Source organism: Helianthus annuus, chromosome 17 (genome assembly GCF_002127325.2).
Source record: "Helianthus annuus cultivar XRQ/B chromosome 17, HanXRQr2.0-SUNRISE, whole genome shotgun sequence".
Lineage (NCBI taxonomy): Eukaryota > Viridiplantae > Streptophyta > Magnoliopsida > Asterales > Asteraceae > Helianthus > Helianthus annuus.
The window spans coordinates 5,195,195-5,267,283 of NC_035449.2; the positions used below are offsets into that span (position 1 = coordinate 5,195,195).

Here is a 72,089-nt window from a genome sequence, read left to right on the forward strand (position 1 = left end):
TGTGTTTTACCTAAAACGCAATGACTAAAAACACTTAAAAATGTGTTTTTTTCTAAAACGCAATAGCCAGAAACCACATAAAACTCTCTTATTTCTAAAACGTAATGGACACATAAAACTGTCTGTCACTGTGAACTGTCTGAATTGTCTACGATTTACTGTCTTCGAAATGAGCCAATTTCTGGAAAATTAATTTTTCTGATGCGTTTTTAGTACAGCAATTTAATCGAAAAAAAAAAAATTCCCAGCCAGGGGCTCTGCCCCTTGGACCCCGCTACCGGGGGCTGCCGCCCCCGGACCCCCGCAAAGATCGTAAAACGCAATGACTAAATCAAAAACCCAGATCATGAAAATGAAATTAAAGAATTTCTTACATGGATCGAAGCCGATTTCTTCATCAATTGACGAAATTTGAATGATAGAAACACTTATCAACGCTCGAATCGAGTGATTATCTCCAAAATCACCGGAAAAAACGAGATTTTTTTATGAAATTAAACTGGGTTTTCTTCAAAAAAAGCTGAAGAACACGTTGATCGGGTTCTGAATCATTGATTTGTGATGAAAATCGCACTATAATGTCGTGATTATTGAGATAGAAAGTGAAGAAATAGTTGAAGATGGTGGGTTTTGAAAATGGTGGGTTTTTGAATTTACTGGGTTTTGAAAAAGGAAGGAGTTGGATTGACTAAAATACCCTTTCTCTTTATTTTAAAATTTGCCACATGTCATAATCCTATAGCTTCCTATCCTTCCTAACGAAAATTAACTTCCTATTTGATCTTTTCCCTAGTATGATCTAGCAAAACTAAATGAAAAGGCTTGTGTTTTACATAAGAATTCGGTCGTCTTTACTCTTTACCCTTAGGTAGCGTTTGGTATGAAGGAATGGAAGGTGGAATGGAATGGATCATTCTGATGGAATGAAAATAAACATGTTTGCTTATCATTGGTAATGGAATGGAGCATTCCAAGGGAATGTAACTCCTTCCAAATATAACAATTTCCATTCCTTGGTATGTAGGTGTTTTTTTTCTATTCCTTCAAGGAATGGAAAGAAATATGTTGTTGTTGTTGTTATTATTATTATTATTATTATTATTATTATTATTATTATTATTATTATTATACTTTTATTTGTATTTATATTTATATTTATTAATATTCATACTAATATTAATATATATGAAAAATCTATTATTAATTTTTTATCATTAATATATTATTATTACTATTATTATTATTATTATTATTATTATTATTATTATTATTATTATTATTATTATTATTATTGAGTCAATTATATTTTTGTCGCTTTAATACAGTTGTGTTTACTTCATCTTTTTTTTGTTTATCAAATTGTACAAAGTAATGATTCATTCTATTCATATATGAGTAACCAAACATCACAATGGAATGGAATGATCCATTTCATTCCGTTGTCCATTCCATTACATCTTCCATTCCATTCTCTCATCTATTCCATTACCCCATACCAAACAGACCTTTAGAATTTGGCTTATTTGCTTTTGGGAGTTTAAATGATCACCAATAGCTACCTTAGAATCTTAAAGATTCTTATTTGGGCCGGCAGATAATGTCCTACAAAAGACCAATTAGTCAATTACATCTATTTTGATCAATGCACATGGCCGTATTATCTAATTTCGGGTTTGCTAGCTAATGATCGGTAGTTCAATGCCAGCTATAAGGGACAAAGTTTAGGTTGTTTCATAAAATAAACATGACTTATTGTTTTGTGATATGTTCAAATGAATCAAATTGTTTTGGGTCTTAGTTTAATGTTAAGAGTTTGAGTTTGTGTATCACATAACATTTTAAAATTTAAGTCTTTGTGTTTGACGTTAAAAAAACATCACATTTTTTTATTTTAAATGTTATCAATTAATCATCATAAATTCATAATAATGTGTAAATTTGTAATCATTTTTATGGCATTGGATATAAGGTTTAAATGAAAAAATCTACATAAAGTTGAGGAGCTATAGTAACTGTTAAAGAGGTTAAATTGAAATATTAATAATCCATGCTTTGCCTTCTTTTACGAAGAATAAAGCCCCTTGTGGGGCGTTCTACGACACGTGTCATGCCACGTCACACGGGGGCTTTATGGGGCGTTATATCACTAGAGCCCGTAGTCATAAAGCCCCTACCCATCATTACCTAATTATTAATTTTCAATTTTATTAATTAATTATAAAAACCTTGCTTGTTTGTGATTGGTCCAAACTTTGAAAACATCCCCCATACCCGGCGCTATATGCATGGCGCCTCCCTCCTTTTTTTGTCTCATAAAGCCCTTCGTAGTGGTGTTTAGGGCTTTATAGAGGCTTTATATGGGCATATAGCGCCCCACTACACACACTTAAAAAAGACAAACTTCTATGAACCTTAATAAAGTGCGACATTATTTTCTGAACTTCTTTAAAAGATTCTCAATTTTTTTTTTATATCGGCAAACATCCACAAACCTGCTTGTACACTCGTCACCTATTTTTACAAATATTTTAATATAATTCAAATTATCTTTATAATAAATTTTATATTTCATTTTTATATTAAAATTAAGTTAAATATATGATGCTAACGCAAAAACTAATAATAAAAACATGCATAAATAAAATAAAGCATCACCTATATAAAAATAAAAGACTACATAAATTATTTTTTATTCGTCTACAGGTGCTCAACAAAACTATGTCGAAGTGTATGTGACAAGCATTTCTGTTATGTACATCCTTGAACCTCTGCAAATGTTCGGTAAAATTAAATACTCAATTTCTTGGTGGTACTTCATCTGTAAATGAATGTATCACAAACACTGCTCTTGAATCCGCACCTGTGTAAATAACCTCCAAAACGTTGATACCAAGCTCGTGGAGCCTGTTTGAGACCGTATAAAGATTTGTTTAGCCGGCAAACGTATTTGGGGTGAGTGGAGGAGGTGAATCCAGGAGGTTGAAACATGTATACGGTTTCCTTGAGGTGGCCATGTAGAAATGCATTCTTGACATCAAGCTGGTGTGTAGGCCATCCTCGGGAAATAGCAAGGCTCAGAACAGTGCGAATGGTGGTGGGTTTGACCACCGGGCTAAATGTCTCATCACAATCGACCCCCACTGTTTGGCTTTTCCCATTGACAACTAAACGTGCCTTATGGCGTTCGAGGGAGCCATCAGCGTGGAACTTGTGCTTAAAAAGCCACATGCATCGGATGACAGGGACATCAGGTGGTCGGGGAACAAGTTCCCACGTGTTGTTGGCCAATAGCGCTTCATATTCGTCGGTCATGGCAATGTTCCAGTTTGGGTCGGATAGAGCGGTGAGGTGGGATTTAGGGAGGGGAGACATGGTGGGAGATGTACGGGTGTTAAGGTTGAAGGTTTGTTTTGGTTTGAAGATTCCCGAGCGGGAACGAGTTTGCATGGGATGAGATGGTTGAGGAGACGCGTGTGGTTGGTCAGGTTGGGCCGTTAGGTGTGGGTTCAGGGAGGGAGGAGGAGTTGGGCTGTGGGTGTGGGCCATGTGGTTTGGGTCGGTTGTCGTAGGAGGGTGTTGGGCCGAGGAGTGTGAAAGGGAGGCCGGCTGTTGTTGTGGGATTGGGTGGTCGGGTGTAGGAGTGAAGAAAGAGTGCGGGTCAAAAAGTGAAGGGTTGGGATCAAGGAACTCGTGAGTGGGTGGGGTGGTTTGTGGGTTGGCCATGGGGAAGGCGTCTTCGTCGAAGGTGACGTGTCGGGAAAAGATGGTCTTGCCAGAGGCAAGGTCAAGACAGCGGTAACCGCGGTAGTTGGCTGGGTAGCCAAGGAAAAGGCATGCGGCAGACCGATGAGTGAGTTTGTTTGGGCGTGTAGCGGAGGAATTAGGGTAACAAAGGCATCCGAAGACGCGAAGGTGGTCGTACGACGGTTGTCTAAGGTATAAGAGAGATAAGGGGTTACGGTTTTGGTGTAGTTTGGTGGGTAGGATGTTGTGGAGGTAGGATGCGGTGTGAAGAGCCTCAACCCAAAAAGTGGAGGGTAAGGAGGCATGAGTGAGAAGAGTAAACATGATTTCATTCAAACGACGAATCATGCGCTCGGCTTTGCCATTTTGCTGGAGATGCTCAATCATGGGCTGGCGATAATTGTGATCCACAATTATCGGTTAACATCATCATCCTCAACGTCGAACCACTCGCTTATAGCATTTTTTCGTCTTATACGATCATATTATGCAGTATAGTGCATCCATGCATTATATCGGATATTATTTATGTGGTCCACACTCTCGTTGGGCCGTGCAGAATGTGTCCTCTAGATTGGAGGACACCCAACACCCTTTCAACATCCTTCTTACTGATTCATGACATTTTTTGAATTTTATCATCCTGGAGCTTTGTGGATAGGATAAGCATTTTACAATCATGGCCCATTTAGGATAAATTTCATCTCCAGTATAGTATCATTAGTGATAATATGTGTCGTTCACCTTAAAATGCATGGAAGTGCAAAATCGTCTATTACGCCGTTGAATATTGGTGATTGATCATTTAGGATGTAGATGTTATTGTTCGATCCAACAACTCCAAAAAAGCATGCAAAATCCAAAGGTCATGTGATGTAGCTACCTCGAGTATTAAGGTGGGACATCCTTGGTCACCTCACATATATTGCTCTTTCCATGTAACAGGATACTTTTCGATACCCAATGCATGTAATCGATGTTGCCCATCATTTAGAAAATCTGTGGATTTATGAATGAGTCTCCATTAACCGTTAGATGTAACATTGATTATGCCTTATAAGATATTCTTTGGAATGAAATTATATAACATACCTACAAAAATTTCGTTGCCACATGTTGGTCGTAGTTTCACTAATGTGTACGTGTTCATTAGTTGCATCACTTGCAAAGTCATATGCCAACTGACGTACGATAGATGTGCGTTTATGGATAGGTGAAATACCCTTTCAACCAAAGCATCTTTTCTTTGTGTAAAGTATTCATAATTTTCCGAAGAATCCTTAAAAATTCGGAGGAAAAGTTCACGAATCATATGAAACCAACATCTAAAGTAGTTTGTCAGGAGGAACACTGGCTTCAAAGCGAAATAGTCATTCCATAGATGACTGTCTCCATCTTCACGATCCCTGTTTATTTCTTTGCGCTTCCTTCTTACATGTGGACAACTTGATCCTTCTTTGGTTTGATGTTGTGTGAATGTCAAATACATTTTGTCAACGTCGGCGGAAATCAACTCCTCGTACTACTTCGCAACTATTTTCAAGAGAGCCATATCCGCATAATTGGGATGCATAAAAGGAAGCGATGGTGCAGAATGCAAGGTTTCTTCATCATTAGAAGTTATTGTGATTCTATAAAGAATTATGTGAGATATTGATATGTTGAAGTGAGCCTAGAGCATGTATATGGGTTTATAGTGGTATAGTTTGAAATTTTGTTTTTACTAGCCGTTGGGAGGTTTTCGTTTTTCTTGAAATATAAACTAGCCGTTTGGTTGTCATTCACATCGTCCGAGTGAAGTTCGGAAATTCTGACCAAGCCATCAAACTTGGCAAGCAGACCAAACCCACATCGTTCACGTTTGTCCATCCTTGCCCGTTTCATGCCATGTGTATCCGGACACCCACAAACGCGCTAGAACAACGTTGTAGGTCTCTTAACGTTGTGTTCCCAGTTCAATAAACGAGAGAAAAGAAGAGAAAATGAATTAAGGAGATAAAAGAAAGATAGTGGAAAGAAAATATTTAATTAACCATCATGTTCCCAAGTTCGAAGAAAATGAAAAGAAAAGTTTAGATTTAATGCATTAAAATTTCTTTCCTTCAAAATCTCTTTAATTTGATCAAAAAGTTTCTTTGGGGAGGTGCGTGAGAGGAAAGGAAGATGCATTGGGTGGCTTGGGATCGGGTTGCTTGTCACAAGAAAGATGGGGGTTTAGGTTTGAACAAACTTGCGGAAATAAACACCGCTCTCTTAGCTAAATGGGGGTGGCGTTATAAAACGGAGAACAGTAACCTGTGGAAAAGAATTGTTGATGCTTTACACTTCTCTCGGGTTAGGTGGGAGTGTATTCCGTTTAAGAAATCTCTTAGCAGCGTATGGAGTAACATAACGAAGGTCTTTATTAACACTAAAGCGGGTGGAGTTCCTCTTCGGAATTTTCTAAAAGGCGAAGTTGGCAACGGGAACAGTATTTCTTTTTGGCTTGATACTTGGGTTAACAATGAACCTCTTAAACTGTCATATCCGACTTTGTTTTGTTTGGCATCGGACAAAAGGTGCAATATAGCGGATAGAATTAAAAGCCATGATGGTGTCTTATCTTTCGATTGGAGCTGGAAGTCGCCTCCGGTTGATCAGTCTATCATTGATGACCTTCAGAGGCTTCGGCAGTCTCTCAACTCGGTGCAGATTTCGTCCACGGCAGACAAATGGAGATGGGTTGGTGATCTAGATGGTATATTCACTGTCAAAAATGTCAAAAGTGTGACACCTGTGTCACTTCAGCCATCAAACAAATACCAAACCAATGAAATATTGTACTTCATACTTGGGATTTGTATAAACATGTGTATCATTTGCACATATCAACTCTTGTTCGATTTCGGGCTTTAGATCGCTTTCTGGAGGGTTATAAGCGCACTGATGCGTAAATATAACCAGTTTAATGCAACAAACACTCCGGAATAGTGATATAGGCTTAACATACCTTAAATAACCTTTACATAACTTAGAAATAAGTTTTGGAAGGTTTGGTATGCCGAAATCAAGTTAATTCGCTTACAGGGACTAAAATTGACAAACTGCAAAAGTATGCCGATTTGAACTGTAACGAACATTCCGAAACATGACCATAAGTTAAACACACCCTAAATATCCTTTACATAGCTTAGAAATAGGCTTTGAGGGGTTCGGTGTGCTAAAATAAACTTTTGGGTCATTCGGGGACTAAAAGCGTCAAAAAGTGCATAAGTTTGCATTTTCGCGCATAACTTACGTTCTGAATACTTCCGGACATCCAAAAATTTATGCAAGCATTAAAATATTTTATTTTAGTGTTTGGCATGAGAAAAATCCATTCGTCGCGCAATTTGGATCATCCTTCGCGCTTATGCGCATTCCGTCGTAATTAAGCGAATAACGCAACCGTACGACCAAACGAACCGACATCCGAGATATTTTTGAGCATGTTTTGAGTTCCCTACACTTTAACTTCATTTTTTAGCCTTGAAATGAGGTTAACGGGGCTTAAATGTGCCAAAAATAGGCCAAAATACATGTTTCTGAAGTGCAGGGACTAAAATGCAATTTCTGAATACTTAGCCATGTGGCCCGCGTGAGCCCATGTACATATCTGAAGCGGGCCGCCTGAGATGCCCAGTAACAGAAAAACTGATTTTTAAAACAGCAACTGGTATTCGTTGAACTTGGACATGTTTTTGATCAATCTAGGGGCAAATTTTGATGGTTTTTAGCTGCCCCTTGTATTGCAAAACAATGGGCACAAGTGGAGGGCCAAGATTTAAGCTCGATTATCGAGAAACGATCATAACGGTTGTGCCTTTCCTATAAATACCCAACCCATTTGCCCATCTTCCTCACATTTAATCTGATTCAAAGCTTTCTAAGTGGAAGTGTATACTTCCTACCTGAAAGCGAATCGGGTTAAATCTTGCAGGGACCTTCTGTAAGTATTATTTCACGTTTTTCATTCGTTTTAGCATTAAAGTCAAACTGTGTTTGACTTTCTGCATTGACCAGTTTATGGTCAACGTGAAGTTCGTTTGAACTTCATAACGTGAGCGTAATCACGATGGTTATAGTCCCTAGTGACTGTACCCACTGATTACCACGTTATCCAGGCTCAGTGACGAGTCGTAGTTTCGGCCAAAATGCGTTTCCTCGCGTATTTTGTAACCAAACTACTCTAGGGTATCAAAACCGTTTGTTTTGATACCAAATCTGTTTTCTAACTTTACTAAACATATTCTAGCATGTTTAGCTCGTCGCTTTTAGATTTGTGCTTGTTTAGGGTCGTAAAGATAAGCGATCTAATCAATCGCTTATACTTTCGAACCCGACCCATTTGGTCGATCATTAGGATCCGACCAAACACTTTAGGTGACCATAGTTGTATAGGGAATAACCTTCCGAGGTTATACCTTATGGTCACGTCGTTTAAGTAGTTGTATGACATGTAGTTCTTATGCCTTAGGTAAATTACCAAAATGCCCTTTTTGCGCTAAAGTTCATTTTAAGCCTATGTAACATAAATTTTGACATATAAACTGTTTTGGCAACAATATTAAACATGTTAAGGCATATCTTGCTTGTCATAGGACTAGTTAGGCATTCCGAACGCGTCTTACGCAAACGACGCGTTAAAGTAGCATAAGCTACCTAAACTGGTCGTAATGGGTCGTAAGCACTTAGGTTAGGTTTCATTTTAGTATGTGGGCTTTGTTTAACCATATCATATGAGTTCCAATACTCATTTGGTTTACGAAACCTCATACTATCCGATCCCCCGATTTAGGTCCGGTTATTTTTGTAGTTATCTATATAGGGTGCCGTTTGATTCCATGATCCCTCTAGCTTTGCTTGGTTGTTGTTCAAGACTTCTAAGCACCCTCAAGTGAGTACATAGTCCCCTCTTTTACTGTTTTCCAAACGTTTTGGGGTGAAACACATGTGCCTACTTGTTACTTTCATGTTTTCCATGTTTTTACATCATATACTTGCTATGTTCATTGGTACACTATTAGTACATGATTTCATTATGTTTTTTCTATGTATGTCCATTGTGTGCATACTTAGTACATCGTATTCCATGACATTTTCATGCTATGTATGTTCATCATACTTAGTACATTTTCATTTCATCACATGCTTATATTTTGGGTATGACATTTGGTTTGTTTAAGTGGGACAATATACATTCATTAACTTTGATCACGCCGCTCGTTAGTAGGTAATGGTACCATAGGAATTGACAACTCCCGTTCCTGACATCCTGGGTATGTTTGGATGGAAGGAATGACCGAATTCGATTAAAACATTTAGACAGATAGACCTTTAAATTCGTTTAGGGGTTTATCACCACAGTCGCAAGGCTTGGATGTATGCATTTTAACATTACCGCATAAATGTTCGTATTCAGTATAGCATGCATTTCCACAAAACATAACATTGATTTAAACTGAGTTTTACTTCAATACTTTGTTTTGTGCATTTTTCACCTATGGTTTAGTTGATACATATATCACTTGCCATACATGACATTTTGTTTACACATTTCATGATTGACATTTGACACAGACATTTTTGATATATACATTTTGACATAAACATTTTGACATGGTTTTCACAAAGACATTTTTTTAGACATGGGCAATTTACATTGGTTGTTTGTTTGGGTAAGTGATTTGAGTAACGAGACGTGTGTATTGTGATACAAGCATGGTGGATACGCCGCTGGTACTTCCTATATATAAGTGCTTGTATTATATTACATGTCGTAGCGTTATTTAAATCATTCAATTTTGGACTTATATTTTTTTTTACAAATAACATATTATTCACAAGACATTGTTTACAAACAACTTATTTTATACAAACTCATTTTACTTGGTTATTCATTTAACCTTACATTACTCTTTTTTTTATATCATCTATCTTATTATCACTTTTCAAACGTTTTATAAAAGCAAACACTTAAACTGGATTCATGACAAGTTTTCATTAAACATTTTCTTAAACCTAAGTCATGAATCCTATTTCCACAAAACCTATGTACTCGCCGGCATTTTTTATGCTGATATATTTTCACATGTGTTTCAGGTACGATAGTTGATGATATTTGATGATAATTTTGACGCATGCTCACATAGGACTGGACAAGGCCTTAGTGACCATAAAAGATGCAAGACTAGTTAAATTTTGTTTTACTTCTTGTTTGTTAAGACGTTGTAACTCTTTTAAATCAATAAAACAACATTTTTATTTTTCCATGTGTTATGAAACAATGATTCTGTTACAACACTCCCCGACGATTCCGCCACGTTTTGTTGTTTTACGTGGTCGGGGTGTGACAGAAAAGTTGGTATCAGAGCTCATGGTTATAAGTAATTAGGTTATTAGTAATGCTTTGACCTAGTCTATAACCTTCCTAGGACCCTAACGCGAGTTTACTTGCGTTTAGTCATAAAACAATACCGTCACTTATCCTTAAGTGACAACCACAATAAGAACATAAATTTTGATCTGCCTTGAAAACTAATCATCTGTTCTAGGATGATTTATTATAAGGTTTTGAACCCTTCCAGTTTGACTCATATTTGGCTTAGTGCCTTTCGAGTTTTCAAAATCCCGTCAAAAGTTTGGGTCTAAATGATGTGAACACGTGCAAACTGGAAGAGTGAATGCCTGTACTCTGAGTTTTCTGTCTAAGGCTAGAGTGTTCGTACAAATCCGCAGTATCGGACCAGTCACTCTTACCTGGGAACTCTTGGGGTGAGTGTTCACTTATAGGCGAGCATGTCTTCTGCGATGCATTATTATGACCCGCTTACTTTGATTCTTCACCATCTCATTTGTTTGCCTTAGGTAACAAACAAATGATCGCAATTTCTATGCGTTGTCATTTTGTTTTGATCACCCGATAACCTTTCACTTGTTTTCTTCTAGAATGTCTCTTTATCTCAGCAACGGTCAGATGTCCGAGCAAACATCCAAATTTGCCAAGCAAATAGGCGAGGTAATCTTGAAGTCTGTGGATTTAGGTATCGCCATGTCTCGTCTCAAAAATGGAGCCACTCAAGAGTCACCAAAGGAAGCAGAAGTCAAGCCTACACCAAAATCAAGGAAGCGCAAGGCTTCAAGGAAACCCACAGCAGTTACACCTAATCAAGCGGGACCTAGCCAAGTGGCAGCGCCACCAGCTAGGAAGCCATACATAGGAACTGCCCCATGGTGCAAACGATGCAACCGTCATTATTCAAAGAGTTAACTGCCATTTTCGTCCCTGTGGTTTGGTCACTTTGGCCATTTCAGTCCATTTTTCAAAAATGCGCCATTTTCCTCCCCGACGTTCTGGAAATGTGTCATTTCAGTCCAAAAATCATAACTCAGTTAAGTCGGTTAGTAAATAAGGACTGATTGTGTAAATTTGTAACATAAAGGACTGATTGTGTAAATTTGTAACACCACCACCACTAGCCCTACCACCACCACCACTCTGCTGCCACCACCGTCACCACCGCCACCACAGCCACTGCCACCACCACCACCACCACCGCCACCACAGCCACCACCGCCACCACAGCCACTGCCACTTCACCGCTGCACCATCACCATAACCCACCACCACGTTCCATCGTCTCCTCACCGCTGCACCATCACCATAACCCACCACCACTTCACCGTAAACCACCGTTCACCTCTGTCATCACCTCCGTTCACCGCTGTAAAACCGACAACCTGCAACTCATCTTCATCAATCATCATCACAGTCGGAGAGAGAGAGAGATAACGACGAGAGAGAGAGAAGAAGTGGTGGTGGTGCAGCGGCTGTGGTGGCAGTGGCTGTGGTGGCAGCGGAGTGGTGGTGGTGTTACAAATTTACACAATCAGTCCTTTATGTTACAAATTTACACAATCAGTCCTTATTTACTAACTGACTTAACTGGGTTATGATTTTTGGACTGAAATGGCACCTTTCCAGAACGTCGGGGAGGAAAATGGCGCATTTTTGAAAAATGGACTGAAATGGCCAAAGTGACCAAACCACAGGGACGAAAATGGCAGTTAACTCTTATTCAAATCTCATACCCTGCTCCACATGTACCTACTGTGGACGGTTGGGACATTTGATTAACATATGCCGCTTTGCTATCCAGAACAAAGCTGTTGCAAATCTTGCTGCTACCCAACTCCAAGTCAACCCTACTCAAGCTCGTTTTCCGTCTGGTACTTGCTACAACTGTGGCGAAACGAGCCATTTCAGGAACAAATGCCCAAAGATTGTCAATGCAAATCCAACCCTTGGATAAGCATTTGGCCGAGCAAAGGATATTGCCGTCTTATGCCTTTGTTTCTTTTGTTTTCTTATATTGTGAAACAATCTGTTTTGTTCATAAATAAAAGTCGCTGTTCGCAATTCTGATATACAAATGTAGTTACATGTGTGTATGGCATTTCCCTATGATATCTACGTCAAGGAACTATGTTCTTTACAAACTACTCTTGTGATTCTCCCTTTCAAGTGATCGCTCATGATTTCCTCAAAAATTTTAAGTACTCGTTTCATTCTATGAGACAAAGTACAAGAAATAAAGTGAAATTTTGAGTAATCGTGCTTTTTGCGCATCTGTGCCTTTGAATCCCTGGTTAGATAACTAAGAGTATTTTCAAATCTCATACTCGTTACGTTCTGATTTTTCAACATGCATAACATAAGTTTTCAAAACAACCTTCATGACTTCAAAAACATTTTATATAGTTCGAAAACATTTTTTTTAATATAGTGTATTTACTTAACATATCATATGCATAATTTCGAAAACATTGTCTATATTTTCAAAAACAACCTCCATGATTTCAAAAACATTGTCTATGTTTTTGATGTGTGTAAAATGCAACATATAAAACACATCATTTAAGGCATAAAACTAACCCTTTTTAAGTACTAATGTTGGAAAAAGAGTGTTTTTGTCTTCCTTTTGTATTTTCAGGATGAAATGAGCTCAAAATCACAAAAGAAGCAAAAAGACCACTAATTCTACCATAAATACAAGAAAAGGGACAAAAGTAAACTGCCCGGACCCTCAACGGCACCTCCCAAGACAAAGAGAAGAGAACAGAGCCTGAACACGCCCCGTGTCCAGTGAACACGGGGGCGTGCCCAGGAAGCAGCAGAAAAGACAAACCAGTAGAAGCTTCCATTGCTCACCACGGGGCCGTGCCCAGCGGACACGGGGGCGTGTTGAAAGTACAGCAGGCGCATTAATTGTAATTCGCAATTACAATTAATGAAGAGAGAGAATGTCAGACGGGCACGGGGCCGTGTTCAGCGAACACGGGGCCGTGTCCAGCGTTCTGTTCAGCCTATAAATAGAGGAGCTTGGTTTCATTCTCTCTCATCCCTTGGCACACCACCTCTCTCACACTTCATCCACCACCCACCACCACCATAACACCATCATCCACCACCATCATCCATTGTCCATCATAGAGTGTGTGAGTCGTCTCGGGATCCAAGATTGATCGTAAGAGTTCTTGACAATCAAGGCCATGTTTGCCTAAGTCTCTTACATCACTTGGTGAAGACAAGTGTTTAGTATAATACTTTTTATTTTTAATCTTTTGCACTTTTTATTTGGTTTTGTATTAATGACTTTAATAACTAGTTACTTATGTTGAAGGTGATCTTTCCTTATCGTTTGTCCGTGGTGTCTTGGCATTATTTTACTGTCTATATAAAATAAAAGATTTTCACCATTCATATCTCCACGGTCTATATGGAGGTATGTTGGCTACCTGGTCGGGGGTTAAGGGAACGGTTTGGTAAAGGTCTTGCCCTTGTTCAGCGTTTAGAGGTCCTGCTTGGGACCTGGGTCAAATTTAGTAGGATCTCCTTCAATGCCCATAGGTATTGGATGGCGGGGATCCAAACTCTTTGACCCCCTCATAAGCTAACTACTATTAATACTATAACCCGGCTATTTAGGACTGTATCCCTGCTGACTCAGACTACTTAGCCGAGGGTAACGTCACCGCCAAAAGCGGGGCCTACCATAATTTGCATTAATAACTTAATTCATTATCTTTCAATAATCCGACCCTTTAGGATTGTATCCTTGCTGACTCAAACTACTGGGTTGAGGGTAACGTCGCCTTCAAAAGAGGGGCCTACTACAATAACTAAGATAATCTCTTAAACAAGTGCAAAAGTGCGAAAATAATCAAAGGTTATACTAATACACGTGTCGGATCCAAGTGATTCATCTTGTCTATCTGTTTTTATTTTATTTTCTTTTTCAGCATTTAGTTAGTTTTTATTTTTCTTAGTTTAAAACATTTTTCTAACTTTTTGATTTGATTAGACGTTGAGGATAAACCGGTATTAAAAGCTCTTGTGTCCTTGGACGACCTCGGTATCTTACCAACACTATACTACGTCCACGATGGGTGCACTTGCCCATATGTGTGTTTAGTGTTAGTAAATATCGTGTTTTATAAATTTAAAACTTGGCTAAAAGTGTAAAAAGGGCTTAAATATATATCTAAAAATATAACACACTTCACGCACATCAGTTTTCAAAAACAACCTTCATGATTTCAAAATGTTATTAATACCGTATAATTACTTATATCAAGTGCATGATTTCAAAAGCATCATTCATGTTTTCAAAAACCTTATACATAATTTCAAAATTCATCCCGCATAATTTTTTTAAACATTTTTATAAATCTACCTACCTAATACACCTACTTTATGATTTCAAAAGTATTATATATATAAGGTTTCCAAAAACATTAAACACATTTTAGAACCCCATGCATAGTTTTCAAAGTATTTTCCTCATACATTGACTTAACCTTCAAATTCCGCTTCATATGTCGCCTTGGCATATCTAGCATCTCAACTTCGCAAGCATTTTTACTTCATCTTTTGACTTAAGCACATCCAGTGCAAGGTTTCAAAACATCTTCAATTCCCAAAATCCATATGGGATCTTTTTATCTTCACAATTAGGTCCTTGTGGATAATTATCATTCAAATCATAATCCTTAATTGGATTCTTTGTGTACCTTAATTCGAATATTTCGGTTCCTTATAATCGAAATCGAATTTTCTCTTTAAGATCTTTTCTAACTTCATAGTTAGATTCTTGATAATGTTTAAAGCACCAATCAAAATCCACTGATTGGATACCTGGTGTGCTTTAAATACATGTGCTCAGTTAGCAGAACAAATTAACAAAATCATGACAAGTTTAAAATCAAGATAAACAATTTTGTGGTTATGTGACTATGTGTTTATACATTTTGCGTTTTCTTTTATGCATATTTTGTGTTTTATACTCTGGATATTCGTTATCCAAATCCTCGTAGAACCTTTCATATCTTCATATGAGGGATTCGTAGTAGGATATTCATAAGGTACTACCTTAAATCCTTAATGGGCTTCTACGTAATCGTTAAGACCCTTGGATTATATAGTACCATTCCATAATTCAAAGAGACCCCTTTTAGTGGTCTAGTCAAAAGATTGATTCAGAATCTGGTTAAGAATGACATATGGTGATATAGCTGAACAGACTCCTTGGTAGTCTATTTAAATCATTCGTTGATTTAATTAAAAGACCCCATGGTGGTCTAGGCACAATCATCACCGGCTCATCCATTGTTTCCTTCCCCTACACATTATAAGATGCACTACGTGACTATGCAAGGAATTACGTAATTATGGATGCATACATAATTATGAAGTTCAGTGCACGGAAACCGCGGTAAGACTTATTATGTGTAAGAACCAATAGTGGCAACCATAACAAAATGTGAACAATGTAATAGAGGTACGGTGGACGCACCAATAACACTTATATACTTGTATATAAGTGACCCTCTCACATTGCAAGCATGATGTTATTTAAAGTTACTAGAAGTTCAGGACTCTAACCAGTGATGTTCGATCTTTTCAACTTCATGTTTCAAGCTCTCACAAGTTTCCTCTAAATAAATTTCGGGACGAAATTTCCTGAAGTAGGGGAGACTGTGACACATGTGTCACTTCAGCCATCAAACAAATACCAAACCAATGAAATATTGTACTTCATACTTGGGATTTGTATAAACATGTGTATCATTTGCACATATCAACTCTTGTTCGATTTCGGGCTTTAGATCGCTTTCTGGAGGGTTATAAGCGCACTGATGCGTAAATATAACCAGTTTAATGCAACAAACACTCCGGAATAGTGACATAGGCTTAACATACCTTAAATAACCTTTACATAACTTAGAAATAAGTTTTGGAAGGTTTGGTATGCCGAAATCAAGTTAATTCGCTTACAGGGACTAAAATTGACAAACTGCGAAAGTATGCCGATTTGAACTGTAACGAACATTCCGGAACATGCCCATAAGTTAAACACACCCTAAATATCCTTTACATAGCTTAGAAATAGGCTTTGAGGGTTCGGTGTGCTAAAATAAACTTTTGGGTCATTCAGGGACTAAAAGCGTCAAAAAGTGCATAAGTTTGCATTTTCGCGCATAACTTACGTTCTGAATACTTCCGGACATCCAAAAATTTATGCAAGCATTAAAATATTTTATTTTAGTGTTTGGCATGAGAAAAATCCATTCGTCGCGCAATTTGGATCATCCTTCGCGCTTATGCGCATTCCGTCGTAATTAAGCGAATAACGCAACCGTACGACCAAACGAACCGACATCCGAGATATTTTTGAGCATGTTTTGAGTTCCCTACACTTTAACTTCATTTTTGAGCCTTGAAATGAGGTTAACGGGGCTTAAACGTGCCAAAAATGGGCCAAAATACATGTTTCTGAAGTGCAGGGACTAAAATGCAATTTCTGAATACTTAGCCATGCGGCCAGCGTGAGCCCATGTACATATCTGAAGCGGGCCGCCTGAGATGCCCAGTAACAGAAAAACTGATTTCTAAAACAGCAGCTGGTATTCGTTGAACTTGGACATGTTTTTGATCAATCTAGGGGCAAATTTTGATGGTTTTTAGCTGCCCCTTGTATTGCAAAACAATGGGCACAAGTGGAGGGCCAAGATTTAAGCTCGATTATCGAGAAACGATCATAACGGTTGTGCCTTTCCTATAAATACCCAACCCATTTGCCCATCTTCCTCACATTTAATCTGATTCAAAGCTTTCTAAGTGGAAGGGTATACTTCCTACCTGAAAGCGAATCGGGTTAAATCTTGCAGGGACCTTCTGTAAGTATTCTTTCGCGTTTTTCATTCGTTTTAGCATTAAAGTCAAACTGCGTTTGACTTTCTGCATTGACCAGTTTATGGTCAACGTGAAGTTCGTTTGAACTTCATAACGTGAGCGTAATCACGATGGTTATAGTCCCTAGTGACTATACCCACTGATTACCACATTATCTAGGCTCAGTGACGAGTCGTAGTTTCGGCCAAAATGCGTTTCCTCGCGTATTTTGTAACCAAACTACTCTAGGGTATCAAAACCGTTTGTTTTGATACCAAATCTGTTTTCTAACTTTACTAAACATATTCTAGCATGTTTAGCTCGTCGCTTTTAGATTTGTGCTTGTTTAGGGTCGTAAAGATAAGCGATCTAATCAATCGCTTATACTTTCGAACCCGGCCCATTTGGTCGATCATTAGGATCCGAGCAAACACTTTAGGTGACCATAGTTGTATAGGGAATAACCTTCCGAGGTTATACCTTATGGTCACGTCGTTTAAATAGTTGTATGATAAGTAGTTCTTATGCCTTAGGTAAATTACCAAAATGCCCTTTTTGCGCTAAAATTCATTTTAAGCCTATGTAACATAACTTTTGACATATAAACTATTTTGGCAACAATATTAAACATGTTAAGGCATATCTTGCTTGTCATAGGACTAGTTAGGCATTCCGAACGCGTCTTACGCAAACGACGCGTTAAAGTAGCATAAGCTACCTAAGCGGGTCGTAATGGGTCGTAAGCACTTAGGTTAGGTTTCATTTTAGTATGTGGGCTTTGTTTAACCATATCATATGAGTTCCAATACTCATTTGGTTTACGAAACCTCATACTATCCGATCCCCCGATTTAGGTCCGGTTATTTATGTAGTTATCTATATAGGGTGCCGTTTGATTCCGTGATCCCTCTAGCTTTGCTTGGTTGTTGTTCAAGACTTCTAAGCACCCTCAAGTGAGTACATAGTCCCCTCTTTTACTGTTTTCCAAACGTTTTGGGGTGAAACACATGTGCCTACTTGTTACTTTCATGTTTTCCATGTTTTTACATCATATACTTGCTATGTTCATTAGTACACTATTAGTACATGATTTCATTATGTTTTTGCTATGTATGTCCATTGTGTGCATACTTAGTACATCGTATTCCATGACATTTTCGTGCTATGTATGTTCATCATACTTAGTACATTTTCATTTCATCACATGCTTATATTTTGGGTATGACATTTGGTTTGTTTAAGTGGGACAATATACATTCATTAACTTTGATCATGCCGCTCGTTAGTAGGTAATGGTACCATAGGAATTGACAACTTCCGTTCCTGACATCCTGGGTATGTTTGGATGGAAGGAATGACCGAATTCGATTAAAACATTTAGACAGATAGACCTTTAAATTCGTTTAGGGGTTTATCACCACAGTCGCAAGGCTTGGATGTATGCATTTTAACATTACCGCATAAATGTTCGTATTCAGTATAGCATGCATTTCCACAAAACATAACATTGATTTAAACTGAGTTTTACTTCAATACTTTGTTTTGTGCATTTTTCACCTATGGTTTAGTTGATACATATATCACTTGCCATACATGACATTTTGTTTACACATTTCATGATTTACATTTGACACAGACATTTTTGATATATACATTTTGACATAAACATTTTGACATGGTTTTCACAAAGACATTTTTTTAGACATGGGCAATTTACATTGGTGGTTTGTTTGGGTAAGTGATTTGAGTAACGAGACGTGTGTAATGTGATACAAGCATGGTGGATACGCCGCTGGTACTTCCTATATATAAGTGCTTGTATTATATTACATGTCGTAGCGTTATTTAAGTCATTCAATTTTGGACTTATATTTTTTTTACAAATAACATAATATTCACAAGACATTGTTTACAAACAACTTATTTTATACAAACTCATTTTACTTGGTTATTCATTTAACCTTACATTACTCTTTTTTTATATCATCTATCTTATTATCACTTTTCAAACGTTTTATAAAAGCAAACACTTAAACTGGATTCATGACAAGTTTTCATTAAACATTTTCTTAAACCTTAGTCATGAATCCTATTTCCACAAAACCTATGTACTCGCCGGCATTTTTATGCTGATATATTTTCACATGTGTTTCAGGTACGATAGTTGATGATATTTGATGATAATTTTGACGCATGCTCACATAGGACTGGACAAGGCCTTAGTGACCATAAAAGATGCAAGACTAGTTAAATTTTGTTTTACTTCTTGTTTGTTAAGACGTTGTAACTCTTTTAAATCAATAAAACAACATTTTTATATTTCCATGTGTTATGAAACAATGATTCTGTTACAACACTCCCCGACGATTCCGCCACGTTTTGTTGTTTTACGTGGTCGGGGTGTGACAAAAAGGCTGTTGTACCCGGCTGTGGAAACGAATAATAGGTTCATTTTGAAGTGGTGCAAATGGGTCCCCGACAAATATAACATACACGCGTGGTGATCAGAGATGGAGAGGATTCCTACAGGAGAAGCTTTAAGGAAAAGGAATGTTTTTCTCGGAGATTTGATGTGCCCGATATGTTCTTCTGCCGACGAGTCAGCTGAGCATTTGTTTAATGCTTGTTTCGTTGCAGCCAACGTTTGGAATGGAGTGAGTTCTTGGTGTAAAATTTTCAACTTTTTCGCTTTTTCGATTAAAGACCTTCTCGATACGCATAAGGTTATCCCAGTCTCGGATAAGAAGAAGGAAGTCATTCGTGGGATTATTATTATAGTGTGCTAGAGTCTATGGCGTGCGAGGAACAATTGGGTTTTTTCTAGAACGCCTATTAAGATCGACAAAATTATTTGCAAGGTTAAGTCGTTAGGCTATTTTTGGTACTCGAATAGATCGAAAAGTAAAGGCATAGATTGGAGAGAATGGTGTTCTTTTGATTTCATGTAATTTTTCGTTGTAGTTTTTTGTCGGCCCGATTTGGGTTGACAGTGTGTTAATGAAAGTTTCTATTAAAAAATAAATAAAAAGATTTAAAATAAGGGAATAAAAATAATTTTTTCTTCCATTTCTTTTCATTCCCATCCTTAAAAGAAACTCTAAAACACAACTTATTTTTACATTCTTTCAAATTATTTTTTTCAAATCAGTTGTAAACTTTGATTTGACAAAGTCAACAGCGATTCACGGATCACATAAATTTACTTTAATATTTATTTTATTATTTAATGATTTTATCCAAACCCAAAACATATATGAAAGACACGTATATCATAGAACCAATGTCAGCCACATGTGTTTAAATGCTGATTTTTTAAGAAAAATAATTTATATCATATTTGAAAATGATAGGCAGAGAAAAAAGGACCCTTCTTTCTTTTTTATATTTCGAAGTCAGTTCACCAACATTACCTACTCCTTTTCTTAACACTTGAAAAAAAATGTATTGCCCGGCTTTGCGGCCTTTGCCTGCCCAGCTGCCCGTAAAGAGTAATGGAGTTGCTTGATTTTGACCAACCTTTGCTCATGTTATGATTGACCATTAATATATGAAAATATTACCCTATTCATGTTTAGCTATAATGTTGTTTGTGAGTTAATCATTTGATCATATTTAACATTCTTTATATACAACTTAGTTTTCACCTTTTACTTCTATGGGTTAGATCAAATACAAAATCTCATATAAATAAAAAGTCGTAAAAAGGGTATCAAATTGACTCCGATTGACCTCATTTAAGCGGCAATGGAATAGTCTCATCAAACTCTACGATGTAATATTTTAGGTTTTTGTTTTTAGATGTTTAGCGTGTAGATTTTAGACTTTTTATTTACACCATTGTACATTTTTATTTATCAGTATGTATTTTTTATATTCGCGTCACGTGTCCTTTTTATGATCCGTTGTGTTTTTTTCTTCGACGTTGTGTTATATTTTTCGGCATTGTGTTATATTTTGCTCGACATTGCGTTATATTTTGCGATCCATTATGTCTTTGTACTCTTCTAATTGATTCATTTAATCTGGTTAATTTTTATAGTTCTTTTACGGAAAAAACGATGAGGTTCTTAGGATATATAGATAGTTTGTTTAAACTCAATCCAATGCCGAAAAGATGGTATTTTATGTAATTTTGGTGAATCCTTGTCATAATTAAGTCCATTTCATGTATTATAGTATACTTATGTTCCATGTTCTTATCATCTTAATTTCTATTCTTTAAACTAAGAAACACAACAATTTATTTATGTATTTTTTTCTTTTTCTCTATATGTATTTTGTTGGCCAAGCAAGGTACATCTCATTTTCAATAATAGTAGGTTGTCAACCGTTCAATTTAATAAACAAAGACTCGATTATCGATGTTAAGTTCAAGTTTTTTGTCCTCATGAAGACTTTGAACATTGTTCCCACATGACCCAACACACATACGAATACGAAGATGAAATGATTATAATACATGGATAAATACAATAAAAATATTTCATCTAATATTAGTTCTACATTTTATTATTATTTATAGAATCTTTATTTAACTCACAATTATTAACATAACCTCCTTTTATTGAATTATTAATTGGAAACACAAATGCTAGTCAAAAGAACTAAATCAAAGGTGCATCAATTAACACACGTTTCTAACTATGGAACACAAGTGCTTACCTTGGGTCCGATGTATGTTTATGTGTCTGTTACTTTTCGAACGTAAGAAGTATATATTTGACGTTAAAAATAATAATTAATAAAATTTATATTATAACTTCCCCATTTTTTCTCCATGCTATAATGTATTCATTCTTACGAATAACTCAACTGTCATATTATATTACCTTTGTCAGAGGTGCAAAAAAAAAAAAAAAAAAAAAACTATAATCAAATCGGGCTCGAAAAAAAATATATTTGGAACTAGGTATAGTGAAAAATCAGGTATTGAGTAATCGGTTTTGGACCCGACCCCACCTATAGGATATTTTTTTTTTTTTTTTTTGTGTGTGTGGAACAAGGTATGGAATCGTTTTTAAAAACTAGGTATGAACCGGGTAGGGTTTTCCACTCCAAAAAAAAAAAATTAAATAAAAAGTAAAATGTAGTTGAAGTTTCTATGTGTTCTTTTTTTTTTTGTAATGTTTTGTAATTTATGTTTTTGTTATAAAATGAAAAGTAAAATGTAGTTGACGTTTCTATGTGTTCTTTTTTTTTTTTTTGTAATGTTTTGTAATTTATGTTTTTGTTAATATAAATCCAAAAAATAATTTAAAACCAAACTTTATTTTGTCCCCAGAGGCGGACCAACTCTTTGGCCATGGTGGGCAGCCGCACCCCTTGAAAAAAAATTAGTGTATATTTTAGAAAAAAAAAAACCCAATCGCACCCCTTGAAAATATGGTTGAACACCTCATCCGCACCCCCAACAAATAATTTTTAGGCCCGCCACTGTTTGTCCCCTTTTATATCTTGTTTCATACTAGGTTTTCTACACCCGCTTACATACCTTACCCTACCCGGTTTTTATCATGTAGAGTTTTCTACTCGAAGAACCAGTTCTATTTCTATACCCAAGTTGGTGTCTCTTTGACCATGCCCAAAACCTACTTGACCATACCCGGAACCAGAACCGAAAGTGGTTCTAAAATATACTCCTTTTTGTGCGCCTCTGTTCTTTGTAATCGTATAGAGTTATTGTTAAAAAGGTCACCCACTAAAGTAGGTTGATGCAAATCCAATGCCCATCCCACTTGTATTTAATGGGTACAAAATAATGGGCTGTGGAGCCACAACTTTGAGGGGCCCCAATGAAAATCTCCACTCTTCTAGATTTATCTTTTACATTTTCGTTACTCCGAAGATCACACCTCTTTTGACGTGGATTATATTATTTTGGAGTTAAATGCCGTTTTAGAGCATTCACATCCATTCCACTAAATTGTGTGAGTAGGATTTTTATAATATGAAGAGTATAAAAAGTGGTTGTGAGTGGAGGAAAAAGAAAATGTTACTGTTCATCTGTATATTTGAAAAGACACTGTTCACCCCCTATAATTTTTTAATATATTTTGAAAGTGGTTGTGAGTGAAGGATAGAGGAAAGATAATGATAAAGGTATAAAAATATATTATTTAATTGAAAAGGAGAGAGAAAATGTAGTGTATTTTAGTGTAATTTAGGGTGAAAAAAATGGTGGAATTGATGTGAAAAGGTTTGAAACGTTGCTATTTTAGTCCAAATAGTTTTAAACGTATTTTTGTAACACCCCAAAAATGGGTTTGGTAATTTAAACTCGGGTAATATAAAGGAACGGGTAAAAATACTGTTAGGAGTAAAAGGGAACCCGTAAATGAATATTTACTAGGGATAATTAACCTAGTTGAATATTAGTATCGTTGGTATTAAACGAAGGATTGTAGCCTTATTTAATTAAAACGAAACATGAGGGACCAAAGTGAACAACTTGAAAGTTGTTCTATTAAAAGAAAACAACACACACAGACACACACATCGTGTGTGTGTGTTCGTGAACGAGCAGGAAGGCTCCCATGGAGCCAAAAAAACCCTAAACTTCATCAAGTCTTCAAATTGAAAGACTAAACGAGGCCCAAATTCACAACCAAACATAAATTAACGATCACCTTCACAAGGGGATCACAAGGTATGTCATAAAACTCAGATTTGATGATCTTGTTTGAAGTGGGTTATGATCAATCCATGAAATTATATGAATTTAAGCATGTAGAGGTGTTAGAAACACCAAATAGAACTTGTGTTATGAATAATTTCAAGTAATTAGGTGATTTAGAATGAAACCCATTGCATGAGTGTGAAGATGATGATCATGATGAACTTGAAGATGCTATAGTGTAATCTTGTGTTGTATAAGGTGTTGTATGATAGACTAAGATAGTTAAACTTGAAGTGAAATTTATGATTATGAGATTTTGTTTGAATGTGATAGTTCATAAGATGAAATAAGGAAGAACATGCTTAAAGAACTTGTACATTATGCTTAGGAAGTAGTACGCACGCCAAGTGTTTGATAAAATGTCTAAAAGACAATAATAAGTGAAATTGTATGCAAGTAATGGGTAAACATATATAGTTCATGTGAAGATTATGTAGGGATGATGTCGAGTATGCTTTATGCTTGTTTAAATGGATTAATGATGTTGAGTATGCTTTATGTAGGTCGTATGTTAGATGTGAATTTGATATGGTTGTTCATAAGTATAAGCATATATGCTAATAAGAATGTGAATGTAATGACATGAGTGTATAGGAATCATGTCAAGATGGATGGGAGCGTTGAAGGCTGACGGGCTACGAATACTCAATCAAATAAGCGAACGCAAATACGGGCGCGCAAGGTAAGTGAACTCCGAACTTACCCCTCTTTGTTTGGTAAGGTAATTATGAAATATGGTAATTATTGAATGTACTGTAAGGAGATATGAATGAATGATTATTACTAAGTTAAGTTTTAGTGGTAATGGGTTGAAAGTGGTTAAGAAAGGGATTCGATTAAGTTTGGGTAAGAAAGGGGAACTTACATAATGAATTATGCATAAAGTCGAATTAAAGAGTTATACATGTAGGATGTAAATTGCAAGTACGTGTATGGATAGAAATTGAATGCATATTTGAGTGGGTATTTAATTATATGCTTGAATGAATAAGTCGAGTTATGGGTATTTGAGAACATGTTCATATGAAGGGAAGCTAATGATACTAACCGTTTTCCTATTGAGAATTAATGTGAAGTATAGGCACGTAATTATGGAAGAGAAGGTTGACTCCGCAATCCGATGCGAGTGATCGAATGGATGGATGATGGGCTAGTATAAGAGAAAGCATGATATGTTGACGCTTTATTATGCATGTGTTAAGATTATTTGTATTATGTCACCGGTTCTAATGATGTGATGGAATGTGGTGACTGCAGGCTGTACAGGATTATGGAAATTTCATCAAGAAGTGTACGCGGTCGAAGATCGAGTAAAGTCATGGATTGTACGTGGGTGTGTATGTGGTCACTTAATTTGATATATGTATGTTAGTTTTCATTAATTTATAAAAGAGTTTAGTGTATTTAAGTGAATTGAAGAGATCATGAAAGAAATTTTACATATGCGTTTTCCGCTGCGAATCTTAGGTTAAAATGTGTTTGGGTGTTACAATTTTAGTCCAACAGGTTAACTCTATCCCTTTATTTTGTTAACTAGAAGGGTATTTCGGTCATTTTAAGTGTAATTCTATTAACCAGAAGGGCAATTCGATCATATAAAACGATCAAATTACCCTTCTAGCTAACATAAAAATGGACGGAGTAATCCAGTGGACTTAAATGACAACGCTTGAAACTATTTAGACTAAAATGGCAACGTTTCGAACCTTTGGACTAAACTACCAAAATGACCCAAACCGCAAAGACTAAAATGGCATTTAACTCTATTATTTTGCTTTCTTTTTGAAGTATGGTTGTGACATAGGATATAAAAGGCTATAGAAATATAAATCTCACTTTCTGTCTCTTTTTCTTAACTTTGCTACAATTATTAAAATCCAAAAAACCCACAACCAGGCTAAATGCAAGAGCCCACTTATTGCCAGCTACATGGGCCTAAATGTTTTTACTTTAGTGGGTTGAAATGGATATGGATTATGGACAGAATCCCCAATCCCCATGGACCTTCGTTAATGTTGTTTTTAATAACCGGTTATTTAGCAAATTCAACTAGACTTAATTGGACCGGTTATCAAGTCCGGCCTTTTTATCCGGCAATTTCAAACACCATAAAACTTGATTTGGATTCGAAACTAAATTAAACTAATTTATGCTTCGTGTAAGTAGACTCGAGGGTTATGTGTGTACATGCACATAATAAAATCATAATTAAGACTATCTGTTGCGGTCATTGAGTGGGGATGTCACTCACTGCCACATCAATGTCGAATCACCACATTTCTCACTGACTCACTTACTTAACCCATGGTGAATGGTCGCACTCACTCTCACTCGCTATTTTATTTATTCTTTAATTCATTTAGTATTTATTATTTTAAAACAACCACTTACTACATAAAAATTAAATTTAAATATAAGACTTATATTAATAATTTTACAAACACTACCTTAACAAAATGGACATCACTTCAAACTAAAAGAAACATAAAATACTTTATTGTGAAAAGAACTTGATTTTAGTTAAAATCTATATCTAAATGTCGAGAAAAAAAATTAAACAAAATTGTAAATCTAGTTTCTTCTTCTTTCTAAACTAAAATATTACAAGTTATCTGTAACACCCCAAAATTTTGTAAGTCATAATATAAATTTTTATATTATGTTGACGCAATTAGAAAAGAAAATGGTAAATATAATTTTACCATATGAAAGTAAATAAGATACTAGTAAGTATATGTGGGTAAGTAAGATATTGTAACAATAACCAAGTTAACTAAGTTAGAGGATGGATGAAAATAGTCATGTTATGAGAATAAAGGGGTTAGTTATGTAAAAATGAAAGAAAGTTTGATTAAACAAGGAAAAAAAATGCAGAATTTTCATAAGTCAGTATGTATGTGTCGTGGGTTTGAAAGGGGATTTAGGGTTCTCACCTAAATCCATCATCAACACAAGAATTCTGCATAAATTGGGGTGATTTAAGCTGGAAATCGAGTGCATGAGACATCATCTACACTTGTCTAGGTGTCCTTGAGATAAGGTAAGTCATGGATTCATGAAATTTTAATGAGAAAGGAAGTGGGTCTTGATTAATTCCTATGTATGTATGAAATTAGGATGGTAAGAGGCTATAATCATCATATGAGACTTGAATTATGCATGAAATTCGGATTAATTTGATGTTGCTATGTAAACCCACATGTAGGTAATAATGTCATGGAAATGTTGATGAATTATGTGTTATACTAGTTGTAGTTTGATATGTGAAGTTAATTGTTGAATGTTGATGTTATATAAATCTGATTTTGAAAGGAGATTAGGTGAAAATGATGAGTGTGATGATCTTGATAAGAATTTGGTATGATTGTGCACAAGTTACTTGTACACTATGCTTGGAAAGTAGTTCGCACACCAAGTGTTTGATGAAATGCCTAGTATAGGTTAGTATGTGTTATCACTTGTATGGAATGTTAATTAACTAGTAATGAAGGTGATCATGTATTATAAGTATGAAAAGTGCTTAGTTATGATGTTGTGTACAAAATGACATGCGACGTGTATTGAGTAACAAAGCTGATTAGAATTAAAATTTGTTGCGCAACAGTTTTGCAAAAATCATATAAAATCTTAGGAAGGACCTGTGAGGTCGAGCCTTATATGCTCAGAAAGCTATTTAAACATACTACGTTTTGCGTTTGAACATGTTTATTGAACTCGGATGTTAAACAGGCCAAATCAGTGCCCAAAGTCGGCAATACTGTTTTGACAGCAAGCTGTTTGGAAGCATTTCAGCTTCTGTGCTGATTTTGTAAAAATCATATAAAATCGTAGGAACGTCCGATGATTACGATCTTTATATGCTTAGAAAGGTCTCTGAGTGTAGATCATTTCATATTTGAACATGAAGAACTGAATCGGATGATAAATGGGTTAAAATGTGTCGTGAACAGCTGCTACGCAGAAAGTTGCTGCACATTTTTAGTATAAATATTCAGTAAAAATAGTTGTATTGTTATGCACACTTGTATGAATCATGAACTACTGATTTTAATAACTTATTAGTAAGTTTTTAAGTGTCTAAAACACTTACCAACTAGTTTATGCATATAATTGCACCAACGGGTCGAAACGGGTTGATAGAAAATAGTAGAATGGATGTGTAAAAACCAAGGTGTTAAGAAATGGTATGAAATGTTTAACGTATGAAGCAAGTTGTCTAACTTAGAAAATGTTGTCATTCTAAGTATGGAATTTTGAAAGAATAATGAACATGATGTAAATACATAATTATGCATACTAGAAGCTCATGTATGACTTTTGTGATGATGGAATGATAAATTGTTAGATTGATTAGCATTGTAGTATTATGATACATGTTGAACTCGTTAAGCGATTGACACGTGAATAGAAGTGTGATTAGTGATGTGTATGATTATGTATACTAACTATTGAATGGATGTAATGGAATGAGATAATAGGAACGTGTCAAGGAGAGCTCAAGCATAGGAGGATAACGGGTCAAAATAAGGCAAGGTGACAAATACACTTATTGGAGTATTCAAGGTAAGTGATTTCCGGAATCACTTCTTATCTTATAAATAAAGTTTTGATATGTTAAACGTAGGAAATCATGTGAGAAATTATGAGAAGGAGTAAGTACTAAGGTATGTATTAATGAGGTAAGTCGTAAGAAGTTATTTGTGCTTGGAATTACATGATAGAAGTGAACGGGTCAATAATAAAGAAAGAAACATGGCGTAATGTGGTAGTTAGTTTGATCATGTGGTTATACGTTAGAAAGATTTAGGAGTTTGTATACGATTATTTTACATATTGGAAGCGTTTATGAAGTGCGAGTAATAATGGAATGTGTTAGCGAGTATGTGGAGGAATGAATTAAGTATGTGGGTATATATGTATAGAATTAATTTCATACCAATAGCCGGGACTTATAATAATCATGAATAGAAGTGAGTATGCACGTAGGTTTGTATGTACGTGACCTATTTATATGGAAGTTGTAATTAGGATACATTAGCAAATCATTTGGAATGATGTAAGTGGTATGTAAGAGCTTGTACGTTTGTATGTGTGTTCGTAATCATGTGTGGAAGTATGTGTCCATGAATATTTGTATGTATGTACATGTGCACGAAGTAGAATTTATTGTACACGAATGAATGGGACTTTTTTTTATATGTTTATATAGCTTCAATACTTTTGAGTGTAAAGTTTCTAAACTGGTGTCTTGAGTTGAGGATTCGAAAAGATTAGCATGAGATGAAGGAATACGGAGTCATTATTTATTTACGTATGTTTAGTTTATGAACAACGTCACCAAATTTTAACGATGCGTATGTATGTGGTGATTACAGGTCGCACGGACTTAACATCATTATGAAGTAAATGAGGATTGAAGATCGGGTCAAAGAGCGAGGATTGTACGGGAAGGGTAGTCACATAACTGGTGATTTTATATTACATTTGATGCGATAATCAAGAATGAACGTTGTAAATCTTTTGAAGAAAGTGTTTGTTATTTTTAAACGAACCTTCAAGTAAGTCATATGAGTAATTATGAAAGAAATTTTAAGTCTCTACTTTCCGCTGTGTCTATATGGTTAAATCGTGATATGGGTGTTTCAAGTTGGTATCAGAGCCTAGGTTTGAGCGAAATCAAGTACAAGGAAGTAAGTACTTGAACTCAAACCCGTGTGCTTATGTGACTAGTAACCCGTACAATTCGAGACTCGATTAAGACTGGAAGGTAAACTTTAATACAAGTAAGTATGTGAGATGTTACTAACCATGATGAATGTTGTAAGGTAAGCGTGCATGGACAATGAGGATGTTACACAGTCGCGGACTAGCATGGAGATAAGGCAAGTGATAAGGCAAGCAATGGACCTCAGGTACACAAGTTTTAAGAAAATTTTGTAAGTACCAGTATTTAGTATTCCTTTAAGGATGAGAATGAAACCTAAGAAGGTCTTAAATGAATGGGGCACGAGTTGAAAACGGTATCCCCGGATATAAGGTGATGATTCCCATGGTGACTCGAGACTAGTATGTGGACTGCGCGCCTGGCCAGTGCGTAAGAAGCATAGGAAGCTCGAGAAAACATGAGAATCATCGCACATATGTCCGGTCAAACTAGTAAGTAGGGGTCGTGCGGGGATGGAAAGGGGTCCGATGATTCTTAAAGGATCGGATCAAATGTAAGAAAGAAAGATGTGAATGAAAAGTTTAAGCTTATGAATGAATGCAAACCAAACTTAAGAAAGAAGGGTGGAAACACCACTAGAAACAGAATGTAGAGTGTCGCGTTGAGACACGACACATGAAATAGAATGTGGAATGTAGTGTTGGGACACAACACTCGAAGTTGAAGGTAGAAGATGATACGAAAATGTATCATAAGAAATGATATGGAAAGTGATGCGATGAAAGAAAGAAAGGTATGGATGAAAACGATTGGATCCGAGAAATGGATTCAAAAATGAAAGGAATGAAAGGTGTGAATCCTTAAGTAAACTCTGATCAAACCAGAACGAATGAAGAGCAAAGAGTGGAAGGATTGAATCCGTAGGTGAATACGGATCAAACGTGTATGGTTAAATAGCTTTAAAATCCTTAAGTATGAACTAAACTCGTGGAAGTAAAGAACCGAACCTATAAATATGTAAGGATCACGCAAGGGTGGAGGAGGAAATGTGTTTCCTTTCCCAAGTAAGGTAGGTATAAACCTTGTAAACAAGTAGTGACGGTAACCTTAACCGGTTAGATATGTTTCCCGACTAAAGTAATGTAATTGTAGTGCGTATGTGAACACGTTTAGGATAGACTATAGCTAAACGATAAATTACATGTAAGAAAGTAGTTACAGTTTGGAAAGTCAAAACGAGGTATAATCATTTGTATCAAAGTAAGTAATAATAAAAATAAATAAATAAAATAATAATAGAAAGTAAAAGTTTGGTTCCTTGAGTAAGTAAGTATGCCCGATGAAAACGGTTGTTATGGCAAGCAGCTTTAGTTGTAGGAAAAAAAAAAAGCCCTTGGATAAGTTACGTGGGAGGTATGTTAGTAATCGACTCAGGAGAGTCACAATGAATAGCGGGTTACAACCCGGATAAAACATTTAAGTATGAACGAGAAGGGTAAGTGTTTGCGAGAAACCCTACAAATAATGAAGCGATAAAATTGTATGCATGCTCGAATTGAAGAGAAGTACAAACGTGTACTTCAATACATGTATATATAATAAGAAAGAAGTGGTAGTTGACTTTGAAAAGTCAAACTGCAGAACTTGACAAATAATTCATTACAAGCCGTAGGAGTACTTGGGAAGAGAGGAAAGGTGTAAGGTAGTACGCCAAATAAGTTAAAGAATTGCGAAAAAATGGTTATGTATTGACCCGTCGTGAACGGGTCAATCAATGAAAAAGATATGTTAAGAAATGGTCACGTATTGACTCGTTTTGAACAAGAATCTAGAAAGGATTAATATGTAAACAAGGTGATGTAACAGACGTCATGTTTGAATGAATTTGAATGAAATGTGTGTGTATGAGTAAGAAGGATGCAATAAAACTCTAGGTATAAATGAAACCATTTGAACTAGTGCTAGCGGTGAAATGTATTAGTAGGATAATATGAACACCATTTTCCTGCAATGTAAATCATGGTGTTGGACTCTTTAGATTAATGCAAGTTTGCACACTTTAGATAAGTACGATAATGTGATGAGTTGAAAATTTAAGAAGAAGTGATAAATTACGGAAATGTGAAATATGTGTAGTTGACTGGTTACGAATGGGTCAAGGTGATGTAGAAAGCATAATAAGGGAATTGTATAAATAAGTGACTCGTTGTAACGGGTCGCAATGGATGTAACTATGATGATGATGAAATGGTATGTATTGACCCGTTATGGACGGGTCGAATAAGACAACGCATAATGGGCTATGATAATAGTCAAAACCTTAACCCTATATGAACAGGTTGGATGGACTATATGTTTGATTTTAAAGAAATGTTGTACTTAAAACTAGGACATTACTAATGAATAAATGATGAAGCAGGTTTCGGGGACGAAACCTTCTTTAAGGGGGGTAGACTTGTAACACCCCAAAATTTTGTAAGTCATAATATAAATTTTTATATTATGTTGACGCAATTAGAAAAGAAAATGGTAAATATAATTTTACCATATGAAAGTAAATAAGATACTAGTAAGTATATGTGGGTAAGTAAGATATTGTAACAATAACCAAGTTAACTAAGTTAGAGGATGGATGAAAATAGTCATGTTATGAGAATAAAGGGGTTAGTTATGTAAAAATGAAAGAAAGTTTGATTAAACAAGGAAAAAAAATGCAGAATTTTCATAAGTCAGTATGTATGTGTCGTGGGTTTGAAAGGGGATTTAGGGTTCTCACCTAAATCCATCATCAACACAAGAATTCTGCATAAATTGGGGTGATTTAAGCTGGAAATCGAGTGCATGAGACATCATCTACACTTGTCTAGGTGTCCTTGAGATAAGGTAAGTCATGGATTCATGAAATTTTAATGAGAAAGGAAGTGGGTCTTGATTAATTCCTATGTATGTATGAAATTAGGATGGTAAGAGGCTATAATCATCATATGAGACTTGAATTATGCATGAAATTCGGATTAATTTGATGTTGCTATGTAAACCCACATGTAGGTAATAATGTCATGGAAATGTTGATGAATTATGTGTTATACTAGTTGTAGTTTGATATGTGAAGTTAATTGTTGAATGTTGATGTTATATAAATCTGATTTTGAAAGGAGATTAGGTGAAAATGATGAGTGTGATGATCTTGATAAGAATTTGGTATGATTGTGCACAAGTTACTTGTACACTATGCTTGGAAAGTAGTTCGCACACCAAGTGTTTGATGAAATGCCTAGTATAGGTTAGTATGTGTTATCACTTGTATGGAATGTTAATTAACTAGTAATGAAGGTGATCATGTATTATAAGTATGAAAAGTGCTTAGTTATGATGTTGTGTACAAAATGACATGCGACGTGTATTGAGTAACAAAGCTGATTAGAATTAAAATTTGTTGCGCAACAGTTTTGCAAAAATCATATAAAATCTTAGGAAGGACCTGTGAGGTCGAGCCTTATATGCTCAGAAAGCTATTTAAACATACTACGTTTTGCGTTTGAACATGTTTATTGAACTCGGATGTTAAACAGGCCAAATCAGTGCCCAAAGTCGGCAATACTGTTTTGACAGCAAGCTGTTTGGAAGCATTTCAGCTTCTGTGCTGATTTTGTAAAAATCATATAAAATCGTAGGAACGTCCGATGATTACGATCTTTATATGCTTAGAAAGGTCTCTGAGTGTAGATCATTTCATATTTGAACATGAAGAACTGAATCGGATGATAAATGGGTTAAAATGTGTCGTGAACAGCTGCTGCGCAGAAAGTTGCTGCACATTTTTAGTATAAATATTCAGTAAAAATAGTTGTATTGTTATGCACACTTGTATGAATCATGAACTACTGATTTTAATAACTTATTAGTAAGTTTTTAAGTGTCTAAAACACTTACCAACTAGTTTATGCATATAATTGCACCAACGGGTCGAAACGGGTTGATAGAAAATAGTAGAATGGATGTGTAAAAACCAAGGTGTTAAGAAATGGTATGAAATGTTTAACGTATGAAGCAAGTTGTCTAACTTAGAAAATGTTGTCATTCTAAGTATGGAATTTTGAAAGAATAATGAACATGATGTAAATACATAATTATGCATACTAGAAGCTCATGTATGACTTTTGTGATGATGGAATGATAAATTGTTAGATTGATTAGCATTGTAGTATTATGATACATGTTGAACTCGTTAAGCGATTGACACGTGAATAGAAGTGTGATTAGTGATGTGTATGATTATGTATACTAACTATTGAATGGATGTAATGGAATGAGATAATAGGAACGTGTCAAGGAGAGCTCAAGCATAGGAGGATAACGGGTCAAAATAAGGCAAGGTGACAAATACACTTATTGGAGTATTCAAGGTAAGTGATTTCCGGAATCACTTCTTATCTTATAAATAAAGTTTTGATATGTTAAACGTAGGAAATCATGTGAGAAATTATGAGAAGGAGTAAGTACTAAGGTATGTATTAATGAGGTAAGTCGTAAGAAGTTATTTGTGCTTGGAATTACATGATAGAAGTGAACGGGTCAATAATAAAGAAAGAAACATGGCGTAATGTGGTAGTTAGTTTGATCATGTGGTTATACGTTAGAAAGATTTAGGAGTTTGTATACGATTATTTTACATATTGGAAGCGTTTATGAAGTGCGAGTAATAATGGAATGTGTTAGCGAGTATGTGGAGGAATGAATTAAGTATGTGGGTATATATGTATAGAATTAATTTCATACCAATAGCCGGGACTTATAATAATCATGAATAGAAGTGAGTATGCACGTAGGTTTGTATGTACGTGACCTATTTATATGGAAGTTGTAATTAGGATACATTAGCAAATCATTTGGAATGATGTAAGTGGTATGTAAGAGCTTGTACGTTTGTATGTGTGTTCGTAATCATGTGTGGAAGTATGTGTCCATGAATATTTGTATGTATGTACATGTGCACGAAGTAGAATTTATTGTACACGAATGAATGGGACTTTTTTTTATATGTTTATATAGCTTCAATACTTTTGAGTGTAAAGTTTCTAAACTGGTGTCTTGAGTATGAAATGAGAATGCAGGTATACTATTAGTGTCCTTGTGAAGGTTTAAGGAATTGGAATGCAAGATCGTACACGGAATGAGGATTCGAAAAGATTAGCATGAGATGAAGGAATACGGAGTCATTATTTATTTACGTATGTTTAGTTTATGAACAACGTCACCAAATTTTAACGATGCGTATGTATGTGGTGATTACAGGTCGCACGGACTTAACATCATTATGAAGTAAATGAGGATTGAAGATCGGGTTAAAGAGCGAGGATTGTACGGGAAGGGTAGTCACATAACTGGTGATTTTATATTACATTTGATGCGATAATCAAGAATGAACGTTGTAAATCTTTTGAAGAAAGTGTTTGTTATTTTTAAACGAACCTTCAAGTAAGTCATATGAGTAATTATGAAAGAAATTTTAAGTCTCTACTTTCCGCTGTGTCTATATGGTTAAATCGTGATATGGGTGTTTCATTATCAGAGAAAATCATTTTTTAGTCGGCTAAATTTTTATTATAAATATAAAATCAAAAGATTTATGTACATTGCTCACTTTAGTAAGTGGGCTAACGAAAACTTTCTTAAGCGGCGTTTTATGAGGGGGCGACATAATGTTCTGGCATGAACGAGGCACCACACACCCCTCACACTCTCCTTTCATGGATCATAACATATAACCTAATGAAGCCAATAGCAAGCTCTAGAGCATTCACAATGAAATCCTCATCGTCATCCGTATAGTTTAACTAAAACACTCAGTTTAACCCTAAGATTTGTTCATTTTTAAACACCCCCTAATCCGATTTCAAGTATACATTCTTAATCAGTTAAACATTACATTTTTTCCACTCACAACCGCTCAGAAATATCATACAGGAGATGTATAGCAGGGATGAGCATGGCGTAAAAACCGATATTTTCATCTAATTTTTTTATTAAGTCAAATTACAATATATATAAAATTTCTACTTTCGGCGTCCTCCTCCTCAAATCACGTTGCTTTATACTTTCTTGTTTCACCTTTATTCTTTTATTTTTACCCTCAATCAACTCGATGCACCCAATCCCATGAAAAGGTTTTTAACTTAAAATCACTAAACAAATTCCATTAAAATAATTAAGTTCATCCCAAATAAATCCAAACCTCATTTGTAGAACTAATTAAGTCACACTCATCACCATTGTCTACTTCATGCAACACATATAATCCTAATCCACAAGAAAGGCGTTCCGTCGTACCTTGTTCAACAAGTTTCCTCTTGCCTTGATCGATAAGTTACGTGTAACCTTGTTTATATTTGCGAAAGAGATCTTCGGTTTTTGCGTTCCTAAAAGCACAACACCCGACTATATAAACACATATTAAAAGCACAAGGGTTATTGTTAAAACTATGTTTGCCCTCTTCCATTCTTTTTCCAAATTCTCTAGCAACCCCGCCTTGCATGAATCGCAAGCGTAACAAAGCCCCGCCGTCTGGTCATTGCTCCAGTTAAGGCAATCCATATCCGCAGCGTTGTTTATCGGACTAATCCAGTATGTTGGGTTCACGAAAGTATAACCACACTGAGTTGGGGGCTTACAACATCCTGACTGTTATTAAAGTAAATTAATTAGGAAAACAAAAATAATTTAATTAAGTCAGGAAATATATATTTAATTATTTAGGGTACGTAAAACAAGGATCTATGCTACAACAAGGTTAAGTTATGCTAGAATATTTTCCTTCACTCTTCCTCAAGTATAAGCTAGCTATGATTCTTTAGAAAACCCATTTTCAATTATTCTGGTTAGAGTTAATTACTGTTTTCGTCCAAGTGGTTTGTCAAAAATCACAATTTCAGTCCATTAGTTTAAAATTTGCGATTTCCGTACCCGTGGTTTCACTTTCGTAACCATTTAAGTCCACCTCGTAACCATTTCAGTCCCTGTACTTAACAGAATAATGGATTGAAATGGTTACGAAAGTGAATCCACAGGGACTGAAATGGTTACGAAAGTAAACCACAGGGACTGAAATCGGAATTTTTAAACTAATGAACTGAAATAGTGCTTTTTGACAAACCACATAGACGAAAACAATAATTATGTACTCATGTCTTTTACTTTTATAACTTTTGATATCATATTGTACTTCTAAAAAAGAAATTAAAAACTTTTTAATTTCTAAAAGTGTAGTAACCAATGTATAGACAATCTAAAAAAGATAAATAAATAATATAAAAAATATTGAGTAATTTAAGTTGGAATAAAACCTGTAGTGGAGAAAGATGTGCATTGAAGAAATCTTGAGCCATGCGATACGTTTGGTTCAATTCAGCACAAACACTAGTAGAACTTAAACAAGTTCTAATTCTATCCCATTTATAATGGCTTCTAACTCTTCGTTTTAAAAATCCGGAATAATCGTCAAGCCGATATTCCAAGTAAGACCGACTCGGCTCAGGATGGCCCGAGCCCCTAGCGGTCACCATATACACAAAAACAACCAAACACGCGAGCAAAATAATGAGCACAAGCATAGCAATGAGATACAACACAAGGAGCCACGTGACTCGCCAGAACCCCCCAATGAATCCGGCTATGGCTACAACCAATATCAAAATGCCTAAAATTATAACGGGCCATTGTAGGATTTGGACACACGCGTTGTCTGTTTCGGTTGCTAGCCAGATCCCGGCTCCAATGATCGGGATCGAGAGTAGCATGGCGACGAAGTTGATGGCGCCAATGACATTGTTGCTCATTGCCATTGTTTTGGAAGGTGGTATGGATTGAGAAGATTTTTTTTTTTTTTTTGGTTCCTTACCTTAGATGTATGAAATGTTTTGTAGGATTTAGAATGTTGTTTTTGTAGGGCAAGTATTTGGGCTTTTGGCACGATTTTTGATCCTTTCACTTTCACTTTTTGAAAAAGGGAAGAAATTCTTTGATTATGTTTGAAAATTGGTGTTTTGTCAGGATGAGGACAAATGACCATATCACCCTTAGTGGTCTACAAATGATGCATGTGAAACAGTTACTTTGACTTTAAGGTGTGATGGTTTCGTAACATGGAAAAAGTATGGAAAAAACTACAAACGAGTTGTGAACGTAACTGCTTAAAAAGAAAACGTAGAAAAAACATTAAAAGGATAACAAAAAGAAAATCAATCAAAAAAGTTATATGGTAATGATATTGTAAGTATGAAACCTGAGGTCAGAGATGAGCAAATAGTACTGGATATAGGTACCGAATTTCCCGAACCGAAAGATCATAAGTTCCAATTCGGTACCGACTTTTGGCGTTCCTGTTACTAGTTCGGTATCGGTTTTTACCTTCATATACCGGTATATTTGGTACTCGTACCGATTTGGAATCGGTTGGCACCGAGCTCATCCCTACCCTAAAACTAAAAAAAAATCATTAAAAGTTGAAGAAAATCAACAAAAAACAGTTGTACGATACCATTGTTATTCGTATGGTACCCGTGATCAGGGATGAGCAAATGGTACCGGGTAGCAGTACCGAATTTTCCGAACTAAAAGAATTTCAAAATCAACCCGGTACCGACTTTTGGCGTTTTCTATACCAGGTTGGTGTCGGTTTTTATCTTCATATACCGATGCCGAATTGGACCGTACCGGAAAAAAAAACAATAAAAAAAGAAGATGCCATCTAGCAACTTATTAAGGAACCAAGCACTCTTCATTGTAACAATTTTACCGGACATCCTAAAATCTGCTGATTTAAAAGCCCACGTAGGCTGTTGGGCCACTTTAATAGTGTTTGGTTTCCTTACAATCTTATCTGGTGGGCTTCAGAGTACAGACTCAGACAAACCCAATATTTAAGAACCAAGCACTAAACTAATGGTGCACAAAAAACCCGAACCCGGAAAAAAAACTCGGAACCGGGTATTATAAAACCCGGGTTTTTTATACCCGAACCCGAACTCGACCCTACCCATACGGTAGGGACCGGGTATCATATCTGATCTAAAACCCGAACCCGGAACCGGGTTTTTTTTATACCTGGTTTATACCCGGTTTTTCGTAGTACCCAGTTTTATAAATACCCGGAACCGGTTTTTATAAATACCCGGAACCGGGTTTTATAAATACCCGGTTATGGGTTTTATAAGCCTTCTAGTTCTTATGATTTAACAAAATTATGTATGCAACTTAATGTAATCTTGTTTAATTATTGGGTTTCTAAGAATTATGTATGCACTTTGATGTAATCTTGTTTAAAAATGTCATTAAAGTTAAATAAGCTAAACCATCCACTAAAACATATAAAGAAGCATTTAATACCCAGTCGGGTTTTTTTAATACCCGGTGTGGGTTTTTTGCCAACCCAATGCATACCCGAACCCGGAAACAGGGTATTATAATACCCGGGTTTTCTAAAACTCGACCCGGACCCGGTATATAGGGTATACATTTTTTTGTAGAAAAACCGGACCCGGACCCGACCCGATTTAAAAAAAACTCGATTTTATAAAACCCGATCCTACCCGAACCCGGTTCCATAGTGCACCACTACACTAAACCTTAAAACAAACTCTTGGTTCTGGGTTTTTAAAATCTAAATACTTACCATCTAATTTAGTAAGGGTAATTTGTTTCGGTTTCCGAAAGTTCTTTTTTTTTTTTTTTTTTGCAAGGATATATGTATATTGAAATCAAGTCAATAATTTGTAACTAAACCATACCTAAAAAGTAACTTGGTTGCATCACAATTTTGTGAGCCTAATACTTCTTTTTTCGCTTCACTGATTTCACATACTAGTATTCTATTTCTTAATTTAAAAAATTAAAATTTTAAAAAAGTCATGTGAGATAATTGACTTCAGATTTGCTTTTAATGTTTTTTTACTTAAAATATTTAAAGTTTTATAATTTTTAAATCTTCATTATTAATTATTTAATATTAATATTTTATTTGTTCAACCCATATAGTACAAAAGTATCTATCTAATATATAATAAAAGTGCATATTGGATTTGGTTAATTTCTTTACATAATTTATATTTTTAAAAAGGAAAATTGAGTTTTTTTTTAACAATAATTCCTGATTCTCTAAGATAAGTAACCTGCATTGCATTTATGATTTGAAATTTTAAACCTCCAACCTTTGGTTGTGAGGGACACTTTTATTCACCAGAATGTCTTTTTGGAGAATGGCGTAAAAAATAAATATAATGAATAAAAATGGCAAACTGACCAACTAGCAACCGTTATGCATTATAATTCAAAGAATATTTTGTAATTATTTTCAATGATTTATTGAATATTACAACTCAAATGTAAAGCTCGGGTTGTATGGAAATCAACACTCACGAAACAGTTGATACCTAGCACAGGTTCTGAATCGCACATAGAGACCAGTGGCGGATCCAGCCAGTTTTTTCACTGGGTTCCTTTTTCCAAATCATACAAGGTTTACACTACAAAAAAACGTTTTTTTTCCGAATCATACAAGGTTTACACTACAAAAAACGTTTTTTTCCAAATCGACTGGGTTCCTGGGTACCCGGGAAACCCCTCTAAATCCGCCCCTGATAGAGACGGACCCAAGTGAGGGGTTGGGCGAGCGTACGCCACCCTTTAAAGGAATTTAGTGTATTTTATCGGTGAAGATACCAATCGCACATTTTGAAATTTTAGTTGAACTTCTTGTTTGTTTTTCTAAAAAATAATTTCTAATTTCGTCACTGATCACACATCTAAACAACTGTAGTCCACTCATTTTAATTTTATAACCCAAAAAATGCGACCCTATTGACCAAGTCAACTTCCATTAAACATATCTTTAAACTTTTGACTCCCTGTTTCCTGTGACTACAACAAACCAAAACCAAACAATCTACTATTTCTTATTTGTTCTATTTTCCTTGGAGAACCGATTTCTATATCTAAATAACAATACTATATTATAATATGTCTCCTGTATTACATTTCATATGACAGGTAATGTCAACTGGGACTAACTCATTTGGTAAAGGCTTTTGCCTCTTAGTGGGAGGTTTTGGGTTCAGTCCCAAACAAGGATGATGTATTTGTAAATATAAGAGTTTAGAAGAGTAACATTAGCCATTAAAAAGGATTATTGGATTTTATCACTCCCAACTACTAGCTATTGGTCGCTGCCACCCCCAACTATCATTTTGATGCTCGTGACCCGCAACTTATCACTTAGTGTGTTCTGTCACCAAGTCGTTAACTGATAACTATCTTTTGATCCTGTTACTATACTTTTGGGAGTGTCGTAACGACACTCCCAAAGACACTCCCAAAAGTATAGTAACAGGATCAAAAGATAGTTATCAGTTAACGACTTGGTGACAGAACACACTAAGTGATAAGTTGCGGGTCACGAGCATCAAAATGATAGTTGGGGGTGGCAGCGGTCAATAGCCAATAGTAAACCATTATTTTATTATTGGTTAAAAAGTGGCGGCAAATATATTTATTGGGAAAAAAAGCAAGCAGCCAATCAGGTGTTTTATTTTTTTAGTTGTTTCGTTTTCAGTATCAATACAATATATATGGTTGAAAGGAACGCTTAGCTGCTAATCCTCGACTTTAATAAAGTTACTCTATAGTTCTTAAAGTTTATAAATGTTATTTTTTTCTTTGACGATAGTGTTTTTATCTACGTCTCTATGTTATTGTATTGAGATCGCATTATGAATACAAGCAACCCAAGCAAAAGCGTAAGTGCTATTACAACTAAGAAATATTCGGTTTAGCACCCCGCTACGCGGGCGGGGCATTCCACTAGTCAACAACACTTGGGAAGTTGCATGACCAGTAGCAGTCACCTGCCACGCAGGTGACTTTTGTTTTTTTGTTTTTTTTTGTCATTTTCCCGCTATATGTATATATTATAGTTATTATTGCGCTAAACTCTTAAGAAAATGTCTCGTTGTTCAATTGGTCGTATAAAGATTCAAATATAATGATGTCTCGGGTTCGAAGCCCTTTATGGCAAAGAATTTTTTTTATTACCTGCTACCAAATAAAAGTTTGAGTAAATTGTTTCATTTATTTTTTTTTTGTCTTTGTCTCTTATTTTTAATTATATTTTCTGTGATTTATTTCTTTTCTTTTTTTTTTGTTTCACTTTTATTTTATTTTCTCTACTTCCAAATTTGCAATTTTTTTATAACCAAATCTTTTAAAACAAATACCTTATTAACATATCTTCTTTTTACTGCAGTGTAGCGCGGATTGAACCTTACTAGACGTAATGTATTTTTTTATGTGTGGATATCGTTTTTGTCATGACACGACATTTTTTGTTTTTTATTTTGATTGTTATACTTAGTGCCAGTACCATATTAATCCCATCATAAAAAGAATCGATAACATTTGAATTCTCCGTCACGTAGCGTGAAGAATTCACTACTTACTAACACTTTACAACCTGTTAAATGGTGCTTGACTCAATAGATTTTTTGCCACCCTGAAGACAACAACCCACCCATGAGTGAGATGGTGATTTAATTCATGATGGAGCAAATTGTCATTTTTGTCACCATAATTTGTTTATTTTTGAAAATTTCATTCAAAAAGTTTTTTTCTCGCATATGTTGGGGAATTTAGTAAACAACAGAATATCTGAGAGAAGTGTGATCACTTTCAGATCAAATGATTTTAGTGGTTCTCGTGAATAATTCAATCAGATAAAACTCAGATTTAGAAATTGAACTCTATTATGTGTGTGTTGTGAGAATTCATATAAACTAGAATCAGTGTGTCAAGAATAATTTTCGAATTAGGGGAAAACCTCTGGTATCCGCCTTTTGGCGGTTATTATTTGAAATTAAAAAAATGCCTCAAAATGCCTTGTTTTTTCCAGCTAGATCCCAGCTAGGGCTGCCGCCCCTTGGACCCGGCTCTTAGGGGCGCTGCCCCTTGGTACCCCCGTTGATTAGGGGTTCCGCCCGAACAATTGGAACTATAACAACTCAAACAAGTGTATACTCCCACACTTCCTGACGTGCTTCATGTGTATTATAGTTCATCTTGATCACCAAGGCAATCCCGATTATACTAGAATATACAATATCTAGATGTCTGTCGTTTAAAATCTTGTGTTTTTTATTCACTTCGTTAACCTTATCAATTTTTAGCATTAAAATTAGGGACATTTATGTATTTTTACACATTTGTTTTTTTTTTGTTTTTTTTTTTTTTTCAGTTTTCCACTCATTATTCATCCCCTAGTTCCACCAAAACCATGGACTAGAATTCACCTCCACAAGATTTGGATGAAGAAGAAAGCCTCGATGCATGTGCTAAAGTGTTGTAGTTCAGCCTTTTATACCTTTTTAATGGTGTCTCTGTGTCAAATTGAGGGCTACGAATGCATCATCATTTATAGGGACCAAATTCAATCTGTTTTTCAATTGTTTTTAACTCACCTCTCCTTAAGATCATTCTCAAAGTAATACTCAAAAATTAGGGATGTGTATGGTGTGGCTTAGTTTGGCGTGACCAGCCATATAGATTTTTTTCTTTTGGTTTGGCAACGGCTACCCCTAACAGCTAGATCAAACTAGCCAACCAAAGCCAGCCATGTCACCCAGCCCCATGCCCCACGCCCCACGTCAGGCTCAATCCCCACACCAAAGGGGCAACGCCATGCTCAACACTTGCCCAGGGTGGGGTAGCCGGCGTTGAACCCAAACCGCCGCCGCAACTCACGCCGCACACCCCACAGTTTAAGGGGCATTTTTTCATGTTTTTTCTATTGTCTAGTTGACACTTGCCCAACCAATCTCAATCTCTCTCTTGCCCTATTCAAATAACATTAGGGGAGGGGGGGTGGTCACTAGTGATAGAATTCTATCACTCACAAGCACCAATCAAGTTCCGCCATGTCATCAACCATTTTTTCATCACTCACAACCTTTTTTTAGTGGGGGTGGTCATCACTCACCACCACACCCAACAATTTCTCCCAAACCAACAACTACCCTCACAAACCAAAATAATAACGCGTGAAGAAAATAACGGAAAATCGATTCCGTGATGATATAACGCGTTATAGGAATAGGTGGGGGTGGGAAAATGGAAACTTCACGCGTTATATATTTTCCGTTATAAAAATAACGGGAGCGCCCCGCCTGGCCTTAAAACACATATTATCTCTCATCTCTCCTACATCACACTCACATAACCTTTCTCCCTCTATTTTTCTCATTTTTTCCAAACATACATCACCACACTCTCCCTCCACCTCACACCATTTCTACTTCACATCACACCTTCTCCTTAAAAACACCAAAAAATATCTCTATTGTGGGTACTCTAAGCGTTTTTCCTAAATCAATTTATTGAAAAGAGGTCTAGTCATGGGCTCATGGTAATTGCGTCAAACGAACTTCGATTGACTTCATTCCAGCCCCGTAACAAGATATTTGTCTCACACTCTCACTATTCATTATTACATAGAAGTACTTGGGCACCAGAAGGGTATAAAAAAGGGTAAGATTCGTGTTAATGAGTAACGAGTAGCATTAAGCCATGAGGCAACGTATCGTCACACTTGGGTATGTTTTAAATCATAAGTAGCATTAAGCCATGAAGCAACACAATGAGTACGCAAATATCACAAGAAAATTGATAAACTAATAGAAACAAATATCAACTATCAAATTGTCGCACCACAATCTAAATGCTAATAAGTGTCAAACGAATATATTTATTTACTTTTTGAATTGAGAATATATGCTTGTTAGCACATGATATGTTGGAACCACCCAAGAACATCATTACATGGATCTACTTGCTTAAACTACCTAATCTTCTCTAATATTAAACATTACCCTCTCATAATTATGCGACACTTATATTCTCACTGTCCTTTATACCTTTCCCTTTTCAAATTCAACTCCATTAACATGATATATACTTTATGATTTAAATTCAAAATTGGTTACTAAAATAAAATCAAAATCTTGTCTGACTGGTAAAACATAACTTACGTTAGACACGTGACTTTCAAGAGGTTAAAACATAATACAAGTAGAAGGTTGTTTCGGATGGGGAAGCAGCCACTTACAAGTGTGCTAGTCCTTGAATGCTCTTTTCATTGTTTATAAAGCCTAGAAGTAGAAAGTCTTATTAGTTTCTCCCAAAAATGAAATATATGTTCTTTTTGAAGTATTGATGATATATATTTTATCAAACATAGATTTGTCAAATTGTATTTGATCAATAAAATAATCCACATCTTAAAAAAGAGATTCCTAACTAGGATAGAATGCTAGATGTATCTATGTTTATATTTTAGAATGTCAATGAATTGGTTTTTATAAGGTTTAGATTTTAGAATGTCAATGAATTGGTTTTTATAAGGTTGGTTGGTAGGCCATACCAAACTCTAGCTCAATTATAAACAGATAATTGAAACAAGAAAACCTTAACATGCGTACATATATTTTCAGAAAAACAATATCTGTAATGATCCTTTAACAAGAGAAAATCATAATTATTTTTCCAAACTTAAACATATATCAAGTTTTATTGTGCAACTAATAATTTATTTTATGTTTAACCTTAACAAAAAGTAATAAAATGCTTTCTGTTACTCTGATAGGGTGCCCACCAACACCAGTCACAAAACACCAACTTTAATCAAGAGACAAGTTATGGCATGAAAGTAATAGAAATTCAAACTAAAGGATAACAATAAGAAAAGGAAAAGAGAATTAACTTGAATGAAAAAAAGTCACCTCCATATATCCCCACATAAAAAGCACATTCTTTGCTTTAATCCACTTTCCAACTATGCCTCTTTTCTTCATTCATTTTTCTTCTTATCTTTTAAATGGTGGTGATAAGATTTCATCACTTCTGTTGTGGTCTTCTTCAAACCCATATGTTTCTTATGCTTTATACCCCCATAGTTGCAGTAGTTTGAAAGTTTGTTGAAGTTAAAGTTCATAATACATCACCCTATATGTTGTTTCTAGTGAAGTTCTTTGTTTGCATGGTGTTTTCTAATTAGGGTTTTCTTGTTATATAAGTATTTTTTGGTTCCAAGTTTGTTAATTATGGGGTCTGTTGATGTTGAGAGTCCAACAACATGGGTGCCTTACATGAGCAATCAAGATTGTTCTCAAAAGATATGCAACTTATATTGTCCCCAATGGTGTAACTACGGCGTTCTTCCCTCTCCTCCACCACCTGTAGGGTTTTCTGACGATGATTCAGGCGGTGCCACCCTCTCGCCCCTTGTGATCACAATCATTGGTGTTATTGGGAGCGCGTTTCTTTTGATTAGTTACTATGTTATAATATCTAAATTGTGTACCGTAAGGAATGATTCGTTTGAATTTTCAAGACAGAGAGGGGGACAAAATCAAGAAACTCAAGATTTGGAAATGAGTGAAAATGATTTTAACATGGAAGATGACCCTTTATTTCTCGGGCCTTGGCATGTTCCGGGTAAGGGGTTGGATGAGGCTATGATCAAATCGATAAAGGTTTGTAAGTATAAGAAAGAAGATGGCTTGGTTTCAAGTACGGATTGCCTGGTTTGTTTAGGAGAATTTCAAGAGGATGAGAAGCTTAGACTTTTGCCCAAATGTAGTCATGCTTTTCATGTTTATTGCATTGACAATTGGCTTACAAATCACTCAAATTGCCCTTTGTGTAGAGCTAGTGTAAGTTTTGTCAATGCAATGTCACATACTTTACCTCCTCCCCCTCCACCACCACCACCGCCGCCGCCACCACAACCTCCTCGACTTGACATATTTGTGTCAAGGAGGGTTCTTACTGATTTAGAAGGACGGGATGCTATTCTTGATATTAGAGAAGATAGAGGTGAACGGGAGGTCAGAAGATCTATATCTATGGGTAATTTGTGTCAAAATCGAGTATTAAAAGATGATATTTTGTTTGTTAATCATCATTGTGATATGGAATTGGAAAAAATGCATATTGGGGGCGATGTTGGCTCATCAAAACAACATATGAAATCAGAACAATGCCAAAACGAATGCAATGTTGGATCTTCACAACGAGTTGTGAATGGAGATAACACATACTTGAATTGCGATGATTTACGCCGTGATATGTTAAAGAGATCATTTTCTAGTGGGAGATACTTGTTCATTAGAGGATGGAAAGGGAAGGCCTTAAAAGTTTCTAGTGTGCTTTGATTGAAAGATTTCAAAAATTGAAGGATCAGTTTTGTTAGATTATATTGCTAGTCACTTGTGTTTAAGTTAAGAATGTTACTTCATCAATTGCATTCCCTAATGAAACGAAATTACATTTATGCCCTATACAATGGCTAGCAATTGTCATAGAATTATGATATAACAAAAAAAATGATTTCTTTTAAATTAATTGATAGCGTTTAAAAAATATATATTTTGTTTCTATTCTAAATATAAAAAATGTAGTAGACTCATTAATATTATTCGTTTTTTTTAGTTCCATTGACTTCTTATATGTATCTTAACATACTATAAGATTGCTGTAAACTAAGAAATAAAATCAGCATTGATAAAGCTTTGAACCCGTCTAAAATAGCATAGCAAGTCGTGCGTTTTAAAATCCAAACGGTTGTTTCACGGTTCGGTTTTATTTGTTTTTAGGAGTTTAACGGTTTGGTATGATTTGAAACTCGGTCGGTCTTTATCGTTTTAGTTTTTTTTTGTTTTGAAAAAAAAAATAATAAAAAATGGTTTAGACTGTCAAAACTAAACCGTTAAACCATTATACTATCAACATCATACAACTAAACACGTTGGGTTTATCGTTCTCTGAAACCGTATTAGCGCATTTCTACACCGATTTTTTTTTCAAAACTAACTGAACCAGTGGTGTACGTCTCCAAGAAATATATAAAACAAATATAAACAATTTTTTTATGTTTGTCCGTCTAAATTTTGTTCGTTTATTAAATAAACAAATCAATATTCATTATATTATATTATATTATATTATATTATATTATATTATATTATATTATATTATATTATATTATATTATATTATATTATATTATATTATATTATATTATATTATATTATATTATATTATAAACGATTTAATAAACGAATGAATGATTTTACTTGAGAAAAAAATATAAAGGAATGAATAGTTTTACTTGAGAAAAAATAAAATAAGAAAAGATTCTGATACAATCATACAAATGGACTCGTACTGTTGGCCTCCTTAACTTTGATTATGCTAGTGTACCCACAGCCCAAAGACCGAAGGTAATGAAAACTGTTACCCATTTAATAGTTTATTGGGCTGGGCCTAACTACAAGATGTTACAACAAATACTCTCATGGCCCAATAGCCCTTGCAGCCGTGCATTTGCTGATTTGCACAACAGAAGTTCAAAAGAGGAAATGAGCCATTTTAGGTAAACCTATTTACAGCTTGGCTCTAAATTTACTTTGAGGGTGCACTTGGTATATCAAATATCTTATTCGGGTGGGGGATTGGTGTAATAATTAGCTGTTAAAAGAAGATCTTATTCAATTTGAGTCTTAAAATTTCATTAGACCTTTTGTTGAAAATACTGAAATGTATGGTACACGAACAGGGTCGCAGGATAGAAGGGGGCGCCCCGGGGGGGGGGGGGGGGGGGGGAGGGGGGTGTCTGGTATGTAGTGTTCATATAGAATTTTTAGGTATATACGTTTTCGACCCCAGGTCGAAAATCTCAAGTTTCGCCACTCTACACGAACAACTAAGACTACATGGTATGGTGATGGACCATCATTGGAGGATGATCCGCCACGTAGGCGTCACATCATAGTCCTCCCAAGGATGGATCATCCTCCAAAACTAGGGGGCATGGGAGGATGGTCCTAGTCATCATCCTCCACCACTTTTATATTTTTTTTTTAAATCTCCACATTTTTTTAAACATTTAACAAATAAAGTAATAAAATATTTTAATTAATATTATAAAACATTACATAAACATAAAAAAAAATTAAACTTAAAAAAAATAAACTAAAAAAAACATAAACTTAAAAACCTAAAGTTAAAAAAAAAACGTAAAAATATCCTAACATACTAAAATAAGCTACTAGTCGTCGTCTTCCATGTGGTGGGCGGGTTCGTTTTCAGCGTTGTTCCAAATATGCTCCACCAAGTCCGCTTGTAGGTTGTGATGTGTGAACTCGTTACGTAGAGCGAAGGCGTTCAAATCTTGTTCTTCCTCACTAACTGGAACAGAATTTCCAATAGACGCGTTTTCGTCGTAATCGCATATCGCTCTCCCTTCGTCTTCAATGATCATGTTATGAAGGATGATACAAGCGTACATAATGTGTCGTAACCTCCTTGGTGTTTGCGCACGTGCTGGAATAGAAATGATGTGCCATTTTTTTTGTAGAACACCAAAAGCTCGTTCAATATCTTTTCTTGCGCCCTCCTGAAACTTTGCAAATTTTTTCCTTTTGTCGTCGGTCGGGTGCGGGACAGTTTTAACAATTGTCGAGTACGTTGGGTATATCCCATCGGCTAGGTAGTAACCTCGCCTGTACTCCACCCCTGAAACCGTAAAGCTTGTGTCTGGACCTGTACCCGCCACTACATCATCAAAAATATGGGACTGGTATATGATGTTGAGGTCGTTGAGTGACCCGGGTAGACCAAAAAAAGCATGCCATATCCAGAGATCCTGTGACGCAACAGCCTCTAGAATGATAGTCGGATGTCCCTGATCTCCCCTAGTATACTGACCTTGCCATGCAACCGGGCAACTCTGCCACTGCCAGTGCATGCAATCAATGCTCCCGAGCATTCCTGGGAAACCATGTCTCTGTTCGTGTGCCTGATATAATTTTTGTACGTCGTTTGCGTTCGGTTTCCGCAGGTATCGCTTGCTATACAATTTGACAACCCATTGGCAAAACTTGTACAAACAACGACGTGCGGTTCTGTCAGACATCCTAATGTACTCGTCTAATGCATCTGGTGCGTAACCGTACGCAAGTTGGCGAATGGCCGACGTACATTTTTGTAAATTGCTGAACCCCCTTTGCCCTCTAGCATCGTTTCGCAATGTAAAAAACGGATCAGACTGTGCCATGTCGCCTGCAATACGTAAGAACAGTTGACGACTCATGCGGAAACGACGTCGAAAAATCTCGGCTGGGTACACGGGTTCGTCGGCAAAATAATCGGCAACTAGTTTATCGTGGCCGGCTATAAATTTAGAACAAAAAATAAATGAAACTAATTAAAACATACATTTTAAAATCTACATAAAACAAAAGGAAAAAAAATATTAAAATACCTTCTTGGTCTCGATTATATTTTGCTCGTCTGGTTAGCGGTTGGGACGACCCTTCAGCGGCCGACATGAACACTTGAGCCGCGTTCATAATCATGTTGTGCATAATAACATCCTCTTCCGAAGATGATGAATACCACTCGGACGAAGACGATGAAGACATTGATGAAATTGAGGAAATTGAAGAAACGGGTGAAGCCATGATAATTTTTTAGCGAGAAATGGTGTGGAAGCGGGTAAAAAATGATGCAAAATATGATGACTTTTTATAAAAAGTGATGAGTGGTTTATAAAATGTGAGATAGATGGGGTGGTAGTGGGTGAAAAGTGGTGAAAATAGGGGTTAAGGGTGTGAGTATTTATAAAAATGGAATTGAAATGGGTGTATTTTTGAAAAGTAGCCGTTAGCTTTTTTTTTTTTTATTAATTGTTCAAACGGTCATAATGGGGGGGCCCACATCAATTGCTTCGTCGAGAACGTCTGAAAATGGACGGGGAGGACGGCGACGTATGGAGGCGGCACGGTGTTTGGACCGTCGCCGACCCGCGACGGGCCGGGGCCGACCCCCATACCGTATAGCCTAAGAAAACGGAAAGACTAGCATTTGCGTATTTAAAATGCTAAAACTATCACATAATAACACAAAGTAACATTACCATATGATTTAAGTCATCCAAATAAACAGTTTTTTAACCTTTTGATACATCAACATAATTATTATTTAAGTCAACACAAAAGTGTCATTCATCATGATAATAGTACATTAAAAGTTGGATTTTACACTATATACAAAAACATGAGTCATCCAATTAAAAATATAATAAAAAACATACATAAAATTTAGCTTGTGTTGATAATATCAAAGTCATGGTAATCATCATTTGAAGTTCAAAATTGAAAATTTATAATTGTTAATTTGAGAGCATCAGAGTTACTGGATTAAGTTTTTTTTAAAAGCCGGCAAACTTATATATATAAAACTAGGCTAATGTACACGTTAAATGCGGTTTCAAAAAAAAAAAAAAAAAACAAATTATTTATGTTGAAATTTAATATCGTGTAAAAACACATATATTGGAAGAAACAAAATGATTCAAATCCCGGTAAAAACTCCTTGTACATCACACTCGTTTTATTTGTAACATTACCATCTTTATCTAGAATAAGCAAATTGACAGCGGCTCTGCCTTTTTACTCTTGACAATGCAACATAAAGCTGACTATGTGAGAAAACTGGATATTTGAGATACAATCCAACCCTCTATAACTCAACCAAAAATCATGTTTGAATCCAATTTGTCCAGTGATGGAGGAAGACTTACCTGGAATATGAGAACGGTAGGGTGATGCGGCATAGCATCACATCTGGTGTATGAAAACGGAAGTATTCACAGCGATGTGGCCTGGCACCGCGTCCAGTGAACACTTCTATCAATACAAGGAAGCTGCGACAGTCACCATAGGCGACGATGTGGCTGGCACCGCGTCTCGCGTATTTCTTGATCGCAAGCAAGGGACGCGGTAACATCAGATGTTACCGCAGGCAGCGATGCGGCTCGCACCGCATCCTATACGCCCATCAAGTGGGACTGACACCACAGTGCAAGTAGCACCAATGACAGTCATCTGTCAGGGCTACGTAAGCAACAGACTGACGTGGCGTAACCTCCACACCCGACAAGCCTGACACACCTGCAAAGGTGCAGCATGTCGTCAGTCTGTCCATCATCCTCCTCCTTCACTCCTCGGCTATAAATACCAACCCCAAACCAGGTTTGAGGTATCTCTTCACAACTCTCTCACTACTACTACTATCATACTTTGCTTCCCAAGCAGATTACTGATTCTCACGCCGGAGAGTGGTAACAAGGAGCACCCCCACCCCATCCTCCTTGTTACGAGTCACGGTTTGTTTCCTTGTGCAGGAGATCAACCCATCGGTGTTCCAGTCAGCGATCCTCGGAAGGAAGGGATTAACCCTTCTTGACGAGATCAGTGAGTTAACCCTGCCCGGTTAACCATTGTTTCATCAGTAGCCAACTTTTATTTTATACACATTCAAACAGTCTTGTACAACATCAATGTTTTGCAATAAACCTGAACTTGTTTTGTACAAATTGAAGTCAAATAATTAGAAAGTATACCTTGTGTATCAATCCATCATCAATAATGGGGGAACTCGAGCTCTTAAACAGTCCGAAAAGTGCATCTACATCATTGGTACTAACTGCAAAAGGTCATAGATAATGGGTTAAAGGTACTTCTTGAAGCCTTCTCAAGTCCACATATCTAATATCTAACTTATAATAAAAAACTCCAAATAATATCACATGTCATTCTCTCCTTCAACCTCATAAATTTTATTTGTATTTGTTTAGTAAACTTATTTTAATATTAATTTTAATTAATAACCAATATATAGATATCACTTAGTTTTATCCTTATCTTTATCTAAAATTAATAAATAACTTCAATTTTGCAATTTAGACCCTTTGTTTTTTAATTTTAACCAAAGTTTTTCATTTTTTTCAATTTAATCCCAACTCTTTTTTATTTTCAATTTTGGTCCACCATACTTTTCACCTCTCCCAAGTTTTTCGTTTCTGATTCGTCGCGTCACATTTATTTTTCTGCGTTTGACAAGTTCGTGCAACACGCGAGTCCTGAATGAACTTAGTTATTTTTTTCTATGTTTTACGTTTCGGTTTAATTTCTCAGCAACGAGCGTGCGTGATTCAAAAATTTTACGGTTGCTTTTCGCTCGGCGTTATTTTTTCCCGTTTTTATTTATTTTGTTTTTCGAGCCTTTTCGGTGTTGGCGGTCACTAACAATGGTATAGTATTACTACTATTTAACACAGTTTTATAAGAACCGCTGCAAGGCAGGGGCTTAATACTAGTGTCTACTTAATAAAACGGCCACATAATTCGATAGAGCTAGAAAATAAGGCATATGTGAAGTTATTTTGTTAACATTGCAAAACAAACACCGAAAAATGACATAACTTTATGTTTGTAACGTTATCCGGTTTTTAAAATAGGTGTAACCCCATAAGTCGATCATCTCATTGTGAAAACAAAAACATATTGTTTGCTGCCTTGTCCCCAAACGTCAATCAAGCTTCTCCTGCTGTTCGTCAGCACCCTTTGCAGTTTGCACACACCACTGGCGATTCTCTATGCAGTCTCCTCGCTAGTGGACCCCTGCCTGACCTCCATAGTGCTGTTTGACCATCAAAAGTTTATATATTTTTACATTATTATATTATATATTATATTTATCAAGAACAAGAATCTTCAAAGCTCTATGATCTTTTACTTTTATAATTGTGTGAATGAGTAATAACTTCATACAACATTATAATCGTCGCTTACGTATTTGTTTATCATCAATTACTTTGGATATCAAACACAATGTTTTAAAAACCGGTTTTTAAATCATACTGGGCTTAAAAATGGTTCAACCGGGTTGACCAGTTAACCCTATAATACTATAAATTATACACAAATATCCAGATTTATTTACACTGTATACATACATGCCACATCATGTATACATGTTGACTCACTAAGACTATATTGTATACATAAACATCGTGCTACCGTCAACAACAACAACAACAAAAGTCAAAGAAAACAAAAATTAAAATGACCTATCAATTGTGAATTGGAGTAATAAACTATGAACGAACCATACAGATGGAAGCATGTAACGAAATTGGTGGATGAAGATGGAAGTCTGGAACAAACGATGGAGTAATGGAAGTACGGAACAAGTCACGGACAATGGAGCAATGAAGTAGGTTTTGATAGTCGGATTGAATTGAGATTGGCATAGGACTAAAGGGTTAGGGGCCTACAAAAATGTTGTAAAGGGCCCTTTTCTTAGACTATTTTTTGAACTATAAGCCTACCATGAAGTTGAGGGGGAGCTTTCCCACCTATGGTGTTTATTGTCGACATCCTATTTAAGAAACCTGAAATTTGAACCGATCTGAACTTGAATTTAAAGAGGTTTTGAATAATCGAATCGTGCCCTTATCCAAATCGAAATCCAAATTTGGTTTTCTAACCGGAATCTAAATTTATGATTTCTCGAACCGATTCGACTCGAATATTCAAATTCGAGTTATAAAATTATTTATTATATTATAAACACATATATTTTTATTGTGTGTGCGCGCATGTGTGTATATATACAAGGGGAAGATCCATTAAAAATGGGTTTTGGCTAAGTAGGTTAAGAAAGATTATAAGATGACATGTGACACTCGTTGTAATTAAAATTAAAGGGAATTTTGGTCCTAAAACACAAGCTCATCATTTTGTTTTCTCAAAATACAACATAAAAAATCTAATATAAAAGAATCTAGCACAAAAAATCCAGCAGAAAAAAATTAGCAATAAAAAGATAGTACAAAGAGTCAAGCACAAAATCTTATAAACATATATACATTGTTTCTTATAATTTAGGTTATTTGAAACAACCTGAATATGAATCTTATTCGATTTCTAAAACTAGTTTTTTTAGTTCCAATTCAATTTTAAAAATTCAAATTTAAATAAACCGATTCAAATAACACGTAATAATCCGAAATCCGGTACGATGGAAACCTATATTCCAAGCCTCTAGGCTTTCAATGGATACATCACTCTCACCAACTCACCTCGTTGAGGCATAATCACACATTGGTGACATTTACCGGTCACTAATCAATGATTAATAGTTGAATGTATCCATGGCAAATAGGATTTCTTACTCTCAATATGTCAATCTCACTGAAAATTGTATACTATATATAGCATGGTCAAGGCACTTTCAAGAGAAGTTGAATCCTCGCCGTGGTCCCAAAAAGTATAAAGTTGATACTCGCCGTGGTCCCAAAAAGTATAACATTACAGTATTTAGAGTGTAAGGGGTATGTTGCACGAAAGCCCTTCAAGTAGTGAAAGTAGAGGCGAGTTGCGATGGTACACCACCACAACTGAACTGAGTAACCTAGTGAGTGTCATGAGTGCTACAACCCACATGAAAGGAGATGAGCTAGGTGAGTTTTTTTTTTTAATCTAAAATAAAAAAAATGTTATGGTAGTAGGATGAGCGACGCAAGTGTCCCCTTCTATTTAGGTTGTATTAGGTTAAATAAGTTGACACAATTTTATACCCTTTGTGCTCATTTGGTAATATGAATATCCTTTTGGCCTTTTCGTTATAAAACCTATTATTTTGATGTTTATAAATATGTATATCTTATTAATTAAGGAGATTAATGATGATACAAAAAAGACAAGCATGGAGGATTTCATGAATATGGTCCATCCTATGAGAGTGAAAATGTATGCATGGCAACAAAGAAATTTCACAAAATGACAATTACCTTAATGATGATAGAGACATGGTATGGAGCTTACTTACAAAAAGAAAATTTATTTGTCGATCTTGGAATCAAAACAAACCCCATTGATCATGTCCACTTATACGGATTGATCTTTTGTTTAAGAAAAAGAATAATATTAGTATAGTATACTATTTTATTTTTGAGTAAAATGCACGAATAGTTCTTGTGATTTGTTAAAGTTTCATCTTTAGTTCTCAACTTTCTAAAATTACATTGTTGCTCCATGTAGTTTGGCAACTTGTAACTCGGATAGTCCATACACTGGATGGACGTTAACTAATCCAGTTAAGTTAAGTATATGTAGAAAGACAAAAATACCCTTTCTAATAAAATAATAAGTTAATAAAGGATTAAATAATAGATATATTTGTGGCCCCACCTCATTATTAAATTATTGAATAAAAATATTTAATAAACCAATCCCAATCCTAGACCCCACCACCAACTGGATAGCAAGTTGTCAAACCACAGAAAGCAGCAATGTAATTTTAAAAAGTTGAGAACTAAAGGTAAAAATTTGACAAACCACAAAGATGATCCGTGCATTTTACTCTTTATTATAATATAATATATATAGTCTATGGATATTCAAAAGTTAAAATCAATTAGTGGTGTGGGTAGTTAGTTAAATACGTATAATATAGAGGATTTGTATCATAATTTTACTAAAAAATATACAATACGAAAATTATCACAAATTCTCCTTTTGTTTTACAAATCACATACGGTGTTTGACAACAATTATCTCAAATTTATATCAATTAATCATCAATTTTTTTCTATGTGAGAAAAAATTACTATTCAACTTTTTGCAAATCTTTGAGCTTGGTGTACAAGTACTTATTGCATTAACCATATTACATATTCACCATCCAACATTCTAGTCTTTTCTCTTTTAACTTAACTCCTTACACATTTGTATGAATCAAACCCACAGATCTCTTAATTACTAAAGTTTTGGTTGGTGGGGTATATGAACTGAATCCAAGCTTTGAGATACTGTATTCTCGGCTTTAATTAGTATTTTTGGAATTACGCTAAGTAAGTTTTAGTTTTACTAAAACAAGGAGTTAATAGTTGAAATAAAAGGTTTAATAAATATCAACAAACCACATTTTAGTAATCAAATTTGCACATCAACGTCAATCGTAACTAAACATAACTTTTTGAAGTGAACTTCATCGACAACTGCCTGATACTATGTCAGGCATGCTTACACCGGTATAAGATTTTATGCTTGTACTACGCCGTGGTGCTCACAAAACCTCATCAATAATGCTCGGAACAACTTTTAACCACAATCATTTTATGTCAATCTTTAATCATTTAGACTTACAACTTAATTAATCAATATTAAACACATAACATCAGTCAATCAATAATCACAGAATAGTAAGCAAATACGTAATTCCATTTAAGATAGCATGCATATCAGCCCAAAATATAAAAGAAAAGAACGCATCTATTTTAGTGTATTTTCATTTACACCTCTTAGAATTTTAATATATTTATCACATGCAAGGATGCCAAAAAAAACCCCGAGTTTAACAGATATACCAGAAACCTGAAGCACCTGGTCCAACTATACCCGATGGGTATTGGATTGGAAAAAAGTATTTCCCGAGTATCGGATAGGTATGGGATTAAGTGATATCGGAATTGATTACCCGAAACAATATACCCGACCCGAATCATATACTTGGAAACTTTTGACTTTTATATCCCTTTAACAATTGTTTAGTAGTGTTTCACTCTAGTAGCTTAATTACTTGAAAAATAAAATTTTATTTTAAAATATATATTTTGATGACATTATTTATATTTATATGATACAAATTTATTTTTTAGATTACCATATAACATATTAACAAATTTTAAATAATAATTTTATGGTGATGAAGATAATATGTCATTTATCATAATTTAATATACCGCATAGATTTTAAGATCATAAAATTATAAAAGAAAGTTAAAAAAATACATATGCATTAAAAATCCCAACGGGTATTTTTCAAAACACTATATATCCGATACTTACGATTATATTCGATGCCTGACGGATAATAAAGTGGATGTGTGACAAGATTTTATAACCGAGCATGGGACTGGGATTAGCTAAACCCAGCCCATTGCCATCCCTAATCATACGCGACCTCAACTTTAACAAAGGCATATTTTTAAACCAATTTACATTACAGTCTCTAAACTTTAATAAATTTATTTACAACCCCAAACTTTTATCAATTATTTGGTTCTTTTTTTTTCTTTCTTCCTTTTTATTTTACTCGTTATAATTACACCTAAATTTTACATTTAAACGTGTTTACTTAATCATACGGATTACTTATTTTATAATCGTTTCAAGTTAATTCTTTTGTTAGGGCGACCACTAATCTACAAGCTAGCTTATATATTTACGCCCGCACACGGAGTACACCCACTAGTTCAAATTACGCCTGACCACTTTGAAAAGCTTATTACAATTTGCAAAGGGTGTACCTATTGGCACAGCAATGTGTCTATATTCACACAAAAAAGTGATTTTTTGTCCTATATGTCACACCCTGCCTTTGCGGAAGCGTGGTTAATTTGGTGTGACTTCTTAATACCATAGCTTAATCATAACCAAGCTATATGAATTAAAAATATGCAAGATCATCCATTAAAATAAAAATACCATAACATTGTCTTAACGGGATAACACCCTAACAACCATAAACTTGTCCACCAAACATTACAAATTCAATCTTAACATAAACATGATTCAAGGACTGTGACTTGTCCAGGAAAGAGTCACATTCCCCGAACCCTGGATGACCTCGGTGACTAATGCAGCGGGAAAACATGTCATACCGTGCCAGATCTTTAATTCCATGAAATACATGTAAGTTGAAAAATCAACAATAATGTTGAGCGAGTTCATGTGTAAGTGAGTAAATAAACCTTTATCTTTATCAAAAATCCTGGTATGTAGCAAATAAGGAAAAAGAGATCACCAATGGTTTGCAAGGCCATTGATATGTGTGAAGTGCAAGTAGGAAGACTCAAACCTAGCGGATTTATGCGTCGGGCACTAAGTCACCCCGAGGTCCGTTATGCTGGACCTGGGGCTGGGCTCGCTACACCCAGATAGATCTACCGCTCCTGTCCCTCGGTCCTACCAAGAGGATTAATGGCCTCAAGTTTCCGCTTACCCACTCACATGATCTAAGTAGTAACCCTCCTTACGCTAACCATACCATGTAAAAAGTACTCATAATCATAGTAACATGTATTTCACCCCCGCAGTTTAGAAAACTGAAAACAGTTAAGAGAAAAGGGGGACATGAACTCACAGTCAGTGCGTCGCTATACCAAGTACTCCGAATGTCAGGCAGCTGTGCAACGACCTACATGTGCTAATTCTATTAGACGGATGGCCGTGCCTTAGCTTTATAGTTTAAGTTTTTGGGAAATAGTTAGACAACTATTTCGTGTTTATATTTTGCATGTACTTGGTAGTTGATCTCCTTCCCAAGGATGGGGGATCTAATACATGTGCGTTCAATTTATAATATTAAGTCTCACTTAATATATTTTTACTTCTATTCCAAAATATAAATTTTTTTCTCAAAAAATATTATATTTTCACTTCACATAATACTTCCAAAATAATGCGTTGACAAAATACGCGTTCATGAATATTTCCGTATAATGCGTAAGTTACGTTTTAACGATTAAGTGGTAATAATAATTACCGGTGTAACTTATATATTTGTCGTGTAAGCGTTCGTATTATTTTGGATTCGTCAACGTTTGTAAATATTATTTTTACTCTAAAAATAATATTGGTGTATTTTCACAAAATAATCATAAATAGTGTTGTGAAAAATATATTTACTAAGTATATATTTATCACGTTTAGTTTTGTGAAAATCCCACCTCCGAATATTTGTAAATAAAGTCGTGGCGAAATATATTTTGAAAACATATCAAAAATAGTTCTAACACTTGTAAATAATTCTAAGTGTTAGATTTTAGAAAAATTTCGCCAGAGTTTCCTCTGTAACTGGAGGTGGCCACGCTTTCAAACGTATCATTTTCTTTTACAAAATCACTTCAACAACTTCTTGATTCAATCAAACAATTTCCGACACAACAACTAGTCGACAAGTATGTAAATCGCATAATCACATGAACTTGTGGTTTTTCCGAAAACTATAGTGTAGATCCCGTTATATTTTGTGGATCTATGTGTAAAATAACTAAATCTTGTAAAAACCTCGTTTTTAGAATAAATCTATCCTTACATCTTCCCGTCATCTTTTACAAAAATTGTTATTTTGCCGGATCTTTCATTTCACAAGTGTTTATACACTTGTGGTTTGCAAAAATCATATTTGTTAGTGTGTCATCCGACTTTTATAAAACATGATTTTCTCGACACTTGGTTCTACGAAAATACCACTTGTACATACGTAGATCCGCTAGTTTTAAATACTATTTTACAAGTAAAAATACTTTTACACAAGTTCATGTTTCTCGTGTGGTAGAGTTTCACCTCTTAACCCTTGTACCGATAGAAACAAGCTTATGTCAAGATCTATGATCTTAACAAAGTCGGGTTAAACGATGATCCGAGCTACCACAACGTAGATCGGGCCTAAATAATCATCACCTCCAAGTACTACAACTTTTACACAAGTATTAAGCTTTTAACCAACCATATTCATGTTTTAGTAGACTTTAAAGATTCAAAATGCAAGTTTCCGAGTTTTAACCGTTACAAATCTTATTAACCACCTTAGATTAGTTCGAGAATGAGTTTTAAGTGTTATACCTCTAGCTCGGGGCTAGGGAAGAATCTAGGCGAAAATGTGGTGGATAAAAGCAAGATAACGAGGTCCTTCCACTTCCGTTAGCTCCAAGACTCCTTATGCGTGACCCGAAAGGCTTGTGTATGCTTGGAATGGATGGATCAAAAGCCGAAAATGGGTGGATGTGTGGATGTGGGTTTGGCCGAGAGCCAAGGGAGGGCAAGAGAGTGTGTGTGTGTTGAGTTGTGAAGTGTGAAAATCTCTTGTGTTTAAGTCCATACTTATAGGCAAACATGAAAGTGATTATTCCATGGTTCATGTGTCATCTAGATATGAGACCAAGGGAAATAAAATATTAGAAAAATGGTACATGTCAAGGTCACAAGGTGACCGATCGGCCCAAGGGGGGGGGGGTTTCTAGTTCGAATTCAAGTGGATGGTTAGAGTTTAGTTACTTTAAACCAAGTTAGATTTAGGGGTTAACTCGGTTAGTCATATGTTGCGCTTTAACGCGGGTGTTAGGGTAATCAGGGACCCTAACTGGCTCAGAAAAAGGCCAATAATATTATTGTCAATATTTTCATGTTCCGGGTATAGTCCGGTTGTTCGTTTGGATAGAAATCCGTTAAAGAGCTTAAGTAAGCTTTTAAGCGTCGTTAATAATATTTTTAGTGACACCACTTATTCTATAAAGTGTCAGGAATATTTTCCTCATGTTTTGGCACTTTATTAGTTAGCCAGAAGCTAGTATGTTGTTAAAAGTGCTGTGTTTCGTGCTTAGAGTACTGTGACAACTCGAACTTTAGACTTGCTTTGTGTAACGCTATGTGCATTTGTGAACAAAATTATATGTTGGATTGAATGAATGTTATATGGTTATATGCTTTGTGTAATTTGTGTGTATATGTTAACCAAGCCCAAACCACACATCATGAACCGATTACCCTTGGGCCGAACCCCTCCCTCTCGGCTCACTATACTTGGACTCGGCCCATCACTCTTAAACGGGTATACATTCACGCATCCTTTAGGGTTTTGTTTCTTTTCACAATTGGCAAAACACATTGACACACACAAACTTTAGAAACATTCTCCCTCTCGGAACCGGATCACACACTCACCCTTTCAAGCTCTCGGCTCCGCTCTTGTTTACATATCGGTTAGTAATTCATGATTATGTATTTTGTCAATTATGTGGTATCATGTTGTTGATATGTGACCGATCTTGTATGTATTGTATCCGAATGATTTTTGATTGATGTGAATTGCATGCTAGATAATAGTATTGACGCCATGAATTATGTGATAATAAGAACCGTTTGAGTATAGATAATGTTCTTGTAATCGGCCTTGCATATGAATCAGATAGATATACGAAATATGGATCGGTTATATGTTTATATTATTGGAATTTCCTGGCTTAGAACCGAATGAATATATATGATCGGCTGAATGTGTATGTTGGTATTTAAGAAATCCGTATGAGTGTTATGATGTTGTTCTTGAATATGACATGAACAGTTTGAATGTGGTTGAATTTGGAATTGTAACTGATTTGATCTGTTTCCGAAATTGCTGATATGTTTGCTGGAATCACGGAATTGATGTTGTGAATAATTAAGGAAATCAGTTACATACTCGGTTACGACACATGGTTGCGAGTCGAGACCATAGTTGCGGGTCTAGTTGCGACTCGTAACCATCACACTAGCACACAATCAACACAAGCCGAAACCATGGTTGCGAGTCCCGTTGCGACTCGTAACCGGACCATGACGAGCCGAGACCACCTGTTGCGACTCGTAATCAGCTGTTGTGACTCGTAATCCTTGTTGCGACTCGAGATCGCCGGTTGCGACTCGAGACCACCCTTGCACGTACACTGTTTTGGGCTTTCAATGTCACGGGCCCAATCAGTTGGGCCAAATGATTGGACTTATGATTTGTTATGATATTGGACTGCTTATTGTAATTGGGCCGGGTGATGATTGGGCCGAACACTTAGATTGTTTATCGGATTGCTGATACGTGTACGTGTTTGCCATGATTATACGTGATACAATATACGTGCTATATACAAACCTGACTTGTATAATAACCATGATAGGACGTGGTTGACCATTTACTTGCTACCTGTATTCTTTGTGTATCTGCCGAGCAAACCAAGGTGAGTTCACACAGCCAAGGCATGGGATTCCCGGGTTGGGAATTGGGTTGGATATGTTGAATATGGAATGATTACTCGTACTTACGCATTCTCTAGACTATAGACCATCGTCCTCAGGTTAGACAGGACACGTTACGTAAAGCCTACGTAACCCAGTATGTTTGCCATTTGTCTCCCGGGTCGGGAGGACACGTTGCGTAAAGCCTACGTAACCCAATACCATCTACTGGCTTCCAGGTCGGAAGGCCACGCTGCGTAAAGCCTACGTAGCCCCCACGCGTACCATGTCCTCGGGGAAGGGCACGTCACGTAAAGCCTATGTGACCCTGTACGTTTTCCTGTTCTCGGTAAAGAAGAACACATGGTCGGAAGTTAGTCTAGTAAGTACCACTAATGAGAAGCCCTCATTAGTAAGGATAAACGTGGGAAGCCCCCACCAGTAATAAGAACACAAGGTTTGGGAAGCCCCCACCTTTAGTACACACTAGTCTGGGAAACCCCCACTAGTTAAACATGCACACTATACTATGAACTTACTGTGAACTCGCTCAACTAGTTTGTTGATTATTTGCTGCATGCCTTGCAGGACCTTAGGTACATTACGGAGCTTGCACAGGGAGGAGCAGGTCGTTGTGGGATACGGATCATGAACGTTATCTGAACTTATAACTATTTTGAGATTACATACTATGCTTCCGCTATTTAAACGATGTTTGGTTTTGGAACATCAATCATGTCATGATGATTTACATTGATTACTTTTATTATTAAATGCTATGTTTGATATGATTGATGGCTTGATCCTGGTCATGTCACGCTCCCAAGCGGTGGTACTCCGCGGGTGGATTTTGGGGGTGTGACAGATTGGTATCAGAGCCATTGGTTATAGAGAACTTGGTTTTAATATGGGAAAACATTTTTATTAAAACCGGACTATAACCAGAACAGTGCTCTCAACGATCCACAACGACGCTTCGCTCCACGTGCAAGACTCGACATCCTAGGTAATAAGGTTTATGTTTATTGCCTGTTTGCTATAACTGCTTAGAACTTTGCTCGCATTACGATTAGATACACATGATACTATAGCATGAGAATCCCTACGTGCTTACACTTTTCTGTCATCGCCCTATTCGCGAACCATTCTTACCTATGCTACTTGTTACAATGAAGATCATGTCTGGACGAATCAACATGACACAAGCCCAGCTAGAGGCTCTCGTTCAAGCTCAAGTTGCTGCGGCAGTTGCAGCAGCTCAAGCAGGTCAACACGCGCAGCAGCCTGTCTGCACATTCAAGAACTTCATGGACTGTCGTCCAAATTCTTTCAGTGGCACCGAGGGGGCAGTGGGACTCCTCCATTGGTTTGAAAAGCTAGAATCAGTATTCGAAATGTGCGAGTGCCCTGAGGCTCGCAAGGTCAAGTTTGCCACCGGCACCTTGGAAGGAATCGCGCTAACCTGGTGGAACGCGCAAGTGCAAATTCTAGGGTTGGCAGCTGCTAACGCCACCCCATGGAACGATTTTAAGGAACTCATCAAGCGTGAGTATTGTACGCGTGAAGATATTCACAAGCTGGAAGACGAGCTGTATAACCTGAAAATGGTTGGGTCAGAGATCGAAGCGTATACGAAACGGTCGAATGAGCTGGCCGTTCTGTGTCCAACTATGGTGGACCCTCCCTACAAGCGCATTGAGATGTATCTCAAGGGTTTGGCGCCAGAAATCCAGAGCCATGTTACCTCGGCTAATCTTGACAACATCCAGGAAATCCAGCGTCTCGCTCATCGCATCACCGATCAGGCAGTGGATCAGAACAAACTGCCTAAGCGTGTCAACGCTACTGCTACAGTCACTCCATCAGTTACTCCTGCTACTACTAGCGAAAGCAAAAGAAAATGGGATGGAGATTCTAGTAAAGGTTCAGCATCTGTTCAGCCACAATCTCAGCAGCAGAAGATTGACCACTATCAGAGTCCCAGCCAGCAATCCTCTAGTGGTCACAGGCAGAGGAGATATCAGGGAAGTCAACCTAAGTGCTACAATTGCCACAGACATCATAATGGCCCATGTAACAAGGGTCGTTGTCAAAGGTGTCTTAAGATGGGTCACGAGGCCAAAGACTGTAGGAGTCCACGGCCTGCGAATCAGAATCAGCAGCCTCAGCAACCCGCTCCACAGAACCAGCAGCAGCAGCAGCAGCCACAGCGTGGAAACCGGGGATGTTTCCAGTGTGGGGCTGAAGGTCATTTCAAACGAGATTGCCCTCAGTTGAACCAGAACCAGAACCGCAACAACAACAATCAGGGCAACGGGAATAACAACAACGGGGGAAACAACAACAACGGCAATGAAGCTCGTGGTCGTGCATTCGTACTAGGTCGAGGCGACGCAGTGAACGATCCCAACGTTGTAATGGGTAAGTTTCTCCTCGACAATATTTACGTTACTGTTTTGTTTGATTCGGGTGCGGATACAAGCTATATGTCTGTGAAAATGTGTCAACTGCTAAAACGTGCACCAACACTTTTACCCACCAAACACGTAGTAGAGTTAGCTAACGGTAAAAGTCTAGAAGCCACGCACGTAGTTCAGGGTTGTAATCTTATCCTAGCTGGTCAAGCCTTCTCTATCGACCTCATTCCCATAGTTTTGGGTAGCTTCGACGTCGTGATTGGGATGGATTGGTTATCCCAACACCAGGCAGAAATCTTATGCAGCGAGAAGGTTATTCGCATTCCTCGTTCTGGTCAGGAACCTCTCGAAGTTCAAGGCGACAAGAGTGGTGCAGTGGTTGGCATCATCTCTTTCTTGAAGGCTCAGAAATGTCTACGAAAGGGGCACACTGCCATTCTGGCACTCGTTACAGACGCATCAGTAAAAGAAAAGAAATTGGAGGATATTCCAATTGTACGTGATTACCCTCAGGTGTTTCCTGAAGATTTACCTGGCTTACCGCCTCATCGTCAGGTTGAATTTCAAATCGAGCTCGCTCCAGGAGCAGCACCCATAGCTCGCGCACCATACCGTCTAGCCCCATCAGAATTGGAAGAATTGTCAAAGCAGCTACAAGAGCTCTTAGAAAAGGGCTTCATACGTCCAAGCTCTTCGCCTTGGGGAGCTCCAGTGCTTTTCGTGAAAAAGAAAGACGGTACGTTCAGGATGTGTATAGACTACAGGGAACTGAACAAGGTGACGGTGAAGAACCGTTATCCTCTTCCACGCATAGACGACTTATTCGACCAGTTGCAAGGGTCGTGTTACTATTCCAAGATCGACCTACGGTCAGGATATCATCAACTGAGAGTCCGCGAGGAGGACGTCTCTAAGACAGCATTCAGAACTCGCTATGGTCACTACGAGTTCTTGGTTATGCCGTTCGGACTTACGAACGCACCTGCAGTATTCATGGATCTTATGAACAGGGTGTGCAAACCCTATCTCGACAAGTTCGTCATTGTTTTCATCGACGATATTCTAATTTACTCCAAGAGTCAGGAGGAGCACGAGCAGCATCTACGCCTCATTTTGGAACTCCTTCGGAAGGAACAGCTGTACGCCAAGCTTTCTAAATGCGACTTCTGGCTTCGTGAAGTCCACTTCTTAGGCCACGTGGTAAACAAGGATGGGATCCATGTCGATCCATCCAAGGTAGATTCGATCAGGAACTGGCCTGCACCGCGTACACCGACAGAAATACGTCAATTCTTGGGTCTGGCAGGTTACTACAGACGGTTTATTAAAGACTTTTCGAAGATTGCTCAGCCGCTTATGTTACTGACACAGAAGGGTGTCACCTACCGTTGGGGCAACACGCAGGAAACTGCTTTTCAGTATCTAAAGGATAGGCTTTGCAGTGCACCTATTCTTTCATTGCCAGAGGGCACAGATGACTTCGTAGTATATTGTGACGCATCAATACAGGGTCTGGGATGCGTATTGATGCAGCGGGATAAAGTTATCGCTTACGCCTCTCGTCAACTCAAGGTTCATGAACGGAACTACACGACGCATGATTTAGAGCTGGGAGCTGTGATTTTCGCGCTTAAGATATGGCGACACTACCTGTACGGTACCCGGTGCACGATTTACACCGATCACAGGAGTCTCGAGCATATCCTTAAGCAGAAGGATTTGAACATGCGACAACGACGATGGGTCGAGTTACTTAACGATTATGAATGCGCTATCAAGTACCATCCAGGCAAAGCCAATGTTGTGGCTGACGCCCTCAGTCGGAAAGACACTCTACCTCGGCGCGTGCGAGCGCTACAGCTTACGATTCAGTCTAGCCTTCCAGCACAGATACGAAATGCTCAGGTAGAAGCACTGAAGCCCGAAAACGTCAAGGCTGAAGCCTTACGCGGCTCACGACAACGAATGGAACAGAAGGCAGACGGCGCCTACTATGTAACGGGGCGTATTTGGGTCCCACTTTATGGCGGTTTACGCGAACTTGTAATGGATGAAGCTCACAAGTCTCGCTACTCGGTACATCCAGGGTCGGATAAAATGTACCACGATATCAGCACTACTTATTGGTGGCCTAGTATGAAGGCCCACATTGCTACGTACGTTGGAAAGTGCTTGACTTGTGCGAGAGTCAAGGCCGAATATCAGAAACCAGCTGGCCTACTTCAGCAGCCTAAGATACCACAATGGAAATGGGAAGAAATTTCCATGGATTTTGTTACAGGCCTACCTAGATCCCAGCGTGGAAACGATACGATATGGGTGATCGTGGATCGACTCACCAAGTCTGCACACTTCCTACCTATAAAGGAAACGGATAAGTTCTCCACTCTCGCAGACGTCTACCTTAAAGAAGTTGTTTCGAGGCACGGGGTGCCCACGTCTATCATTTCGGATCGCGATGCACGATTCACGTCAGAGCTATGGCAAGCAATGCATAAATCTTTCGGCTCACGATTAGACATGAGCACAGCATATCACCCTCAGACGGATGGGCAGTCTGAGCGAACGATTCAAACTCTAGAAGACATGCTTCGGGCATGCGTTATCGATTTCGGCAACGGCTGGGAAAAGCATCTCCCTTTGGTGGAGTTCTCGTATAACAATAGTTACCATACCAGCATCCAAGCCGCTCCATTCGAGGCATTGTACGGGCGTAAATGCCGGTCACCTCTCTGTTGGGCAGAGGTGGGGGATAGTCAGATCACGGGTCCAGAGATTGTAGTGGACGCCACGGAAAAGATTGCACAGATACGACAACGCATGGCGGCAGCACGCGACCGTCAGAAAGCCTACGCGGACAAGCGTAGAAAGCCTTTGGAATTTCAGGTCGGGGACCGGGTTTTATTAAAAGTTTCACCCTGGAAGGGTGTGGTACGTTTTGGCAAACGGGGCAAACTGAATCCGCGATACGTCGGACCATTCGAAATCATAGAAAAGATCGGCAAGGTAGCCTACAAGCTAAAACTACCAGCTGAACTCGGGGCAGTTCACAATGTCTTTCATGTATCGAACTTAAAGAAGTGCTTATCAGATGAAAACCTCATCATTCCTTTTAAGGAACTCACTATCGATGAGCGGTTGCAGTTCATCGAGGAACCAGTTGAAATCACGGACCGGGATGTGAAGGTCCTCAAAAACAAGAGAATCCCTCTTGTTCGAGTTCGTTGGAACTCCAAACGTGGCCCAGAGTACACCTGGGAACGCGAAGACAGGATGACAGAAAAGTACCCCCAGTTATTCGAAACCAATGCTACCACTACTGAGGCTGAAGCTACTACTTCGGAATTTCGGGACGAAATTCCAGATCAACGGGGGGAGGATGTGACACCCCAGGAAAACCAGTGAACGATTGAAATTACCTAGCTTCCTCACTGAGTGCATACCAAATTTCGGGACGAAATTTCCAATTAGTTGGGGATAATGTGACAACTCGAACTTTAGACTTGCTTTGTGTAACGCTATGTGCATTTGTGAACAAAATTATATGTTGGATTGAATGAATGTTATATGGTTATATGCTTTGTGTAATTTGTGTGTATATGTTAACCAAGCCCAAACCACACATCATGAACCGATTACCCTTGGGCCGAACCCCTCCCTCTCGGCTCACTATACTTGGACTCGGCCCATCACTCTTAAACGGGTATACATTCACGCATCCTTTAGGGTTTTGTTTCTTTTCACAATTGGCAAAACACATTGACACACACAAACTTTAGAAACATTCTCCCTCTCGGAACCGGATCACACACTCACCCTTTCAAGCTCTCGGCTCCGCTCTTGTTTACATATCGGTTAGTAATTCATGATTATGTATTTTGTCAATTATGTGGTATCATGTTGTTGATATGTGACCGATCTTGTATGTATTGTATCCGAATGATTTTTGATTGATGTGAATTGCATGCTAGATAATAGTATTGACGCCATGAATTATGTGATAATAAGAACCGTTTGAGTATAGATAATGTTCTTGTAATCGGCCTTGCATATGAATCAGATAGACATACGAAATATGGATCGGTTATATGTTTATATTATTGGAATTTCCTGGCTTAGAACCGAATGAATATATATGATCGGCTGAATGTATATGTTGGTATTTAAGAAATCCGTATGAGTGTTATGATGTTGTTCTTGAATATGACATGAACAGTTTGAATGTGGTTGAATTTGGAATTGTAACTGATTTGATCTGTTTCCGAAATTGCTGATATGTTTGCTGGAATCACGGAATTGATGTTGTGAATAATTAAGGAAATCAGTTACATACTCGGTTACGACACATGGTTGCGAGTCGAGACCATAGTTGCGGGTCTAGTTGCGACTCGTAACCATCACACTAGCACACAATCAACACAAGCCGAAACCATGGTTGCGAGTCCCGTTGCGACTCGTAACCGGACCATGACGAGCCGAGACCACCTGTTGCGACTCGTAATCAGCTGTTGTGACTCGTAATCCTTGTTGCGACTCGAGATCGCCGGTTGCGACTCGAGACCACCCTTGCACGTACACTGTTTTGGGCTTTCAATGTCACGGGCCCAATCAGTTGGGCCAAATGATTGGACTTATGATTTGTTATGATATTGGACTGCTTATTGTAATTGGGCCGGGTGATGATTGGGCCGAACACTTAGATTGTTTATCGGATTGCTGATACGTGTACGTGTTTGCCATGATTATACGTGATACAATATACGTGCTATATACAAACCTGACTTGTATAATAACCATGATAGGACGTGGTTGACCATTTACTTGCTACCTGTATTCTTTGTGTATCTGCCGAGCAAACCAAGGTGAGTTCACACAGCCAAGGCATGGGATTCCCGGGTTGGGAATTGGGTTGGATATGTTGAATATGGAATGATTACTCGTACTTACGCATTCTCTAGACTATAGACCATCGTCCTCAGGTTAGACAGGACACGTTACGTAAAGCCTACGTAACCCAGTATGTTTGCCATTTGTCTCCCGGGTCGGGAGGACACGTTGCGTAAAGCCTACGTAACCCAATACCATCTACTGGCTTCCAGGTCGGAAGGCCACGCTGCGTAAAGCCTACGTAGCCCCCACGCGTACCATGTCCTCGGGGAAGGGCACGTCACGTAAAGCCTATGTGACCCTGTACGTTTTCCTGTTCTCGGTAAAGAAGAACACATGGTCGGAAGTTAGTCTAGTAAGTACCACTAATGAGAAGCCCTCATTAGTAAGGATAAACGTGGGAAGCCCCCACCAGTACTAAGAACACAAGGTTTGGGAAGCCCCCACCTTTAGTACACACTAGTCTGGGAAACCCCCACTAGTTAAACATGCACACTATACTATGAACTTACTGTGAACTCGCTCAACTAGTTTGTTGATTATTTGCTGCATGCCTTGCAGGACCTTAGGTACATTACGGAGCTTGCACAGGGAGGAGCAGGTCGTTGTGGGATACGGATCATGAACGTTATCTGAACTTATAACTATTTTGAGATTACATACTATGCTTCCGCTATTTAAACGATGTTTGGTTTTGGAACATCAATCATGTCATGATGATTTACATTGATTACTTTTATTATTAAATGCTATGTTTGATATGATTGATGGCTTGATCCTGGTCATGTCACGCTCCCAAGCGGTGGTACTCCGCGGGTGGATTTTGGGGGTGTGACAAGTACGTTTTAGGCACATCCAGTCATTATATCTTATTCCTAGAGACGCAGTTCTACAACCCTTGTATCCCTACACGCACTATGGGTGTAGTAAAATAATTCTGGCTCATACAGGCCTTAGAGGCAGTGTCTGCCTGATGCTGGCTTTATCAGCATGTTCAATAGGTTATCCGTTCTAATGCTACTGTGCTTTAGTGCATCATGTTTGTCACTAAGGTTCAACTTGTAAATAATGTAGTGACGGCAATCAAAGTATGATGCAGGAATATACAAGTACTAGAAATCAAGTAGCAGTTCGTCAGCAATTTCAGTTAAGCACAGTAATTAAGCAGCAATTATTTATTAATTAAATCGTACGGATACCTGGTTTAGTGAGGGTTGTCACATTCTCCCCCCGTTAGAAAAATTTCGTCCCGAAATTTTAAGTTCTGCTTGTAGAAGCAGGGTTCTCAGGAAATAAGTGGGGGTATTTCTCTTTCATTCGGTCCTCACGCTCCCAGGTGAATTCAGGACCATGTCTAGCATTCCAACGAACTTTGACGAGCCTGACACTGCTCCGGCGGGTCTTGTTAACTTTCCAATCCGTGACCTCAACAGGTTCTTCAACGAAATGGAGCGTGTCGTCAACATGGATTTCGTCGGTAGGAATGACAACGGTATCTTGTGTTGGACTTCTCTTCAGATTAGATACATGAAATGTATCGTGAACACCATTCAGTTCGGCAGGTAGGTCCAACTTGTATGCTACTAACCCGATTCTCTCCAAGATCTTGAACGGTCCAATATACCTCGGGTTCAACTTTCCACGTTTCCCAAAGCGTGCCACACCCTTTCAGGGTGATACCTTCCACAAAACCATCTCACCAACCTCAAACTCTAGAGGTTTCCTGCTTCGATCCGCGTAGGCTTTCTGCCTGTCACGTGCCGCACTGATGCGATCTCGTATCTGTGCGATCTTGTCGCTGGTTTCCTGGACTACTTCAGGACCAACCAGCTGTCTATCACCAGCGTCAGCCCAACAGAGCGGTGATCTGCACTTGCGCCCATATAAAGCTTCGAATGGCGCGGCACCAATACTGGTGTGGTAGCTGTTGTTGTATGAGAACTCAACCAGGGTAAATGCTTATCCCAGTTACCGCCCAAATCCATCACACATGCTCTCAGCATGTCCTCCAACGTCTGAATCGTCCGCTCGCTTTGGTCGTCGGTCTGCGGGTGAAAAGCAGTGCTCAGATTCAACTTTGAGCCAAAAGCTTCCTGGAAGGATTGCCATATCCTCGATACGAACCTTCCGTCTCTATCGGAGATGATTGAGAGAGGTACTCCATGGCGTGTAACAATCTCTCTCATGTAAATTTCGGCCAGTTTGCTCGTATTATCCTTCTCTCGGATAGGTAGGAAGTGTGCTGACTTCGTTAAGCGATCCACTATTACCCAAATAGTGTCATGGCCTCTTGGCGTTCTTGGCAACTTCGTAATGAAATCCATAGAGATTTGTTCCCATTTCCACTTGGGAATCTCTGGTTGCTGCAGAAGTCCCGAAGGCTTCTGGTATTCCGCCTTAACTTTGGCGCAAGTTAAACATTTGCTCACATAAACAGCCACGTCGCCTTTCATTCTAGGCCACCAATAATAATCCTTAAGATCTTGGTACATCTTATCCGCTCCAGGATGGATAGAGTACCGCGACTTGTGAGCTTCATCGAAAATAACCTTCCTTAAACCTCCAAACAAAGGAACCCAAATCCTTTTCTCAAAACACAACGTTCCTTCCTTGTTTGGTACCAATAACTTCTCCATCCCACGGAGATACTCTTCTTCAAGGTTTCTCTCCTTGAGAGCTTCTTTCTGCGCGGCACGGATGCGCAAAGAAAGATCGGTCTGAATAATCA

General features: G+C 37.1%; 2 protein-coding genes and 2 long non-coding RNA genes across 4 annotated transcripts; 3 read left to right on the forward strand and 1 right to left on the reverse strand.

Moving 5' to 3' along the window:
• Positions 1 to 23,504: 23,504 nt before the first annotated feature.
• On the forward strand, positions 23,505 to 25,085 carry LOC110923158. Its single transcript, XR_002583773.2, has 3 exons — positions 23,505 to 23,642; positions 24,267 to 24,354; positions 24,930 to 25,085. It is a non-coding gene; the product is annotated as an uncharacterized LOC110923158 (long non-coding RNA).
• A 1,200-nt stretch (positions 25,086 to 26,285) lies between these two features.
• LOC110920828 lies at positions 26,286 to 34,857 on the forward strand. The gene is made up of 4 exons (XR_002581931.2): positions 26,286 to 26,712; positions 28,151 to 28,235; positions 29,048 to 29,584; positions 33,659 to 34,857. It is a non-coding gene; the product is annotated as an uncharacterized LOC110920828 (long non-coding RNA).
• Positions 34,858 to 35,505: 648 nt separating this feature from the next.
• LOC110923137 (protein TORNADO 2) lies at positions 35,506 to 37,252 on the reverse strand. The gene is made up of 2 exons (XM_022167313.2): positions 36,682 to 37,252; positions 35,506 to 36,019 (listed from the first exon to the last, which is right to left on the reverse strand). Exons 1-2 carry the CDS (start codon positions 37,177 to 37,179, stop codon positions 35,705 to 35,707), a joined length of 813 nt encoding a protein of 270 aa, XP_022023005.1. The 5' UTR covers positions 37,180 to 37,252; the 3' UTR covers positions 35,506 to 35,704.
• A 7,929-nt stretch (positions 37,253 to 45,181) lies between these two features.
• Positions 45,182 to 46,627, forward strand: LOC110923281 (RING-H2 finger protein ATL52). The gene has a single exon (XM_022167423.2). It carries the CDS (start codon positions 45,478 to 45,480, stop codon positions 46,588 to 46,590), a length of 1,113 nt encoding a protein of 370 aa, XP_022023115.1. The 5' UTR covers positions 45,182 to 45,477; the 3' UTR covers positions 46,591 to 46,627.
• The last annotated feature ends 25,462 nt before the right edge of the window (positions 46,628 to 72,089 follow it).

What these genes read in the sequence shown, in the direction of transcription:
- LOC110923137 (XM_022167313.2), bottom strand. Translation starts at nt 37,179, where the DNA reads ATGGCAATGAGCAACAATGTCATTGGCGCCATCAACTTCGTCGCCATG. An exon ending in CACATCTTTCTCCACTACAG is followed by an intron (nt 36,020 to 36,681) that starts GTTTTATTCCAA and finishes CTTTAATAACAG; the next exon opens with TCAGGATGTTGTAAGCCCCC.
- LOC110923281 (XM_022167423.2), top strand. Translation starts at nt 45,478, where the DNA reads ATGGGGTCTGTTGATGTTGAGAGTCCAACAACATGGGTGCCTTACATG.